The sequence below is a fragment of the Cyrtonyx montezumae genome, unplaced genomic scaffold (genome assembly GCF_038088225.1).
Source record: "Cyrtonyx montezumae isolate F1298 unplaced genomic scaffold, pur_monq_1.0 scaffold_15, whole genome shotgun sequence".
Classification (NCBI taxonomy): Eukaryota; Metazoa; Chordata; class Aves; order Galliformes; family Odontophoridae; genus Cyrtonyx; species Cyrtonyx montezumae.
The window spans coordinates 3,880,496-3,941,092 of record NW_027071881.1 but is presented as its reverse complement, the minus strand read 5'-3'; the positions used below and the strand labels follow the sequence as shown (position 1 = coordinate 3,941,092).

General features: G+C 42.5%; 4 protein-coding genes across 7 annotated transcripts; 2 read left to right on the top strand and 2 right to left on the bottom strand.

The window, feature by feature from the left end:
- The first annotated feature begins 1,000 nt into the window (after positions 1–1,000).
- Positions 1,001–43,276, top strand: RABEP1 (rabaptin, RAB GTPase binding effector protein 1). 4 transcript variants are annotated; one of them, XM_065731745.1, is made up of 18 exons: positions 1,001–1,216; positions 18,982–19,110; positions 21,202–21,405; positions 22,734–22,894; positions 26,576–26,695; positions 28,667–28,802; positions 29,588–29,751; positions 30,760–30,885; positions 32,622–33,089; positions 34,812–34,916; positions 35,671–35,787; positions 36,274–36,372; positions 37,625–37,765; positions 38,441–38,630; positions 38,711–38,766; positions 39,624–39,722; positions 40,566–40,682; positions 42,635–43,276. In XM_065731745.1, the coding sequence occupies exons 1-18, from the start codon at positions 1,183–1,185 to the stop codon at positions 42,734–42,736; spliced, it is 2,568 nt and encodes an 855-aa protein (XP_065587817.1). In that variant the 5' UTR covers positions 1,001–1,182; the 3' UTR covers positions 42,737–43,276. The 4 variants fall into 4 exon arrangements, with proteins under 4 accessions (XP_065587817.1, XP_065587816.1, XP_065587818.1 ...); XM_065731744.1 differs by having other exon boundaries at positions 1,033–1,216; positions 29,573–29,751; XM_065731746.1 differs by having other exon boundaries at positions 1,033–1,345; positions 29,573–29,751.
- Positions 43,277–46,968: 3,692 nt separating this feature from the next.
- NUP88 (nucleoporin 88) lies at positions 46,969–54,884 on the bottom strand. Its single transcript, XM_065731748.1, has 17 exons — positions 54,642–54,884; positions 54,380–54,549; positions 54,163–54,288; positions 53,946–54,032; positions 53,157–53,333; positions 52,662–52,845; positions 52,103–52,253; positions 51,412–51,510; positions 51,165–51,255; positions 50,173–50,274; positions 49,726–49,884; positions 49,397–49,522; positions 48,829–48,894; positions 48,506–48,586; positions 48,072–48,198; positions 47,581–47,699; positions 46,969–47,194 (listed from the first exon to the last, which is right to left on the bottom strand). Exons 1-17 carry the CDS (start codon positions 54,882–54,884, stop codon positions 47,131–47,133), a joined length of 2,172 nt encoding a protein of 723 aa, XP_065587820.1. The 3' UTR covers positions 46,969–47,130.
- A 78-nt stretch (positions 54,885–54,962) lies between these two features.
- Positions 54,963–57,119, top strand: RPAIN (RPA interacting protein). The gene is made up of 7 exons (XM_065732176.1): positions 54,963–55,040; positions 55,161–55,344; positions 55,490–55,585; positions 55,960–56,074; positions 56,231–56,294; positions 56,411–56,545; positions 56,897–57,119. Exons 1-7 carry the CDS (start codon positions 54,963–54,965, stop codon positions 56,924–56,926), a joined length of 702 nt encoding a protein of 233 aa, XP_065588248.1. The 3' UTR covers positions 56,927–57,119.
- Positions 57,120–57,590: 471 nt separating this feature from the next.
- Positions 57,591–60,299, bottom strand: C1QBP (complement C1q binding protein). The gene is made up of 6 exons (XM_065731721.1): positions 60,056–60,299; positions 59,803–59,953; positions 59,625–59,718; positions 59,371–59,466; positions 58,704–58,826; positions 57,591–57,986 (listed from the first exon to the last, which is right to left on the bottom strand). The coding sequence occupies exons 1-6, from the start codon at positions 60,282–60,284 to the stop codon at positions 57,837–57,839; spliced, it is 843 nt and encodes a 280-aa protein (XP_065587793.1). The 5' UTR covers positions 60,285–60,299; the 3' UTR covers positions 57,591–57,836.
- Between the last annotated feature and the right edge of the window lie 298 nt (positions 60,300–60,597).

Genomic DNA, 60,597 nt, shown 5'->3' with positions numbered 1-60,597 from the left:
AACAATAATTTAATTTGAAATGCAGAATTCTATGTCTAGCCACAGTTTAATAGCAAGGCCTAAAGAAATGTGGCCACAAATGAGGGGTAGGGACAAAGTCCTGTGAGAACTGGTTTAAAAATGATTGGTTTAGATTTGTTCTCTACAGCTCCCTGAAAGGAGGTAGCAGGCATGGGCTGGCCCCTCTTCCCAGGTAACAGCAAAAGGAAAAAAGGAAATGGCCTCATGTTGCACCAGGGAAGGGTCAGACATTACAAAAAAGTTTTTCTCAGCGTGGTGATGCTGCCCAGGGAGGTGGTGAAGTCACTGTCATAGAATCACCAAGGTTGGAAAAGATCTACAAGACCATCCAGTGAAACTATCATCAACAGTTCCCTCTAAACCATGTTCCTCAACATGATGTCTAAACGTTCTTTAAATACCTCCAGGGTTGGTGACTCCACCACCTCCCTGGGCAGCCCATTCCAGTGCCTGACCACTCAGGTTATCCCTGAACATGTTTTGAGATCCATGAATCATGATTTTAAGCCACAAGAAAAGACAGCCAGGAGAGGAGGATTCTGCCCCCTGGCAGGTTTTGGTATCGTACTATCCATTCCAATACTGCTTTCTGTGATATTACGTGCCCTGAAGAACGTACGTCTTCTTTGATATTAAAGAGCAGAGCTGAGACAATGTTTACCTGCTTAGGTGAAAGGACTGACAGCCTCCTCTGCCAACACAGACCGAGCGGGGGCTCCTGGTGGGCAGGAGGTCGTGCGAGGGGACAGGCTGCTCCCTCTATCCAGCCCTATCCTGCACCAAACAGCAAAAGGTAATTTTGCTGCTGTCACTTCCACCGACTCCACGAGGACCGGCAGCTAACCACGCGTATACCCGAGCCTACCCCGGGACGTCCCCCAGGGCAGCGGGGCCCGGCTGCGACGAAGCCGCTGAGCGCGGGAAGCAGCGCGGCCCTCACGGCCCCACGGGCGGCAGCCGCTCCCGTGCTCTCACCGTGGGCGCCTGCGCGGCGCTCCTCCTCCTCCCGCCGCCGGCGGCCGCTGTCAGGATGAGGCGGAGGAGGCGGAGGCCCGGGCCGGCAGCTCCCGTCTCTCGCCGGGGCCCCCTGGCGTAGCGGTTCCCGCTCCGACGCCGCGGCTGAAGGCGGAGGAGGCCGCGGCGGCGCCGCCCGCCGAAGCCATGGCCCAGCCGGGCCCGAGCCCCTCCACGGACGGTAATGTGGAGGCGACCTCGCCGCGCTGAGCCGAGCGGCCGCGGCCTGCCCGGCGCAGGGCTCGCCCGCGGAGCGGTGCCGTCTGGGGGACGGGGGAGCGCGGCCTGGCCGGGCCGCGGCGTTGAGGAGGTGGGATCGGAGCAGAGAGGGGTGGGCGGCGTGCGGCGGCGCGGGGAAAGGCCGGAGAGGCCTGCGCGGCCCGGCCGGGTGCGAGGGGACGGCGGTGGGGAGAGGCGGCCGGGGAAGGCCCTGAGAAGGCGAGGAGGGCACGGCAGGTAGGTTGATGTGGGCTTACTGTGGAGCCAGGGCGGCTCCCGAGCGTGGACGAGGAGGGAGGACAGAGCTGGAGAGGACGCTGCTTGTTGGGGAAGGGGATCTGCTGCGCAGGGTGAGGCCCCGCAGGAGAGAGATGCGGTTCTCTGGGCGCGCAGTGCACGGCCGAGCGGGGCTGGGTCACCCCACTGGTGCTTTGGGGCCCTTGGGCTGCAACCCAGAGGCTGAAGTCAGAATCCCTGCGTGGACGGTTAGCTCGTGAGGTGGAAAACACAAAGGTAATGACAGCTCTTCTCTCGGGAGGAGTTCTTACCTGTGTAGGAGTAAGATAAGCTCTGCATGAAGGTTTCTGTCATGCAAAGGGTATTACTTTCTTTTTTGTGAGGAATTACAGACGATGAAATATTTTTTTTTCCCTGTGGAATAGGACACAGAACTGTATGCATATCAGAAAAATTGCATTGAATGCTTAGTTTGGAAGGTGGGGTTGAAGGGCCAATGATAGGGACGGTGTTTAATGAGATGCATGGAAAAAAATACAAGAGAGCAGGAAATCTAAGTTGAAGCTGATCAGCATGTGGAAGTAGGAGGCCAGAGCGAGATGTGCAGAACCTTGAAGGATAGGTGCTCACCCTGGCATGTCACTGTGATGGTGAGAGCTGAGGAGTTCCCCTGGAAAAGTACTCTGTAAGGAAAGGGGAATGATGTGCCCTTAATTATGCATATCTAGGGAGTGGTATGGGCTTATTTATTTATTTCGTGGTGCTCTTACAGAGAGAAGTGTTTATTTGCAAGGATTTCCTTCTACCTTGTCAAAGTGTTTATGATGAAGGAGCTTAGAGTTGTTCTGGTTGGTTTTTTTTCCCCTCTGTTAAGGTCAGTGACTGTGTGCTCGTCCTCTGAGAGTGCTAAGGGGCAGGTGAATTTGCTTGCTGCCATGACTGTAAGGTTACCCTCGGTATGGGTTGCTGTGTACCTTCTGGTGAATAACCATTGTTTATTGTTCTTTAGCCTTTTCTTGAGTGAGCTACGGAACAGTTTGCAACAGATTTTCTTCTTGGCTCTTGCAGAGAATCTGACTGCAGGTGTGCAGTGGAGCTGTGCAAGGAAAGGCAGCTGTATGTGAGTTTGTGTGTCAGAAGTTGGGTAGATTTTTGTTGTCGTTTAAAAATAAGACAAAAGATGCAGGTAGTGTTTCATACTTTGATACGTTGATGAAGTCTGTTTGGTAAGAGGTACAGATCTCTGTCTTTCTCATGCTTTCTTCTACAAGAAGGTGAGGATGCTGTAAATAATACCCATGGTGGGGGAATGTGGCTGAAAGTTGGATAGATTCTGAAAAGTGCTTTGCTATGTTCTTGCACTGAAGAACTGAGAGTTTCTAAAATGGCTCCTCTCCCCCATCCTCCTTTGGCAGTAATAGAATCTGTTTATTTTGCGTGGTTTTTTTTCATCCACTTTGATCAACATACTATAGTTCTCAAGACTGTTGGATTTATTTTTAAGGAACTTGTCAAAAACTGTGCCTTGAAACTTCTCTGTTGTATTTTAATATAGAGAAAGTGTTGAAGAAGTGAATTATTCAGTGTTCTTGGCTGTCTGCACTGAATTTATTGCTTAAGGGAATAGCGTAATCTCTGATTTAAGATTACGTGTGACAGAATAGTGCTGGATTAGTATATTCCTTCAAGAAAAAAATAACAGCTTTATTATCATTACTTATGTTGATCAGAAATACATGGACATTCTTTACCTATCCAAGACACTGGCAATGTTTTGGTTCTTTTTGATGCTGAAAACATGTATAAAAGGTTGTAATAAAATAAAAATTAAGAAGGTACAATGGAACAATATGAAATAAATTATATGTGGGATATATATTCTATTGTAATGCCTGTATTGACATTAGAAGAAGGGAAGCAATAACACAGTGAAACAGGAGAATGGATGTTAGGTCCTACTCTGTTTTTGTACTTTGGCTTAGTATAGAACTTAATAACCCTCTAATTCTTTTGTGTGGGGTAATAGAGTTTCCATATGATAACAATCGCAGAGAGGCTGAGTGCAGAGTCCTCTGGCTGCTCATGTAGCTTTGTGCACTGTGCTGTTAACTCTTGGATGATTATGTCAACCTGGGTTGCAAGTAGATGTGTGCTTATTGATCCTGGTCACTGAGGCTTTTGGGAGATTTTTTTATTAATGTATGTCATCTAGATTGTGTGCCTGGAACAGTAATGCCTAATTTAAAAACGTATGTTTTCATCTTTGGTGTGGTTCTTACTTTCCTTGGGTTTAATTCAGAGCTCCAAAAATAAGGTTACCAAACAAAATGACATAATTTTTCCCTGTCAGAACGCTTAGTCTTCAGTATCCCTCTCCTGCTTGTATCTGGAAAATGCCTCAATGAGGAAACTGCTGTTACATCAAACACTAATTCTTCAAGGCTTAAAATAATAACAGTGCCACACAAATTATTTGCAAATTGTCGAAATGTTAGTGCACTAGTGATCTTAAACCATTGGTACACTCAAACTGATAAACAGCATAACCATTGATATTACCCTGTAAAGGGAACTGTCTCATCAGCACAGTCTGTCCTATTACGAGAAGAATTACCAGCCAAGAGTACAATATTGGAGTAAGTCTCTCTTACACTGTGCTTAGGCCAGTAAAAATACTGTGTCTCTTTGTGGTCAGAGCTTATGCCAGCTCTCAGCAGAAAAGACTGCTCGGCTGCATATAGGAGGCTGGGGGACACAGCCATATTGATTTTAGTACCACCAGCAGCACCATGGGCTGCACTGCTGCCCTGTGCAAGTCACGAGGGAGTCTAACAAGAGCAGAGATCTTTCTGTTGCCATACTTCTCACATATCTCAGAGTTTGGGCATGGCTATTGGAGGAGTCTGGAATGTTGTGTGGAAAATTAAGTAACAAAACTTGTCTTCTACCTTCTACATCTTCTACTTCTACATTTCTAGTTACTTTCCTTACAAGTGTCACTCAAGTGAAATAGAAATATCTGAAAATGCTATTACTCATCTCAGGAGCTAGGTGTGGCTGGTAGGGGACTGGTTTTGAGCGCTGAAGTTTAGTTCTGTGTTGTTGATGTAACTGTCAAATATTAAGCTCTTTTCTCTTGAGTAATAACGACAATATTGCTGGTACTTTCCAAGAGTCAAAAATGTCTTCCTTTCATTTTTCTTGTTTTTGATACAGTATTATTTATTAGTTACCAATATTATTAAATATGTTGAATTAAAAAAAACAACAAAACAACACAGTGCATGTCTTCTTAAGTTGTATGTTTTTCTATATTTGTTCAGTGGCTACATATGGAATTTGGCTTCAGAAGTGAAGCAGACACCTTGAACAAACAGATTTCCACCGTGTAGAATTTCTGAGGAGTGTTGATCAGCTCAGCAGGTCGGTGTGCTTGGGAGTGGAAATATGCACGTTAGGGGTGCCTGTTGGACTTCTGGAGCCAAGTCCCAAATCTCTCTCTTAATTTTGAAAAATGCAGTGACTCTGTTTGTTAAAATTAGCTGCTGACTTGCCTGAAGGCACAAAGAGTATACTTTAACATATGGGCTGTCTCTTACATTTTGAAGGCTGGGAAATATAAATTCTTTGCCCATTTTTATTGCTTCTTGGATAGTTCACCATCATCATGGACAAGATGGCCTTAGTAAATGTTTTCTTTCCTTTCTGGCCTGATGCCTCAAGATGCTTTCCCATAGCCCTCTGTGGGTGGATCACGTTCCCACTGAGGAACTAGTTTGTGTGTGCTCCCTTGAAAGTGGTCAAGGAAGGAATTTTATTTTATAACTTTTAAGAAGCTAAAACAAATAATGTCTCACAGTGTGAGGGGGGGACCAAATCCCATTGGCTTCATAGCGAGTGATGCTGAATGGCAGGCTTCCTGGCTTTTTGCTCCAGCTGCTTTATTAAAAAGCATGCCTGAGTTGTGAAGTTTTCTATATTATATTTAGGTGAGGATTTATGTTTAAATAAAAGTTTGTCTTTAAAACAAAACACATGGGATTATGGCTTTACTCCAACTGAAATCTTCCAAGAGAAGCACTGATAACGTTGATAAGCAGTGCTTACTAAGCAGTCTCCTAAGCAGTACCTGACACCGAGGCTGGAGTGGGGTGGGAAAAATACAAGACAATAGTAAGCAGTAAATGCCGTTGTGTCTGTTTTTAGGAGGAACATCTTCCACTCCAAAGGTCTAGCGCTTCCTAGTGGTTCATAGTCCTTACTTGCAGAATTGTTTTCAGAACCTGGGGTAGTGGTGTCTGAGTTAATGGTACTAGTCTCTGCAAGTTACTCTATAAATAGTGTAAGCATTGTGTAGTTTTAGTCATGGTATAGTCAGTTAAGCATGATGATGAATTATCTCTGGAAAAATGTAAATCGTTTGATATCTTGATATAAATTGACAAAGGAGGAACACATGAGTAGTGCAGTCTTAGTTAATATGTCTATATTTTTCAGGAAGAGGAGAATTGCTTTTTAGTACTTCACCGAATAGCCTAATGCTTAAGAAAAAAGTCTGGGTTGTCATGTCACTTTATTAATGGTGCATATAGTATCTTGAAAATGCAGAACTGCTGCACATCTGTTTATATGATGATGTATTTTATTTGCATAGTAACTCGGAAGCACAAAATGAACGGCCCAGTTGATTTATTTTCTAAGTCAGGGAAGTTTAAGCCTGTAGTCTTAAGACCCCTGTCACTTAGGGACCTCGTCTGTTCTATTTTCTCTGGACCCTCTAAAGAAAAAAACCAAACACTCCTGTTGTGAGAAGGCTTTAATTCCTTTTTTTTTTATAAAGGAGGCCTGGACAGTTGGTTGTGGGGGGAAGAAAGACTGAAAAAACGTGGATTTAACCTGCAGAACAGAGGAAACCTCCTTAGGTGTCTGTAATATCAGAAGGGTGGCTTGAAGCTTCTGCAGTTGCTTTCTTCTTATCTCACAGTATGCCCAAGTCTTTCTTGAGAAAACCTGAATTGGTGCGTTTGTTGTATTTTTTCCCATTCATATCTGCTTCTCTCAGCCATAGCTTCTGCTGGCTGTCAGCTGACTCATGGTGCATCTCTTATCCCTTCTTCATCCCATGCTCATCTTCTCTGGCCCAACTCCTCTGTATACAGAACAGAGAAAAATAAAAACTTTCAACTTAACCTTCACGTGTTCCATCTCCTCTGGCAATTTCTGTTTCCAGGCAGCAAAGTGACAGGGTAATTCCTCTGAAATGTTGCCTTACATGACCTTTGGGCACAGATTCTTCCTCTCTGAGGTCAAATGACTGTCTGTTTGGCTGTCTTGGACAGCTACTGCTCCTCGGCTGACTCCTTTGCTTCCTCTTCCATTCTCCATTCTCCTTTGTCTCCTCACCTCCCTTAAACACACTCTCCCTCCAGCAGGCCTCCTGCTGCTGATGTAGTTGCCCTGGTTTCAGTCGCCCCTTTCCTAACTTGCTCTGCTCACAAGTTAGCACATCCTCAGTATCTGCTTCCTCCATGCCTCCGTTCTGCTGCTTCGGGAGAAAACTGTATGACTGCTGAGACTTCCTCCTTTCTTCTTTTTTACTTTTCTGGACAGCATGCTCCCAGCCACGCTGATTTTTAGCATGTTTGCTGTTTTGTTGTGAATTTTTATTTATTTATTTATTGAGTTGTTCTTTAAGTTCTCTTCAGCTGCTTTTACTGTGAAGATCTTGTGCTTTACTCTTGGTACAGAGCAGGTACTCTCCTGCTTTTTGCCCTCCAGTTTTCTCAAAACTGACTATAGTATTTGGCAGGCAGTGGGTTTCAGTTTCTTATTCATCGTGAGATTGGCTGACATCTAATTCTTTAATACTAAGATTTCTTTATTTGTAGACCAAAGCAGTTACGCATTGCAGATTGCAAAAATTAACTGCTTGAGGTTTACTGCCTATGTCTTTGGAAAGGTAGAAAAATACAAGAGATCCAACTTTCTCTTATCAGAGCTGTTCTGAAGAAGTAGCTTTGAGAGAGAGCGGGAAACTTCCACTGTGCAGTGTGCTCTTAACTATGGGCAGCTGAGAGCCCTGCCTTGCAGTGTTAATAACTGGAAAATAGCTCAAGATCTTAAAACAAAAGAAGGCAAAACCTGCTGAGACTAATGTAGTTACTTCGTAAACAGGAGAGGCTTGCCTTACTGTGATGCCTCACACTGGGGGGAGAAATTTAACTTCAGGTGGCATTTTTTGGTTAGCATTTGTTCTACTAAAACTTTGTTGTTTCTGAAAATAACTTCTGAAGTAAAACTATTTATTATTGTATTTTTGCTCCACTGAAATTATTCGTGGCAAAAAAAAAAAATAAATCAGAATCAGTAATTGAAAGCCAGCAAAATCACTTACTGTGTCATACTCCTGGTAATCTGGCTTGTAGATGAAGAGATTAACTGGGAGGCAAACCAAAACAGTTTGTTGATGTAGCAGTGTTGCCAGTTCTTTTAAGAAAGCTACCTGAACAGACTGCATGATTTTTACTGTTTTTCTTGATGCATGTATTTAACTTGCAGGCAGTTGCAGCAAGGCTTGAAATGCTATTGAAAGGCAGCAAGAGAGAAAAATAAGCAAAATTGTAAAGAAGAAAGATGATTCTTTCACCTGAACTTTTTGTCCCAGTGCTTCCATGCGTGACTGTTCACCTGCCACGCACCTGCCCTGGTACCGTCATTTTGTATTTGCATGTCTGCTCATTCTTAAAATACTGTCCACAGCAAAAGGATTCCTTGTGTTACATTTTAACTGCTGCTACATCAGTGCTATGTAAAATGATTAGATTAGCAACAGGGTTGGCTACATGAAATTAAAAAACAGAATGGAGTAACTCGCAAGCAGTAAGGTGGAGTATAAAAACAATTCTGGCATAGAGTTATAGAATGGTCTGGGTTGAAAAGATCAGTGAGTTTCAGCCCCCTGCCATGGGCAGAGTCCCCAACCATTACAGCAGGCTGCCCAGAGCCACATCCAGCCTTGTCTTGAATGCCTCCAGGATGGGGCAGCCACACCTCTCTGGGTGACGTGTTCCAGTGCATCACCACCCTCTGAGTGTACCTGTATTTTCATTCTGGCATCTGTATTTTCATGGTCCTCGGCTTAATCAATGAAGAAAAAAGCACAGATGAGTGCTAGAAGTTACTGCTCAAGCGGGGGCTATCACAGCCATCTGCTCTAATTGTTGATGTCTGTTACCTTTTAAGAGAATTGTATTTCCCAAGGCCTGCTGAGGATTGCACTGGACTCCTCTTGACTACAGACACTACAGAATTGGAATATTCATCTCTTATTAACAGTAGTCTGTGCCAGAATCGCTGCAATGTATTTGAGCTGTGGTGTTACTTGGTTTATCTTGCTGGAATATGAAGCATAAACTTGGCTCTGCTTGTTCAAATCGTGTCATAAACTGCTTGTTCAAATCATCCTATAAACTGCCATCCTGGTCATATGGTACATCTTTTAAATTTTCTTTTAAGGAAGATTAATAAGTTTTGAAATCAGTTTCAAGTAATGCTTTCTTAATTGTCAGCTCGCAATGTCTGTTTACGATTTTTCTTTGTGTTATATCTAGAGATGTGTGATAAATTAATGGGAAAGCAATTAGCCAAACTCCAGATTCTGTGTTTGACTGATGCTTCTAACTGAGAAAATATTATAGCTGTCTGTCTGGTCTTCACAGCTTCTGTTTGATTTAGATGAAACTGGAGATGAAGACATTCAATCTCTAAATAGTGCCAAAACCCTGGTATAAAAAAGGTTGCCTTCATTGGAGGTACATAGGCTGGCATTTATGTGATGATGCATCAGGAGGTGTTGTAATAGCACATTATAGGGTCTAATTTAACTGCCGTTTTGTACTTGTGTACTTGCTTTTGGATAAAAGTAAACATTTCTGCCTACTGCTTTAGGTTTTAGCCCAATCTAAATGCATCTCTACTGGAGAAGCCCATTTGGTTGCGTTAGATCAAAATGTGTGTGTGTATGCAAATACAGAGAGGAAGTCTGAGCTGTGGAATTTGCATTCTGATACAGATTATGCTTGTGAGCTGCCCCTAGAGTGTCTGAATGGAAATTAGCGGGATTTGTGGAAGTCCATGTAGTGCTTGGAACAAAAGAGAAAAGGGGGGAGGGGGGGTGTTTGGGCTACGCCAATCTCAGTTGCCACCAGGAAGTGCAGGGCAGAAGGAAGGTCAAGCTGTTCCTTTTGTCAAGCTGCATGCTCTGAGGTTTTAACAGGTTATCCAGCTGCACCTTTAGGCTGTAGCTTTGTGTTGCAGCTCAGGCAGCCCAGAGGTAGCAGTCTGAGATACTGCTCCTGGAGTGATGGCTCCCATCATTGCCCTTGTGCCCACTGCACGTTGGTCTCATTGCTGAGCCAGCTCAGCTCAGCCACCCAGTGGAAAGCTGCTCCCTGGTGGATTAATGATTTTAATTGATTTAGTGAAAGGCCTGATGAGCATTAGGTGGAGAAAGCATAAAGAAAGGGGTGGAGACCTGGTTATGGTCTTAATCATATGGATGTCCAAGGGTATCATTCAGTCTCATTTTCACAGTTTAAGCCAGTCGTAGAGCCCTGCTGTCTTATTTGTGGCAGTTCTGGTAAATGCTAAGCCCCGTGATGAGCATGATCAGTCTTGGTTTGGCTGAGAATTGCTGGTTTGAACCCCCACCCCTGCTTTTGCTGTATCATGTTTCAGATCCCTGTACTGCCTCAAGGGTTCTTGAGACACTTTGGGGATAAAGAGAATGTGGGACTGTGGTCAGGGGGAGGTAGGAGTGCTGGGTACTCTGTCAGATGACCACCAGTACTTATAACTACAGGCTTAATCAAGTAGCTTGATGACCTTTAAGGTCCCTTCCAATCTGAGCTGTTCTATGCTTCTGTAGTACTGTATGAACTCTGCTGTATCGTGGTCACTGCAACTAAAGCTGCTTCCAGCTTTCATGTTCCCAACCAATCCTTTCTGTTTGTAAGAATGAGGTCCAGCAGTGCACCTCTTCTTGTTGACTCCACCACCTATGCCTGAAAGTTGTCTTCCACGCAGTGCAGTAACGTGGACTGTGTGTGCCTGGCACTGCTGCTTTTCCAGCAGTACTGGTGATTGAAGAGTCACCCATGAGAACTCTCTAACTCTTCCTGGTTATTCTCCATGCTGCATGCATTGATGTACAGGCACTTCAGAGAAGAAAACAGAGTAGATGTTGTAGGTTTCTGTAGAGGGATGCAAGAGGATCCTTTGTAGCTGCATGCTGTTGAGATATCTGGCCTTTTGGCTCACATCATGGGAAGCAGCTAAGGAACATTTGTTGTTTTTCTGTTGGCCTGGCTCATTCCCCAGTTGTCTGCAATGGTGTGAGCACTGCCATTTTGAACCTCATGCTTCAAGTCCCTTAGTTTAAAGCCCGCCTCACTAGGTTGGCCAGCCTGCTGCTGCTTCTGGACAGCTGGATCCCATCCCTCCCTACCAGGTTATAATCTTCATATTTCATTGTCATAAAACCCAAACCCCTCGTGCTGGCACCAGCCACGTAGCTACAAATTGATATGAATTACACATCTATTTCTGGCTTCCCTCTTTTCTCCAGCTGACAAAATTGAAGAGAATATAACTTGGATGCGGGTGTTCTTCACTTGTGCTCCCAGGGCTTTATAGTCTTCTTTGGTTTTGTGCCCTTTCCAGCTTCATGTGTGATTCATGCCCACGTGAAAGAACAGCAGTCCACTGCAGTGCTCTCACTGCAGGCTGCCATTGTGGTTCCTTCTTCAAGATGTTGGTCATGGCTGTCTGTAGCTGTAAGAGCTTCATATCTGGTTTTGATGATGAAACTGGAAGGTGGAGAATGTTGCTTTGTAAATGAAAAATTCGTGCCGGAGGAGGAATTTCTTTCGACTGCCAGGAAATTTGTTTGGTTATAACAGTTAGAAAGAATATGAATATATAGCATTATGGCAGTGTTTCCTGTCAAGAAATAGATTATCTAAAATTGGGGGAGTAGTAGTCTGTTGTTCTCAGGGAAGCTGTTAAAACTGCTGCAGAAACCTTATTCCAAGTGATAAGGACTGTATCCTGTTCGTTATCAAATAAAGATGTTAATCATCTTTTATTAGTTGTCATACTGTACTTATCACCACAGTGTCTCCATCTGGCAGCCATATTTTCCAGGCCATTTATCAAGATTTATGTCTTGTAAGTGGTTATGCAGAAGCACCACGTGTTCATGCCTGCAATGGGCTCTTCTGAGAATTAGTGCCTTTGAAATTACTGTTCCTTGAAATTAAATCTTCACCTGCCCTTTTTCTTGGTTTATTTGGGGGGCCAGATATTGTAGGAAGGCATAAGGAACCACAGAGGGGAAGAAATGTGATATTAGCTCCCTTATGTGATTCAGGTTCACATTCATAGCTCTTGAGTTTGATAGATATTACTGCAATCTCAAAAGCTTCTCTGGTTCCTTTGAAAGTACACGAGTACTTTCTGGTCACTGCATATGTGGAAATGAGTTTGTAAATCATTATTGATTATGTCAAATTTTAAAATTGCTAGAAATTGTAGAAATTTTAAAATTGCTAGAAATTGTATTGTAGAAATACGCTGCTTTGCTCTCAGTGGTAGTTTCTCCATACCTGCAGCTTTGGTAAAGCAGAGAAGCTGTTGCCATATAAATTTCATGAACTGACCTCTGTTTTTCTCTGCATCGTTTCCTGTTACTGCTGGTCTGCCTGTGTACCTCTCTCCAAGTGAGCATTTCATTTTTGTTACCAGTGTTTGAATTTTTCATTGTGTGAGGTCATCATCAGTTTCTTGTTTCTGGACAGAAATCAGGAGGCAGGGTGCTTGGTCTGTAGCCTGAGCACTCCCAAAGCTGCGCCTCTGTTACCTGTCAAATGAGCAGCGTGAGATCCTACATTAGAGGTACCTAGGGGAAGATGGAATTAATGGAAATGGTTATGTTTTATATATTAAATTACTTCATCAGAGGGAACAGTGTAGCTGGATTGTTTTGTGTTGTTTTTCTGAGAGCTGAGTCACACTTTTTTAGCTTTTTTTTTTTTCTTTCTCCCTCCAAAAGAGAACAACCATTAATAAATCTGAGAGGGGCGTGATAAATATGTTAGAAGGAGTCAAAGGAATTTTCCTCCCTCCCACTGCAGATGAGTCAGCAATTGTATTATCTGAAAGAAAATCAGTTCTGGATTAGTTGCCTGGGTTTGTCAAATGTTTACATTTTAAGAAAAGATTTATGCTGGTGTGTTCAGAATGGTGAATTATGTAAGTGGTCCCCTACATAGTGGGGTGGGCATCAGAATCATTTCCTAAACGTCTATCACTGTGAAATACAAGTATTTAATCAGAGCAGCAGATTTCTGATTGTTTCTGAAAACGGACATTATTCACTCTTCACGTTCTGTTTTTCTTACAAGGTGAGATACACTGCAAACTGCCACATGAAGTAGCTGTATCCTGTTTGGGATTGAATGGCTGTTGTGTACAAGAGATGATTTGATCTGGGAGTGTGGAAAAGCTTGGCAGAAATGTTCCAGCATGAATGCCACAACTCATTCATAACTTTACTCTCACTGCAGTCAAGAAGAGTAGAGCTACGTGGCTGTTTTTAGGGGCTTGCTTTCAAAGTGCTCAGGAAGGGGAGTGGATGGCACCATTAGAGGTCTTGTTTACAGGCTGAGGGAGCATCTCCTGCGTGTATACTTATAACTCCTGTGTGGTGACTGTTCAGCTTACCAGATGATGAGGTAGGACTGATGAAATAAAAGGAGTGGTGAAAGCACGTGTGTGCTGACATGTTTGACAATTGTATTATTTCAGCTTAGATACTCTATTAAATGCTTGAAAAGTTTTGCCAAGGGAGCTGTGTCTGCAGGGTATGTAGATCCGGGTGAGCTTTAAACTGGTAGTGGTGCAGTTGTAGCTGCAGTGGTCTCAGCACAAGCTGTGAACCTTTGTAGTGAAACCTGACCAACGCCAGCAGGATGGTGCTGACATCTCCGTGCTCTTGTTTGCTCAAGCAGTGACTAGTTGGAAAAATGTACACGGCCTGCAGAGTAAATAATATACCCTCCATAAACACAGGAAATCATTCAGCTTTATTTTTGTAGAGAACTTTTTCTTTAAGAAACAAAATTGATTCTCTTATAATGTACACTTATTCCCCTTGCTTTAGCAATTTTTCATTTTTATAAGAAGCACAGAGAACAGGGAAAATGCTTGTGATTGCAGTAAGATTCATAACTCACCTTTCCATTTTGTCTGTTGATGGATTCAGTGTTTCTTTTCACTGAAATCTGGCTTGCTTGCTGCTGGCTTTTGGGACTCTCAGGTCTACGCTGAGGCCTTCCAGCATTATGTTTCTGAGAAGATTTACTTTTGGTTGCAGTAGTATGACCATATGCAGCCAAAATAGTTTCTCTACATTACCATCCATCATGTTGCCTATCTGACTTTTCCAGTACTGTGATTGATCCATTGTTGCCCTGTTTTAGTTATCAGTCAACTGATGGGGCAGAGAGCATGGCTGGTGCACTTGAGAAAAACCACTAGCAGTATTTTCCAGAAATTTTGGGAGGAACTGTGCTTTTCACCTCCGAAAGCAGCAGTGGCAGAAATGAAATAGAAGTAAAACAAACTGCCAGAATCCCCTGTGCGCTGGGTTGAAACTTGGGTGGGGAAGGTCAGGTGTGTGCACATGCAGGGAATGGTCTGAAGGCTGTGCAAGGGGTAAAGAACCTGTGAGTGATGTATGGCAAGTCAGCCCAGTGATGGCAGAAGGGGAGTGCCCTTGGGAGAAAAAGGTGATTTTAGCAAATGAAAGGTAAGTTACTGGGGAAAAAATTCCAGCTCATTTCTGTCCACATGAACATATGTAAATAACTGCATTCCCATGATAGTTGATGCGAGTGAGCACTGTTCCACTGCATTTTGATTGAAACAGTGTTTAACTAAGCATAAACTTTAAAGCTAAACTGAAGTTACCTGGGGCCAGGATGACTAAATGCATGGAAGAGGTGAGCATTAGTCACCACACGAAGTGGGCTCATTGAGCTTGGAGTGGTGGGGTGTAAGTCCCATTCACTGAGCTCAGGGTGAGCATCAGGGAGCAGGATCTGGGCTCCAGAGCAGCAGCTGCCTGGTTTTGTGTCTGAGGAAAAAGGCGAGGGAGGCAGTAACAAAGCAAGGAAATAGTTAATGTGTATGTGCAATAGGAAGGGGAAAAAAAGTGGGAAGTGGTAGTGGGGAAAAATAGGGAAGGAAAAACACTGTTTGCTTTTTTCTCCTTCTTACAATTTGTTATTTAAACATACTTACAGGAGAATTTTGGCAAAAAATGATTGCACATCTAAGGTACAGGACAGTTCATTGTGTTTCTAACAATTACTGAGTGACGTTCTCGGTAAGCAGATACAGGAAAGGCTTTTGAGTTCCTCTGCTTGAAGTACACCTCAGCCCTCCTGGATGCAGCAGGGCCACGTGTGGATTTGGTGCTGCCCCAGCTGCTGGGTGGTAAACTTGTTCTTCTGAGGTGCACCTGTGAAGTGCAACTCATTTGGAATGATGTGAAGGTGGTCATAGAAACAGCTGTGTGGGACTTCGCAATATCATATCAGACATCGCTTGGTTGTTATACCTATCTAAGCACAAAGGATTCATTATGTAATTCAGAGGACCCTAGTTTTCTCCTCTTTGGTGCAAGTACGCTTTCCTTTTCTTCTTCCATACCAAAGCATGGGAAAAATAAAAAAGATATTGCTGCCCAAACAGGAAAAGGAAGAGGTAGAAAGTGATACAGGTGACTTTTGTTTCCAGAATATTTGCCAGACGTATGGTTTGTGTCTCATCTGCTCTTCAGATTCCAGCTATGTAGGACTGAGCTCTTGATGTCATGTTTGACACTCTAAATATCAAGTGGAGAGCTTTGTGGCATTAATTTTATAAATAGACCTGGGACTCAAAAATAAACATAGTGATAATCGGCTTTGTCTGTCTTTCATTCTGGAATGGTCACTACATGTTTGTGCAGCTGGAAACTTTGTTGTAGATAAAATTAATCCTTCTGGGAGATGATTTGTGAAGCAGCACTTAAGTAACAGATAAGAAATACGTGTTCATTCTTATATTTTCCTTAAATTGATTTTTTTTCTTCTGTGTACTGGTTCAAGAGAAGGCTTTCTCTCTTATTCACTGGAGTTTCTTTTTGTGTACTTCAATGGTCTTACAGTCTTCTTGTACATTGACTCTGCTCTTAAGTGAATTTTTCTGCCCTTCTTCTGACTGTTATGCCACACAATGACATGCAGCACACTTCATAGTGTTAACCAGAGACATCCGTGCTACTGACTCAGCATGTCTATGCAACTTCCATGTTATTCATAAATAGTTTAATCGGCAAGTCTGACTCTGTCATCAGCAGTACCTGATACTCTGAAGAAAGCCTTGTTTGTAGCTAAGGGTTAGCCAAAGTGATTCTCATTTGCCTGCTTGATTTTTATTTTGACCTTTTAATCTGAAATTCATCCCCTCACAGTGCTAGTTGAGGAGTTAAGAAATGGGGTCTTCAGGGTTTTTGTTTGTTTCTTAACGAGTTAGGGCCCATATTAGGTCTTCCATGCTCCTGTGGGATACAGCATGTTCCTTGCTGGGTCAGATCTTGTGTGTAGCAGCAGATTCTGTTTCAGCCCAGCATAGCTCCACCAGAGCTGACCATACGCTGCACTCTGTTTACTGTGTACTTCCCTGGTATCATTAAACATTGGTAGCTGACTTTCTGTGTGTCAAAATGGAAACCCAAGCACAGTGACTCAGGCAAATTAGTGCTCTTTCTAAACTGAATGGGTTTTGGTGGTCTGGGGTGCCTTTTTTCACGAGTTTTAACCGAGTCAATCTACAATGGCAATTAACTTTTCTTTCTCAGCTTTGTTCAAGTACTTTAACCTAAATTCAAACCAGGAATTCACCTGCAGATGACAACAGACTAATTGAAAATCTACGAATATCCATTTCCTGCCATCAGTGTGTTCCAGGCAGGCTTTAAGCCATATAATTTTGCCTGTGGTCACCTGCACGTGGCAATTTGCATTTGGATTCATTCTAGAAAGTGAATGATCTGTGTTGCTGTTATACAAATTGTATCCATAGAGAAACAATCCTTTTTGTGGAAGTATAACCATTTATACATGGTAGAAAGAAGGCAGTTGTGATGTCTTAGAAAGGAAACCTTTTCTCTTCGTGCACGTTCGTTTCAGGGGATTGACACATTATATAATTTACTGTCCTCAAGTGCAATGTCTTGCATTAGTGAAATGTGGATAACACTGCTGCAGGGAATGCCAGGATCTGTCCTTAGCAGCACACCTCCTACAGGTGGAGGAACTGCTCTATTCCTTTTATTCAGATACAGTTTAACGTTAGTTCCCTACTGCACTGATGTGTGGCCTGCAGGTCTCCTGTTTCACTGCTTGTTTTTCTCAATGCTGCAGATGGTTTAGGCAGCAGCCAAAGCACTACTGTGCTGAGGTTATTCATTTCTTTTGCAGCTAACTATCAGGCTGTAGAGAAGGACAACACTTTTAAACTATGAACGTTTGAAGTTTCATTCCATTTCCTGTGTGATGACTGCGCTGTCCCTTTCAGTTTGGGTGGGGGGATTTCTGAAGGCCGAACTCACCGCTGTCCCCGCTGAAAGCCCCTGAGGTTTCTGTTCTTTCTGTGACCTCTGCCTTTCACCCTCAGCAGAAGCAACTTTTTTTTTGGAAAGTAATATAATTCGGGTGCTCTGCACAGCTCAGGTTTGCTTTTTGATGTGAGTAGTGGCACAGCTGCAGTAGTCTTGCTGCAGAAGGAAGATGGAAGGGATATAGGCAAGGAAACACAAGCCAACCCTTCCCTTCAGGTGGCTGCAGCAGGAGAGCAAAGGTAAATCTTTAGCCTTGGGAAGCACTTTTGCTGCCTGGATCTGGCTCCATGTTTGCAGTTTCTGTCATGATTTGAGCCACCCACTTTCTGAGCTCATGAGAAGCCTTGCTCTCAGTGAACTGTCTTTTCTCCAGGTTTCATTTTCCAAACAGCACTCCTGTGCAGTTGGCTTTGCAGAACAGAAGCTGTGCATACCTATATCTGACATGGAGACTAGTAGATTATCAAGTACTGTGTTTTACGACACCGTAAGCCCTTGTAAACAGCAGTTAGTAAAACATACCAATGCTTTTAAAACATCCTTTTTTCATGTCTGCACTTACTGCTAAGTCATCTGGTACTAAAACCAAACATAACTCACACAGTCTTGGTGGCATTCAGCATCCAGCATTTTGCCTCTCCAGGTCTGCTGCCACCAGTGTGCAGGTCTCAGCAATAGTGCTGAAGTTGCACAGCCTTCGTGCTGTTTTCATTCACTACTTGCTTTTGGTGGGAAGTGATTTGGGTGGGATATGTAAGCACTTGTGATTGATCAGCATTTTGTGTATCTAGTCTGTGCTGTGTGGAGGCTATATCTGAAATGAAGCGATTCAGCTTTCCTACAGACAGCTTTGCAATGTGTCCATGAGTTGCTTTTGTAGAACAGATAGAGAACTCCTTAGAGGAGTGCTATTTGCTCTGTGCATTGCAGCATCCAGGTGGGTTTTGGTTGAGCTCATCCGCCTCCTGCTTCTGTTTTGAAATTGAATTCTGAAGCACGCAGTGAGAAACCCCCTGGCACCTGAACGAGACCTGCACTTCTCGAGGTGCAAAGTTAACAACAACATGCCAAACAATTGCACATGAAGATCAGTGTCATATGCTGGTTGTTGTGCTTCTTACCCCCTGGGATCTTCATAGCAGGATGCAATTGCATTGTATTTCTTTTTCAGTAGTGACCACATTGTAACAATTATTAGGTATGGTGGACTTCCTACTATTCCCTCTGCAGTACTGAAGACGAGAGAGATAGTAGCATCTTATTCTAGCTCATGACTGGTTTTTTGCATTGTTCTTCTGTGGTTGTTAGCTCACCAACTGTCACTGGTTTTCTTTGACCTCAGCCTTTGAGAATGTGGTGGTTTGCTGCTCAGCCTCCACATGTTGCTCCTGTGTGTGGCAGCTAACTTCTCAATATCTTGGGAAAAAGCACCAATAGAGATAATTCTGGCTCTGATTTTGGGCTGTATTGTTTTCTGTTTCTTACTTCAGTGTATTTACAGAAATATGATTGTCCTACTTAGAATTCATTGCCACACTCCTCTGTGTGTGTAGAAACCTATTGCAGTTTGGTGCTGCAATCCAGGAGGTCTTTCCTTCCCTGGATACTTAAAGAACTCTAACTAGTTGTTCTGATAGATTGTGGTGCAACAGCTGAGCTAATTTATAAAGGTACTTTAAAAAGCATAAGCCCACAGCCTTCAGGTTGCAGAATGGGATGCCACGTCTGTTAGTGATGTACCTTATCTTCTGTTTTATTTTTAGTTGCTCTTCTTCAACGGGTAGCAGAATTGGAAAAGGTCAATGCAGAATTTTTGCGCACAAAGCAGCAACTTGAGCAAGAATTTAATCAAAAGAGAGCGAAATTTAAGGAGCTGTACTTGGCAAAGGAAGGTAAGTTCTCAATTATCTGAATTATTTTAATGTATAATTAAACTTTAGCTGTAAATAATCCCTAGGTAGAAAATAACTTTTGTTATGCCAACTGCTATTCCTCCTTTGCCCATGCACACCGCTTCCTTTTTCTCAGTTTACTGAAGGATAATCTTAACTAGGATTTTAAGATTGGGTTAATTGAGGTAGACTTGCGTAACCATTAGGAAACAACACATCATTTCTGATTTGCCAGGCATGGAAAAAAATGACAGTAGTCTTTTAAATGGAGATATATGGTAAGAATGTAAGATTTGTGTAGAGAGTAATATTCTATTGGTGGCCATTCAGCCAGGAATCAATATTTAGAATGAATGTGAATATTCACCTGCACAGATAGGATTCAGCAAAGCAACTTGCTGTAAACTTGGGAACACCAGTCTGAGCTTTAGTAATAACTTTCTGAAGTCACAGTATGCTCGTTGTATCTGAACAGCAGTTTAAGTGGGAAGTGGATAGAGATAGTCTAGACGGTGTGCTGCTTGTACTTTGTGCCCAGCTTTTCTTAATGTATTAATTTGTCTTAAATTTCCATCTGATCTAGAATGTAAGCAGAAAACATTGTTAAAGTTTTAATACTGGCCAAGGGCATTTATTCCAATAACATTCTTTATAGGAAAATTTGAACCATGTGAGCTCAAATAGCCAATGAGGACTTAGAGAGTATAAATAGTTGCTGTTCTGAGAGCCAAATTGATTTACTTCTAATTCTGATGATAATTCTGATGATCTTTCTGTTCTTAACATATGAAAACAAAATCAAAAAATAATACATTAATAGTGCAGCTGCTTGTCTGAGCTCACGAGAACAGAAATACAACAAGCATAATGAAGATCAGATCATACAGAAGGCCTACTTATTGGTATTTCTAGCAGCTGCATGAAAGAAAATTAAAGATACAAGACACTGCAGATGAGATCAGCAATAATTCTGTTTTCTCAAAGCAGTTTAAAAATAGAAAATAAAAATAAATTATAATAAGAAGAAATAAATCTATCTTCCACATGTACCAAAGTGAAAGAATACCAGATAAGAATATGCAAGCAGTTTCTTGTTTTCTTTTTTTCCCCAAAGCTTTTTTTTTCTCCCTGTTCTCTATCTCTAAGACTCTAAATATACACAGGGACTGTGGCAGCCTATCCTTAATATTACCACTTAAAAACTAAATAATATAATTAATAATATAAATGCCTCAGGGTTTTTTGTTTGTTTGTTTTTTGTTACTAAACAGTAAAAAAAAAAACAGGATTAGACTTTTTAGTACTGAGGGAAATACATGGAGACAGCTTGGTGTTTGTGGTACACTTGCCAGACATTTCTGCTAAAAGTGATTGCTATTGACAGAGGCTATGTAGGCATACAATTAATTCTAAATGTACTAACAAAATAATTTTATAATATTCCACTTTGAGAGCTTTTGCTTCAGTTTAACTGAAAACTCAGGAGGATAATGTGAAATTAGTTTAATCTGTTTACAATTACAAAAATTAGGGAAGCAATGGACATTTAGTTGAAGGTATTACTTCCTCTAGAGGAAACCTAGTTTTAGTGCAGGTGTGATAAAAAGCAAATTAAGCTGTGTAGTTTTCATATGTGGGCTTCAGGCAGTGTTCACAGAGTGTTTCTGTTCTAGAGTATAAAATGTTCTATACAAATTCAGAACAAGATGGTGTCAGAAACAAGGAAAGAACTGTCTTTCTGTCTGTGGATCTTATCTTTTCTCTTTACCATAATTAACTAAGTAGTACCAAACTAGTTTAAAGCACGGTTCGCTTTCATCAAGCTTTTTAATTTATTGGTAATGTCTACCCTGTTCACATTGTGGCTACATCATTAAAGAAAAAGGCTACTTTTTTAAATAAATGGCAAAGGCAGATGGATTCAAGGAGTAATGTTCCCTACAGATACCTGCTAACATTTGTTTACCTGTTATGACTAGCTGCTTTAATATCAACATTTCCCTCACTCCTTGTTAGTGCATAGCCACTGTCAATACTCTTTATTTGAAGAATTTATTAATCAAGCTAAATGGAAATAATACTTCTTTTCAGAGGACTTGAAAAGACAAAATGCAGTGCTGCAGGCAGCCCAAGATGACCTGGGACAATTGCGGACACAACTGATGGAAGCTCATGCTGAAATGGAAAACATCAAAGCTATAGCTACAGTATCTGAGAATACAAAGCAGGAAGCTATTGATGAGGTGAAGAGACAGTGGCAAGAGGAAGTAGCTTCACTGCAAGCTATTATGAAAGGTAACAACCAGACAAGCTGCTGCTGCTGTGATCAGAAGCCTCCTTAACGTGCATTTAGTGATTTGTGTTTGCTTTTACATGGTATATGGATAGCTGCTTCTCATAGTTTGCCACAACTGGAATACAGAAGCGATGAATCATGCTTCACTCCTAGTCTTGTCAAAAGGAACTTGGTTCTTCTTTTCTGTTAGTATGGTGATAGATTTGGGATGAATCTTGTCAGTGGGAACTCCTGTAAATATGCAAAAAGCTTCTGAGGAACTAAGAATACTTGGTTAGAATATCCTTCCTTTGCCTGCTTTGGCAGGGGGACTGGACTAAATGATCTCTGGAGGTCCCTTCCAACCCCTACAATTCTGTGATTCATGAAGATAAGTATAATACATGTAGCTTGACAAGTCTGAAAACATCTTCAAGTTGAAAGCATGATTCTGTTCTCTCCAGTGTAAACATGGTTCTGCTGTCAGACAGTTGTGTCTCTCCAGTAGTATCCCATGTACTTCTCTCCAGGCTAGTTGCTGAATGTGTTGCTCTTTTTCAGCTATGGGATGTTGTGTTTTGTTTCTGTTTTTCTTGGTGCTCCTGAGCTATTCTGTGTTAGGTTTGCATGTTGCACAGCTGTTCTCATTCCTGAGACAAATTTTGTGCCAGGAATAAAATGCAGGATGTAAACTGGGAACAGACTGTTGCCATAAATGGCTGTTTTCTTAAAGATCACAATATCCTGAGCCCACAGCCTTCTGGCTGTAGGCGTTGTTTCTATCTTCCTGTAATGCTTTTCCTCAGAGAACACAGATCTTTATGCATATTGAATAGACAAATTTCTATTTACTTATGTTCTACATAGGTACACGAACCTAAATCAAAACTCTACTGTGCCAGCTGCTGTATGTATATGAAGACAGCTCCTTACCTGAGGGGTAGTAGTAATAGGGAAGTGAAAGCTATTTGAGAAGTTCTAGGTGTTTCTTTGCATTTTAGAATGAAGTATGGGTTTGGTAGCTTCTCTCATTGATGTGCTTGAAGGTACAAAACGTGTTGCTTAACAGGATGTTAAACATGTTTGCTCTTTTGAAATTAGGGATCATACAGGCTTGTTTGTGTATACCAGTGGCCCAAACTGGCATGTAGCTCCTTTGGATCTTTTGCTTATGCTTTTTATGCCTGTTACTTTTTGTGACAAGAGTCAAAAGGAGAAGAGGGCAAGGCAGACTTCACTGTTATAGTTCCAGTTAACTATGATAAATCATTGCTGGTTGAAGATCAAGTTTATAAAGCTCTGTTTTTAACTCATATTGAATGGAAGTTTTGGAAATGATGTATTATAGAGACTGTTCGTGACTATGAGCTCCAGTATCATCACAGGATGGAACAAGAGCGAGCTCAGTGGAATCAGTATCGTGAAAACATGGAACGGGAAATAGCAGAGTTAAGGAGGCGACTGTCTGAAGGCCAAGAGGAGGAAAATCTCGAAAATGAAATGAAAAAGGTATGTTGGAATTGAGCTCTCCAGCTCCTGTTTGATGTATTCATGTTTTTACGTGTATTCATTTCTAGACCCTGCTATAAATCTTCAGAAGCACGCATAGTCTGGTTCTGCCAACTTTCTTTTTCCGTGGCAGTCATCATGACCTGATCTTGTTTGAATCCATAATGGTGTTGTATCTGATTATATAGATTCAGTGAGAGGGTTGGACCTGAGAAAATTTGTAAGGTTTGGCCTTCAGCTGGTAAAAGCAGGCTTCTAACGGACACTACTTCTGAAATGTCTTTTGCCTGTGTTATAAGGTTAGCTGCGTTTGTGCAATGCCATTCCGTGGTGCTAGAATGCATTCCATCCATTGCCATGGCCTAGAATGCATGGAGCCTTGCTGTCATAAAAATAACAGGCTTTAGGTGGTGGAAAGGAGTTACCCTGGAGTTTGCAAAGATTCAAAACTCTATGACTTGAGTAGTCCACAGAAATAGGTGGAAGTGCCATGTCTTCAGTTTTGATTTTTTTGTTGCATTTGGAGTTTTGTGTATTTCCTGACCTTCAGACAGGAAGGAGGTTGAACTTGTCTTAATCACGTTTTGAATCTTAAATATCATATGATTAAATATTTGTGTTTGAGTGAATTTATCTTCTCAAAAGGCTTAGAGGTATTCTAAGACTTTTTGTCTGTTTGTTTTTGTAATTTAATAAATGATTTTGTGTTGGATAAAGAAAAGGGTAGGCTAATATCTGGTAATATGTTGCATCACCGCATTTCCACATTTCTGCTTTCTGTCAGCAGAGAAACAGTACTGAATATCATAACCATTGTACATTAATAAGAATTTTACTAGGTCTTAGAATATTGTAAAAAAAACAATCACTGTTTCAAAATGGAATTTCTTTTCTGAGACTTGTAAATGTGTTTCCTAAGTCTTGATAGTTTTCATTGGGTATTTTCTGCTTGGTATTCAGTCACCCTTCTTTATGTGGTCCTTGATTTATAAAGGTGGGAATTTAAGTAAAGCCCATTTGATGATGTTCTACCTGCAGAATTACTGCTGCTGCATTTTTAAGGCTTCACTTTTTTATTTGTTTGTTTAAAGATGGTTTTAGCCCTGTTAAACGAAAAAGGATTTTGGCAGAAACTGGAAGGGGAAGATCAGAATTTGGTCAGTGTGGTGGATCCCTTACAAAAAAGCCAGATCCAGTTCATGATGTAGAAATCCAACTTTTTTTCCCATCTGGACTCAGTGATCGTGTAACAGTCGGAGTTGCAAGTTGTTGAGAAGGCAGAGCAGCTCACCTAAGTTTAGCAGCTTTGCTGTGGACTGGTTTCTACTTAAAATTTTAGGATAGCAGATAAATACAGTTTTCATCTGTACTTCTTTAAAGTGGGAATCAATCTTGTAATCCTCAGGGAAATTTGGTTGACTTATCAGTCTGTGATCAATATGAGCTTGAAAAGCCTTATGGGTTTGTAAAGCAGAGGTACGTGTACTTGATGTAACGTGAGGGGGGTGGAGAAATCTGTCTTCAGAGGGCAGATTGAAGTAATTGCTTATACAGCTTTCCATGGGTTTTTTAACGTTCTTTCTCATTAAACCTGCGATTCTTTTCCTCAAGGAGACAAAGAATTAGATCAGAATTAGGAGAAAGACATTGAATTTCACCAAAAAACAAACAAGCAAGTCCCAAGCCCACAAAAAGCTGTGTTTGGGTATCAAAATAATGAATATTCATGCCACAGCACTCAGTGAGAAAGGAAGAATTTTCTCGATCATTTGGGATCTTGTGCTTGATGACTGGCAATCAGTTCCTCATGCAAAATGGCATTTCCCTCTAACAGAGGTGAATTCTTCCTCTGTCTTTATATTCTGTTTTAAAAAGATGGACTTACCTTATGGCATGAACTTGGGAAGACTTTTTAAAAAATATTTTCATCTTAATTTCTAAGGAATCTCCAAACATCATAATAAATAAATAAATAAAGCTGTGGAGTAGGTCCTGTACCAGCATATAAAATTTACTTATTCTTAAAACTAGCAAAAAACCATCTCATTGTCTTGCACTGACAGTGCTGGCTGAGGTGAGTGGAAAGGAAGAGCAGAAACAAGATCAAGGTGTCACGTTTCAGTCCAGGACACTGACCTGCTTCTAACCTTCTTGGCTCAGTGATATCTCAGCTCGGCTGTGTTCCATTTGGCTATAAGATCCATTTTAAACAACAGAAAATCCACGAGCTATAATACTGTAAAACAGTGAGCAGTCTACTGATGGAGTGCTTTTGCATCCACCATGAAAATAAGGAACAGCTTATTCAACAGTCCTAAAGATAAGAGGTATCCATGTCCATGTGAGCCTGCTATAGATAGGTTTAAATAAACAGGACTGATAGAATAAATGAATTATAAAGCAGTCCTTGAAGCTGAACTCCTTCTCCCATCTGTTTAAAAAAATGTGACTGATGATTTGCTGGCTGCCAGCATGGGGCTATGTATGTATGTGTGACTGTCACATGTCCCTAGTGTTGAATTCACTGGGACATGTGATGTCCCCACATTTCCTTGAAGATTTTATTTGTACTCTTTGGACAGCACTGACAAAATACAGCAGAAGTAAATACAACATGAAGAAAATTAATTAAATTTTGCCTATAGAATTTTCTTGACAGCCGTTTTTAGTCCATGGATCTGGTAGTATTTCTATATATTATAATACTAATTTATTTTTAAATTGTTAACATCTTCTCTTGTCTGTTCTGCTTGTTGGAAGTCTTATGTAGGATGCAGTCATCAATAAGCTTACCAGAAAATGAAAATCCAGTTACCAGGCTGGGAAACCTACATTCTAGCCTGGGTTTAAAACAAGGCACGAATGCTTTCATCTAGCAGTTGTCATGTTTGATCAGGCTAAGTGTCAGCTTTTCAAGGTTCATTTTTGGGACACACTTTTCTGCCCCCCCTCCCCCCCCAACCCCTTGCTGTTAATTCCTCCAGCAGCAAATAGAGAAAAACTGAGTGTTCTCAGTCTCCATACATAAAACCAACCTTAATCAGGTTAAATTCTTCCTGGCTTATTAATCTTCTCGTTCTGTTGCCCTGCTCTGATCTTTTCAGAACTCTTTTTTTTGATAGATTGGCTATATATTATTTTGAAACACTTAGTACGCTAATACCAAAAATCGATGCTGCATGAGTAGTAATTTAATGCTGAAAAACAATCTTCCAAAACAGAACAAAGCTGCACTATGTGTTACTTCCTTTCATAAGTAAGTAAACAAATGGTCACTAACTTAGCCTGAAGTTCTCGTGATCAGTTTTTAACCATGTACAGTGTGGCAGCAGGCTGCAGGACAGTTGTGCCTTTAATAATACAAAAGAGTAAACTTTCTGAAACACGTGGTCCCTGAATTTTCCCCACAGGTATTGAGAGTGGTGGGTTTAAATCTGATATTGATGGCCCAATCCATGCATGGATTCGAAATTCAGTTGCTTCCTCTGACAGAAGTGATGTCTGCCTGTTGTCCAAGAGATGATAGCTGAACTAAGTATGTAGTAATGAGAAGACTGTTGAAAGTGGGGAGTTTAGTTCTCTGGTGTCATGGATATTTCCTTCACATGTCTCTCATAATGGAAAACATTGAGGTGAAAACTGTGATTACGTGTTATTCATAACTTAGCACATTAATTTCAGGCCCAGGAAGATGCTGAGAAGCTTCGTTCGGTTGTGATGCCTATGGAGAAAGAGATTGCAGCACTAAAGGAGAAGCTGATAGAAGCTGAAGAAAAAATAAAGGAGTTAGAAGCATCAAAGGTGAGGGGGAATTGTAACCATGTCCTGATGTGTGTCTTGCATCATGCTTGTTTGATGCAGATAAATAATGGCAACTTTCGTAAGAGATAAAACATGTATTGTGAAGCTCTTCATGCGCAGTGCATTTTTTTTCTCCTGTAGCACAAATAACAATTTTGGCCTGTAAATATTTCTGTCTTTCCATTTTTGAGGTTGAATTATATGTGTGTGTTATCCCTGCTTAGATATGGCTGCATAATTTTAGCAGATAAAACGATGCCCTAGAAGTATGAGTGCTTTGCACCACTGCAGCAGCCTTCCTGTAGGCTGTTGTCATGCTTAAAACCTCCAGAAGATTTGTATCTGTCTTTTTTTTATTTTTTTTTAAAGTCTGTTTCCATCCAGCTATACTTCATTTTCTAATCCTGGGCATAAAAATGAGGCAGTAACACCAGAATTCTTAACTTAAATTTCAAGAAAAGCACAGATTCATAGAAAGGATTGCCAGGTGTTGCTGACAAGAAATCAGCACAACCAGTTTACCCAACATTCCTGTGTTTTAGATATCACAGAATCCCTATTGAACTTTCTCATCAGCTGTGGTGGGTAGATACTACCATTATCTATATTCCCTCTGTCTGAAGTTCCCAATAGTCCTATTTCAGGCTCCTTTTGTGCCTAATCAGAGAACGTTTCTATTTTTTATATAGCAAGGAGAGGTTTAAATACAGACATAGGAAGTTGTTCTTTAATTTGCGTCTCTATAAAAATGAACTGAATTACTTACATGATTCACAATAGTAGACTGGTATGAGGACAGACAGGTTGTGCAGAATGAGCCATGCAGTTGGCTTTTCTGTTGCTCATGATGAAGTTTCTTCAGTTCTGCTTTGAGTCGTTTTGTTTTTCAGTGTCAGGTGTTGGATTAGTGGAACAGTGCTTCTCCCTCCAAACACTTTTATTCCCAACCATTGTTCTCTGGGATTCAGATTTCTTCATTTCAAAGGTCAACAGAATTGCAGACAGAAAACTTGTATCCTGGGGCAGGAGAAGCTGTCTCCACCTTTAATGGAAAATAAAAGCAGGAAGATCTGCATTGAACTCTGAATCAGTATCTGTGGCTCCTAAACTGTGCTGAGGAAGATGAACAACTGTGTGTAGCCAGTCAGGAATTGACCCAAGACTTTTGTTTCTTATGATATGAAAACTTGTGATTCCCAAATCAGAAAACTGTAAAACTTAAAATTAAACTTTCAGTCCACTTCCTGCTCCAAGGTGGGACCCATTTCTGTATGCTTTATGTTTGGTAAATGTTTATGTAACCCTGTCTTAAAAGTATCTCACAGAAGATTGGGCAGTCTCTGTGAGGTGTTTGCTGTGGTTCTTCCTTAGCCTTCGTTATTTGGGGAAAAAATGTCATCATATATTTCTTGTTGTAGTTGGTTTTAGTTTTCATCCCATCCTCTGTGAACTCCTCTGAGATTTTCCTTTCTTTTCAGCAGAGTTGCATGGATTTGAATGTTGTTTAATTTTTTTCTTGTCCATTCCCCAGTTGCCTTATAGTTAGGTTCTCTACTCCATTTTAGATTGTCTCCACATCTTTGGTTTATGAAAACCCAAACCAGACATATTTTGTAGTTGTTGGTTTATCAGTGCTGACTGAAGGATTACTTCATTGTCTGCTCTTCTTAGATGTTTTCCTCTTTACCACTTTTTGGTGTTGCCAATGTTGTGATTTAACTATAGAAACTTTAGTCAAGTTACTTAAATGTTTGGTTTACTGGAATTTTAATGAATAATTCATTCGGGGGGGGGGGAACCCCTGCAAATGCTGCGTCCATACTGGTAGCTCAGTACCTTTGATTTCTAGAAATCAACTGCTGTCTTCAGCAGCTTTCTGTTCCCCAAACATGTGACCCTGGCTTCTAACAAAAAGGAAGTGCCTGCAAGTAGTACTTCACTGATGTCGTGTATTTCCCTCGTCCTGTTCAGGTTAAAGAACTGAACCATTATCTGGAAGCCGAGAAGTCCTGTAGGACAGACTTAGAGATGTATGTGGCTGTTCTCAACACGCAAAAATCTGTCCTGCAAGAGGATGCAGAGAAGTTGAGGAAAGAGCTGCATGAAGGTACCATCATTACCTAATGATAGTCCTTTTGAGTCTTTGACACTAAGGATGCAAAAAAACCCCAAACCCATCAGTATACCTGTTACTTCTCTTCTGATTTCTTATATGAGCTGAATTAATAATAAATAAATAGAGGGCATGGGGGAGCATTATTTATGAATGTGAAAGTCTCTAGACTTCTTAGGAAAGTGTTGACTTTGGAGCCCTCTTATGAGGGAGAGAAATAAGAAATCCATTCAGACTCTGGGGATGCTGTTGAATTTGTTTTAGGTTCTCATAGTATTGCAAGCTTTATTCTTAACTGAAGTGATTTTACTGGTGTCCTTTATTTGTGTAGAATTATGAGCATTATTTCTGTAATGTAATCTGGTGATATGTCTCTATGAAATATCTCAGTTCTGAGTGCTTTGTGGTGGAATGAATGTGGAGATGTACGTACATGCCCGTAGGAAGCAGAATCACATGAAAAACAGAACTTTCTGTTGAAACAAATAGGGACTTATTTAATACCAGCACTAAAAGAGAGAATATTAGAGCTCATGATTGAAGTAAAGGCATTAGTTTTCTATCTGGGAAATCAGTAATACATCCTTTACCTCCAGCTTGATACAGGAATTAAGAAAATTTATTATTTCATCCTAAGTAGTTGTTGAACAAAGCCATATTGCTTTTTATTAGAACAATAAATACTTCTATTCATGAGAATCCCTCAGTCAGGAGGAGTTGTTAAAGAATTCTGGTTCAGAATGATTCTTTCTGTTCTTGAATAGTCTGCCATCTCTTAGAGCAAGAGCGACAACAGCACAACCAGTTGAAACACACGTGGCAGAAAGCCAACGACCAGTTCCTGGAGTCTCAGCGTTTGCTGATGAGAGACATGCAGCGTATGGAAATTGTCCTGACCTCTGAGCAGCTTCGGCAGGTCGAAGAACTGAAAAAAAAAGATCAGGTCACTTGCTTTTCTTCTCTCTCTCTCTCTCTCTCTCTCTCTCTCTCTCTCTCTCTCTCTCTCTCTCTCTCTCTCCTTTATTTAATACTTTAAATTTAGTATAATGTAAAATAGAAATTTAGTATAGTTGAAGTAGAAATTCTCCATTTGAATGACAGCTGATGGTTGTAACAGAAGTACTCAAATTGTGTGAGTACTTTAATACTAGTATCTGTAGTACCTTTAAAAGTAATATTGCTAATATTGTTCAATGAGAAGGTAATACTATCCAGAAGTTAATCTCGGGAGGTAGAAACTGTCATCTGTGATGGAAAAAAATTATATGAATGTGTTGAGGCTGCTAAGATAGGAGGTTCACTGCCACCTAGGTTTTCGTGGGGTGTGGCTTTTTGCTGGTGATTTTTTTCTTTTAATTCTCTTACACAGGTGATTGTGTATTAGTGTTTTGATTTCATTTTCTGTGATGTCTTTATCTGATTCTTGTTGTTTGCTGTATTGCAATGTTTAGTGTGGTCAAGGCACTTATTTTTATGTTTGATTTAAAGGTTTCTGCTTGTATAATGGCCATTAGTGTGGCTGTTAGAGGTGCATGTATATTGTCAGATTCTATACAGTACCCTGTGTAAGAGCTATTAGTGTTGTTGCTTATTTGGTAGTTCCTATAACAGGAAATTTGATCTAAACTATTTGTTTAGTTGAACAGTTTTATTCAAATAACAGCCTGTTTTTCATTGTTAGTGGACAATTGTTATTATTTGAATGAGTTTGGGTGCCTTGTGGTATGAACACTAAGTGAATTTTAACCTAAAAAACCCTTCAGACATAAGTGCTAAAAAACTCTTCAGACATAAATGCCCTCAGAAAAAAAAAAATGAGAGTGTGAGAGAAAACCAAAACCCCATTCTATTACTGCCTTTCTTTGTAGCAGTTTGTGATGAAAGCTAATGACTACTTTAGTAAAGCTGAATCTTGCTTCTATATATTCATTTTTTGACAATTGATTTCTAGGAAGAAGATGATCAGCAGAGACTTAGCAAAAGAAAGGAGCAGAAACAGAAAGATTCAGACGATGAAACAAAAGCTTCATGTTCTTTAGCCCAAGAGGAATCCCTTACCCAGTTCTCTAATGAAGAGGTAAAACAATTCAAAGCAAACTTCATATACTTTTTCATTCCTTAGGGTGATTACAAATACAAATGCCCTTTGTGCCCTTTGTTCCCTGTCTCTTAGAGTTCGTACTAAGCAATAAAAAACCTTTTGAGCCACACTTGAATACATAAATTTTAATGAAAATTGGAAAATGATTCTTTAAAACTGTCTGAGAGTTGCTGTTAGAAACTGTGTGTCCCTTCTGCATTCTGAATGTTAACTGCTGTTAAATTCTTTGGGGATTTATAACCACTTTCTAACATGTCGTAAGTTTTCAGTGTTAAACCAGTTAAATCTGAACAGAAAGCAAGCATTTTGCAACTAATTTGCTACCCTATTTCTTGAATTCTGTACTAAATTTACACTGGTTAGACAACTGTGAGGTCACTGCTTAATTAGTCATTTGATTTAGTGTGTGCTAAATAGCATGATGTGTATGTCTGTGTGTGTTGTCCATACGTATGTAACCAGCTATATCCAAGTGAGCAAACTGAGGGTTTGGGCCAAGTCTATTCAGCAGGCAAAAATAAGCTTTTGTCAGCCAAGGCAGTAGCTGAGGCTCAGCACCAAGTTTTTGCTGAAACTGCCTGAGTTGTGTTAGTAGTTTCATTATACAGCCAGAACAAGTGATAATGCTGGATGTGCTAGTTAGCAGGCTCTTTTGGTGATGTAGGAAATGGTGTGCTAAAACAAGCTGAAAGCTTGAAATTGAGATTTGCTTAAAGTGAAGCGAGCACACAGGTTGGAACTTGGAAGCACGTATCAGAGTGGGCAGTTATTTCTCCTTTTCCATTGTGTTTTGCTTGCTTATCTATTTTGCTAGACTGTATTGGACCTGTTATGGAATTTTATATTTTTCTAAAGGGACATACTTTCTGTGTTACTTTCTTTGCTTGCCTAATGGCAAAGCAGAAGTGTAGTGTTGGAAGATGTTTTGAAAACAGCCATATGCTTTTTAAAGAAAGCATTGCTGCTGTGTTTTCAGTGCTGCAAATAAATAAAAATAGATCAAGAGACTTAATGTTCCTTTACAGATCACAGGTCAGCTACTGTGGCTTTTGGTATTGACATTCCCCAGGATGCTGTTCTGTGTAATCCCAGTCTCAGTTTGTTTTATGTGAAAATAAAATTTTAAATATAGTAAAAAAAGAAATAAAACAAAAAAACCCAAACCTTCTTTCTCGTACAGTATTTTGTCAGACTCCTTAAGCAGAAGAAAGAAATACAAGAAAAATATTCACTTGTCAGCATGAAGTAGATTTTAAATACATCATCCTTTGCTTGCTTTTATGTTGGTGTTAATTCTTTCTAAGTTGGACAAACATGTAAATGTAGTTATGAAAGGGCAATCCATGCACTCTGCTCTCTGGATTACAGTTCTAGAAGTGATACTGCAAGTTGTATCTCTGCTTTAGTGCAGGTGCCTTGTTTTGAATACTAGAAGATGTAAGGTGACTGTGTCCTTGTAAGAGAGCTGGCAGGAGGACAGATTCTTATAAAAGCATTCTGTTAACAGAAGATTATTTTTCTTTAATGGTGGCTGGTACATTTCAGTCCTATATCCTTTTCTCTGCGGTCTTAAGTTTAGCAATCAAATGCTCTTACCAAAGCCAATTCAGCCCTCCCTTTAATAAGCCTTATACTTGGTATCCAGCATTTCGCTTGTACCATACTTCTAGAGTGGAGTATGCAACTTCATCTCCCTTATTTTTCAATTACAGGTGCATTTAAATAGCACCCATAGCTCAGTCCATTCATTGGATGCAGACTTGCTTCTGTCTTCTGGTGAATCATTCAATAAATCAGAAAACGACATGTTTAAAGATGGACTACGGAGAGCACAGTCAACAGACAGTCTAGGGACATCTGGATCTTTACAGTCCAAAGCTTTGGGATACAACAACAAAGCAAAATCTGCTGGGAACTTGGATGAGTCAGATTTTGGACCACTTGTTGGAGCAGATTCAGTGTCTGAGAACTATGATACAGCTTCCCTTGGGTCTCTGCAAATGCCTAGTGGGTTTATGTTAACCAAAGATCAGGAAAAAGCAATCAAAGCAATGACACCAGAGCAAGAAGAGACTGCTTCACTTCTTTCCAGTGTTACACAAGGAGTAGAAAGCACATATGTGTCTCCTAGTGGTTACCGCTTGGTGAGTGAGACAGAGTGGAATCTGCTGCAGAAAGAGGTGAGTGCCCACTGTGCCTCCGCTGTGCCCGTTCCATGCAGGAGGCCCTGTGTTGTGGGCTGCCTGCAGGGAGAAGTTGCTCAGCTATCCTTGATGTGCTTTACTTGCAGTCAGAAAATATGTAGCATCATATGTAGCTATTCACTTATTTCTTTCTTGGAATATTTCTATAGGTAAAGCACACTTAATGTAAAGAGTATTGATGGGCCACGTTCATGGGAAACTCAACTTTTATTTGATGCAGAGTGTTTGTAAGGGAGAGTCTGGCAGAAGTAGCTGTTGATTTCATGTGTGAAGGGAGCTGGGGGTGGTTAGGAAGGGACAAAGAATAGAAGGATCTTCTATTACCCTGAAGATATTTACTGAGGGTTGTGCATGGAGCGTGATTTAGAAATGAGCAACGAAGATATGCATAGCACACAGAGCTAGTACAAAGGAAGCTTCATAACATTTTCAGGGACTTGCATCATTAAAAACCACATACTGAGAGCAACAAGCAGCAGATTAGTCTTAATGCTGTGCCAGCTTCAGTATGGGTGACCAAGGGAACTGGTGCTTCTGGGTTTTCTGCCTGTCAGTTTTTCAGCAGCTTTGTATAATGCCAGTTTAAAGCCCACGTTTGGCTTCCTGCTGAAAAGTGCATTGTGTGGCTGCTGTGCCAACTATTTCCAAAGAGAGGCCAAGAAATAATGCTATGGGGGGAAAAGGGGAGACAAAGAGAAGTCAGAAATGGGTGAAGACAAGGTGGAGAGACTGGGGATGTCAGAATGCAGGTAGAAAAAAAACAAGCAAAGGACAGATGAGGTAAAGAAGTGACATTCTGTTTCCTCAGCTTCCTGGAATGCAGCTTATAGGCAAATGAATCATTACTTACAAGGTCTTTGCAGTAAAGTTTCTGTTTTTTGTGTTGCTACTGGTTTGTAATACCTAGAGGAAAAATCTGTTGTTCTGCAGTCACAAAGCTAAGTGAAATCTACTCTGGAGTATTTCCTTGCCCTGCTGATATTTGGATGACATTTTACTCCAACCCTTTTGTAGAATCCGGAGAAGAAACACCCTGCTTCCCACTTATTTCTGGAGGCAGGAGGGCAGGCAGGGGGCATGCAACTGCTGCTCTGTGTGGGAGGCACATGGAGCAGCAAATACAAATGGGACTACAGCAAAGACCTCATTGCAGTTAGAACTTGAAGAAAGTTCCCATTTGTGCCCCAGATGGCTAGAAAACTCTTCTTTGCTGCACACCCTGACACTTTTTACTCCCCTGCTGTTTGTCATTTTGCTGTTTGTTTTAAACTTTCCTTTTACTTTCTTCTTTCCCAACTGTTCTTTTAGCTGTTACTCTGTCTCCGATACTGAGCTATAGTGGGGAAGAGTATTAAACACTAAATAAAAATCTTTTCTCTGAAATGTCTGTTTCTATCCAGGTAGTTATGTGATCTATTTCAGAAGGATGCATTAAATGACCTGATAAACTCTTGCATGTCCTAGCTTACTGCTCCTGTGCTAGTAGTAGGGTTTGTGCCAGGAAGAGATGATGCACAGCAGCTGCTTTACATTATCTTGTACTTCTAGAGCAACTTAATCTTGCTGTTACATGATTCTGCTGCTGACTTTTATCAGTAATATTTTGTGAACACACAACGCATCCGAGGGTGTGTACCACTCCTTCATTCCCTGAAGAAGTTTGCAGCCCATGTGGCAGGTGACAACTCTGTTCTCCAGGTGCAGAATGCAGGGAACAAGCTGGGTAGGCGCTGCGATATGTGCTCCAATTATGAGAAGCAGTTGCAAGGTATCCAGATTCAGGAGGCTGAAACAAGAGACCAGGTAGGATTTCTTTTCTACCCTTAGCAAGATTTTGATTGCTGTAGGAGTTTTCATAGCACGCAACAGTGAGCCATTTGCTGTTTTATTCACTGCTGTTATGTTGAATAATGCTAGCATACTTGAAATTCAGATAAATTATGTCATTTTATTGCCTTGACAGTAATTTGTTACTGGTATGTTGTCATGCACACCATGTACATGTATTTCTTAAATATTTACCAGAGAAAACCACTTTACTCGGTCCTATAAAATGATGAGTTAAAGGCACTGTTCTATAAAAAGGTGTTGTGCTCATGCTGAATTCAATGTCTTTCATAATTTGTATTTTAAAATGCTTTTCATGCATTAAATTCTATTATCTTTGATACTGCTAGATTTTTTTTAAGGGAAATTTGAGAGAATCTCTTTCTAGCACCATAAAAATGACTGTAAAGTACTGGAAAATGTTTGTTTCCTGCCATATTACTGAGGAACAAATTTCAGATTCGTACAGAAGGCATGAGTCACATTCTGCTTTGAAATGGGTGATTGATGTTATTGCGTAGCAGTGCTCCAGAGCAGTTTCATGTCCTTTTTCCTTATAGGTTTTATCTGTGATGCAGTTTTTTTGGAAAAGCAAAGGAACTTCTGTGTTGCGTGGAATTTTGAGGGATTTGTTTTATTGCTTGGGAGTGGGATGGGTCAAGTTATATTTGTGTTCAGTGAATAAATACACCCCAGATTTATGGAAAATTATTTTGTTCCGATAACGTAGGTGAAAAAGCTGCAGGTGATGCTGAGGCAGGCTAATGATCAGCTGGAAAAGACAATGAAAGATAAACAGGAATTGGAGGAGTACATGAAACAAAGTGCTGAAGACTCCTCTAATCAGGTACGAGTGTTTTGTAAGAAAGCTGGTAGGATTGAAGAGACATTATTCTGTAGTATATAACAAGAACTCTTTCTTCGCTTCTGTTTTTGGGTGGACTACCTGCTGCAAAGGCAAAAAAGGTGACAATTTCTGGGGTTAGCTATCCACTGTCTGAGTTCTAGATAAGTCTGATGTATCTTTAATAATCATGTTACCCAAATTTGGCCCTGTTTCTTGATAAATATAACATAAGTTTATTATTGTTAAGGAAATGTGACATCATTTTATATAGATTGGGACAGTTAATTGTTTTATTGAGTAAGCAGTTAATAAAATAAATTTTAGTGGGTTAGTTTGAAATTGCAACATGTATGTTAACAATTATAACCGGGAAGGGAACTTCCGATGTTATTTCTTCAAAATCTGTTTCATGCTTTATATCTCAGTGCTTTGTTTTTTAATTTCTGTTGGTTTGTTAATTGTTTGTTGTTGTTTTTCTTTTTTAAGATTTCTTCACTAATGGTTAAATGTCAGAAGTCAGAGAATTTTCTCAACGAACTCCAGCAGGCATTTTCTCAAGCAAAGAGAAGCGTGCAGGAGCAAATGGTGAGACAACTTAAATAAAGAGATCACTTGAACAACACTGTTTGTCTAACATTTGGGTCTCAGAGTGCTTGTAAAAGACTGTCCAAATCTGGCTGGAGAGTCCTCTGTGTCATAACATGTAAAAATACTGACCAGGTGAGCTCTGATTCAGTCTGTAAGGCCAGCCCATCACAACTCAGGTGTGTAGGCATATAGATAAATATTAAGATCACTAGACAACTATTTTTCTTACTTAACATGGATATTTCATGCCATTTAATATCCTATTTCACCTCAAACCTGAAGACAAAGTAGATTTTCTTCAGTTTGAAATGAATGCTCAGTGTTTTTACAGGTCAGACTTTAAATATCAGCCCTAATATCCAGAAAGAGCTGTGTATGGGAGCTTACTTTTTTAAAAACTATTTGGAGTCTCATGTAAGAATTAGGCCGGGGAATGCTGGGGAACAGGAATAGGACCTCATTTTCTAGGGCAGAGCAAAGTCTGACTTCCCTAAAGCAATAAATTCCCTTCTGTATTGGAGTCAAGTTTCTTGTTTTCTCCTTTCTTATGCATTGGTGCTGGGAGGAAAGACTTGTTCTTTTCAATCTCTGTATTTCATTTCTGGCATCCAGGGTTGCCTGCAGGATTTCACTTGTATTTACATTCTGTTTGGTGCTCTGTGTGAGGCAATGCCTAATGGAGATGCAGGAGATTCGGAGAACGTATTGATCTGTGTTTGCTTTTCAGAACAGAGCTATAATTCCTCTCAGCAAAATTTCACTGGATTTATTTTGTAATGCAAGCAAAACTGTTTGCATAATACTTGTTCTTTGCAAAGTATAAGCTGTTTTGATGTTATCCTAGAAGGCGTAGGAGGCAGGCTCCCACTACTGAAAATTTCAGGTTGAATGTTTAAGGTTAATAACCTGATCTTACAGTGGAATTGTTATGTGACTTTAATAAACAGCTCTGGCAGTTCCTGAAACAGTATTTTCTGCATGAGCACAGTTAGCTAATGGATAAATATGGAAGAAAACTGGGAAATCTGACAGTGCTGTATTTATTGCTTACTTCTTCTCATCTGCCTTTATTTCTGATGTATAAGCCAGGTAGAAGATGGGATTGATAATCTTCATCCACAAAACCATTTTGCTTCCTTTCTTTTACAAAGAATCCACCAGACTTTTGAAAGCAGTGCTAATAAGTGGGGCATAAAGAGATGTGATCGTGATCCTGAGTGAGAACTTACCCTTGTCTTTTTATTGTAAGGCTGTTCTGACACAGTCAAGGGAGCAGGTTTCAGAAGAGTTGGTGAGACTACAGAAAGATAATGAAAGCCTTCAAGGAAAACATAGCTTGCATGTGTCTTTACAACAAGCTGAAGATTTCATTCTACCAGAAGCAGCAGAGGTAAAACACTTGAAACTCATTAACACAGACAGCACATGTGACTTGTCATTGGAAGATGCTTCTTTATCAGAAAGCTGCCTCGAAGCAGTACACTGAATAATATTCTGGATTTAAAACCCATATTCTGTGATGTACAAAATCATTATCTGTTTCCTTCTGGTGATTGTGAGCTGTGTCATTCATGTGCTTCAGAATATAATTTATATTAACTCTGACCCATCAACTACTATATTCTCTGTAGTTCTTAGTGTGTACAACTGCTTGATGATCATTCCAGTGCAAGTATTGAATCACTAAATTAAATCCATTATTTTATTTTCTGTCCAGGCATTAAGGTTGAAACCAGTAATAATTGTGAGCTTCAAATAAGCAAGAGCTATCCTGTCTGTGTCCACTCACTTACAACTTGAGCTCATCAAGCTTAAAAGATGGGATGGGACAGGGAGTGAAGGGTAGGGGAGGGAGCAATAAATAGCCCTGTGAAGAAGACAAGCATCTTTACAAGCTTTTCATTTACCAAGTAAACTGGTTGCAGTTTTGTTTTACTGTCTTGCTGGATGCAAGGTCTGGTATGGTGGAGCAGACCTTGGAGCAGCACAACTTTGTGTTAGCTAGTGATATGGTATTTGCATATCTGAAGATCATAATTCAACTCCTTGCTCATTGTTGATTCAGGAGCTCCGGGAGCTGATTTTGAAATATCGTGAAGACATAATTAGTGTGCGGACAGCAGCAGATCACCTTGAGGAGAAACTTAAGGCAGAGATTTTATTCTTAAAAGAACAGATTCAAGCTGAACAATATTTGAAAGAAAATATAGAAGAAACTCTACAGCTGGAAATAGAGAATTGCAAAGAGGAAATCGGTGAGCAGGGGTAGAAGTCTCAAACTGGGTAACTGAAGACTTGATTTTTCTTGCATTCAAGCTTTAATATTGTTTTTCAGCTTCCATTTCCAGTTTAAAAGCTGAACTGGAAAGAATAAAAGTGGAGAAAGAACAGGTAAGGAACCCTTTCACTGTTGGGTTTTTATGTGTATTTAAACAAAGAGAATAGATTTATTTTTTTCTGCTAGTTCTGGCAGGACTTTGAAAGCACTGCTGTTTTGGTGTCTTTGACATCACCGACTTAATATATGTGAAAATTACCTTTTCTTTCCCAACTGTGGTGTTAGTAATAAATGTATTTGTGTGTCTAGTCTGCCTTCCATTGAGAGGGAGAGAGCTGAACTAGGGAGAAAATTTTAAAACGTGTCACATTATTGTTCATCTCAATTTGCTTGTGGGACAGTGGAGGATTGACGTACATAACTCTTCTGTAGGAGGAAGCACCATTTTAGGCACTTGAAAATTTTCTTACTGGGAGTATTAGCATTGTACTGGATGCTCTCAATGTGCTGCAACTCTCAGTAGCATGTGAGAATGTACATACATCTGTGTTGTAAATACCTTCTATGACCATTTCAAAGGAAATACATAGAGTCATGCCTGGAACTTTGAACTTCAAAGAATAGAATTACTGAATTCATGCCAGCATATGACTGGAATACATTTATAGATCTGGTATTTAAAAAGTGTTTTGTCTATTTATTAATCTGTAACCTTAATATTCACTTAGCTAATTCCTAGCTAACATTAGGTTACGTAAGTAATAACCAGGATGTTAACTTTGGCCACTGCCTTGCAGCTCCGAGAAAGGAGAGAGAAACGGAGTGCTCTGTGTCCATAGGAAGGGTTGCTTAGGTTCATTTCTGAATCCCTGGAGAGAGTGTACTTCCTGAATGGAGGAACTGTGAGAAATGGAAACACCAGAAATTTTAGTTAATCTTTTTGTTTTGTTTTGTTTTTTTAATCATATAGTTAGAAAATTCTTCACAGGAAAACCTGCAGCAGCTGGAGAGTCTGCAGGAAACAAAAAACACTCTGGAAGAACAGCTGAAGAAGGAAACAGCAGCAAAGGTAGATATGTTCAGGTGTGAAATGTATGTACAATCTTCTTTGGTAATCAGACTGTATTCAGAGGATATATCACTATCCAAGAATGAGAGAGGAAGTTTTGAAATGTTAGTCAGATTCTGGCAGTGAAATAATGTCTGCTGGTTTTAAATCCAGTTTTAAATCCTCTGGATTTAAATCCTCGTTCCAGTCACTTAACGCTTGGATTTGTAAAGCACTGGGTCTGAGTTGCTGCTGACTTGAATATCTCTTTTGGGTTATCTTCCAAAGATAAAGATGAAGAAAGCTTCCTGATTGATCAGACCTTAGTCTAAATGCTCTGTTATTTCTGAATAAATGTTATTTTTCTGTTACTGTAGGAAGGAACGATACTTTGACAGTCAGGTAGAAGAAAAAAAAAGAGAGAAATCAGATCACAACTATTCTTTCTTTTCTCTCCTCTCTTCCCCAGAGATAACTTAGACTAAAACTAAAGGGAAGAAGATAATTATATTTTCACCAGCAGGTTACTGTCTTTCATCTACAGTCAGGTTCCACTGGAACTCAGAAAGCTGCTTTTTCATTTTGAGATCTCTGAGCATATTGCTGTTAAAAGACATGGGACTTTTCCATGCTTTAACCCATCTAATCATGATAATACTTGACTGATGAGTAATAGCCCCATATTTTGCATTTTGCAAAACTGAAGTGTAGAAAGAGTGACTGGATTAATTCCTTGCCAACTCACTGAGAATAACCGTGTTTTCTTGCTCTGGCATTGTGCTCTAATCAGTTTATACAAGTTTCTCTCTTTTTTTTTTTTGGTGCTGTTTAAGCATAGCATAAAGGAGATCTTTTTCTCTGCAGGCAAACCTTGAACAGCTGGTGTTTGAAGAGAAGAATAAAGCTCAGAGACTGCAGACTGAATTAGATGTCAGTGAGCAAGTGCAGAGAGATTTTGTAAAGCTTTCTCAGACGCTTCAGGTAAGGCAGTGCAACCTGTGCGGTGTTGCTCTGCTTCTCCAGAGCTGAGTAAAATAAGTTACAGCAGTTAGAATTTTTCCTCATGTTGATATTTGTTTAGAGTTATTAGTGTAGTAAACTGATTAAGTATTGCTAGTAGAACATTTGTATTAGAGGATTTAAGTCTGATCATTTGATTTCAACCTTTTTTCAGCAACACAGATATACAATTATTATGATAAACTGTGGAGAGTCATAATTGACAGTGATTTTCAGCTCGAGCATTTCATTATTTCATTGTCCATTTCCTGACATCTTTGCTATATGGTACACCTTATTGCATTTTATGTGAAAAATTTGAGGACAAAATCAGGAACTTTTACTTTTTGGTCCTGAACATATGATGTGGTTCTCCTTCATGCTGTAATTATTGCTTTTTATTTATACTGTCCAAGTCTCATCCTTGTTGTTGCTGTTTCTGTCCTTGTATTTCTTCCTGCAGGCGGAGTCTGTGGTTGGTGATGAGATACTGAGTTTTGGCAGGGTTAAGGCTAATTCCAGCTGATCTATCTTACTGTTGACTGTAGAGAGCACCAAGAGAGCTGTAGATGTAGTGATTGCAGGCTGGTGTTCTCCTCGGGGAGCGAGATTAGTTACATCTCACTTTCACTCTGTTTTTGGATTTGCTCCCCACCAAAACCACTAGGAATCTTGCTCACAAGTGATACGCTGAAATTCAGCACACTCTCCATTGGGTTCTTGCTTAGTCCACTCAGTGACATTCAGCAGAGTTTGTACAGATCGTTTTGAGTCAAGAGTTCAGGTTTATTTGGATAACAAAAACAGGAATGTAGGAGATTGTTTACTAGACAGAGCTCCCTTGGGTGGACAATAGGGAACTGTCCTCTTTGGCTCTCTGTTTCTGGAAGAGTAGGTAGTACAAGAGAGACTATTGAATTCTCCTGACTGGTGAAATACTTTCTTGTTTACTGTCATCCTTTCTTTCTAAAGTACAGCATGGACTGGTGTATGCAGTTCCTAGAGCAAAATTATACACACTCCTTTGAAGATGTACTGTGTTCTTTCAAAACCTGTAGGCAGTGTGGTAGGTCTTCAGTAATTACCTCAGCAAGTGTGTCGTGGCTCTGTACTTTAAGCAGTCATCACAGATTGGCTTCTTAGCTGTATATGTTTTCAGTGTTTATGCAAGGAGAAAGCAATGGTTTGTGCTGTATCTGCTGTCCATAGTACAAGATCTGCTGTGTAATGCAAGAAGAAAGATTGCTAGTGAATGTGGATTTGGGTATCTTGCTGTCACTTGTGTGAGGTGTTGACTGGCCAAGTTTAGGTATCAGCCATGAGGAGGTAAAAATGAATTAACCGATAGGTGGGAATGTACAACAGAAAAGCCAGATGCTAATACAATGAGCAAAAGTTTGAATGACTCCTCCTGCAAAGAAGTCACAGTCTCTGCATTGATTTACTTGCATTTCTGCTGGGGACTTTTCTACATGAGATGGCTTGAGAGCTTATCATAAAAGCAAGTAACAGGATTGTACTTGGCAGTGGGAACATTTCCTCTGGAAGCATTTTAACTTTAATCTTAAGAGACCTGAAGGCCTGTGTCGAGCATGTCTGTACTTCCATGAAAGTTTATGTTGCTCTACACATCTTCTCTGGTTTGCCTAGCCCCTGTGGCGAGTTGCTGGTTATTAGACAACGCAGAGTGACATTGAAGGATTGCTTGGGCACTCTAAGGTCTGGCTTGTATTTTCAAAGCACAACAACCTTGCATCTTTCCACCACGCATTCTTGGTCCTGAATTAAGTTTGTGTTCCTTCAAGCCTTGCATTTTTCAGCCAATGATAATTTGATATCTCTTCCTCTCTTGTGCAGTCACCTGGGCTTGCTAACATCGCCTGCCAGCTCAGTTGTGGTTTCACTTGCTCACTGTATCTGTTGGTTTTCCATAGGTGCAGCTGGAGCGGATCCGGCAGGCAGATTCCCTGGAGAGAATCCGTGCAATCCTGAATGACACAAAACTGACGGACATTAATCAGCTTCCTGAAACATGACACCCTGATGAGCTTGCTCCAAGGCTGCATTTGGGGTTTTTAACTCATCTTTATAGCAACATTAATTATTATTTAACTCTAACTGAAAGAGCAGAAGACAACAGAGGGGAGCAATGACTTAAGTTTTGTTTCTAGAGGGGGGAAAAGTTTTCGTGCTGGGCAGGAAGAGAGCACAAGAGTGACTTGTTGTGTAGGAAGGAGAACTTTCTAATGGAAACACTAATGGGTGCAGTGTTTCGTGTTCCACTGAGTGGGATCAGTCCTTACATTCTGAAAAACTTCCCCTCTTTCAGCCAGCTTCATATCCTGATACACAATTTTGGAACATTTACCCCCATTTTTTCCCTTTTTCCTTTCCCTCCACTACTGTGATCAAAGTAGCTGCTGGAAACCATATTGTCCCTCCAAAACATTGAAGAGCAAAGTGGTTGAAGTTTTTCTGTTTGAATAGTCAGTAACAGTATTCAGCTAGCAGAGAGAATGAGGTGTAGAGTATGCTGTATGAATATTTTATATTAAAATATGACTTTATTAGCAGGACACTGGATATTGATCTTATTTCATAACTCAGTGTGTTGTATTTTTTTTTTAACTGTTGACTTTGTCTTGAAGAATCTGAATGCTGCTGAAATGTGGTGGTCATGAGTGAGCTGTGTGTCTCCTGAACGGATAAATACCAATCCAAAAAACTCTGAAAACTGTACTGAGAACGTAGCTCCTTGAAGTACTTCCTTCAAATTCTGATACTTAAGGAAAAGCACAAGGAATGCACTGTTTTGTAATCTATTTTCACAAATGTAATTTAGAGCATGGAATTACAACTAGTTCTTTCTCATCTTGAAAGCTGAGCAGTACCTGTAATTCCTTTTTCATGTGAAGAAAAAATGTTAGCAAAAACCCTGTGTGTTGTCTGAGCACTGGCTTGGGTGTGTGCAGGGCAGCTTTGCTCTGGTAGGTGGCACCAGGCATGGGGTTACCTTCTCTGAAAATGGTCAAGGTAAGATGTTGAACAACTCAAAGGCAGCTTGACCCTCCTCTTCTGGGACAGTTTTAATAGTATACAAAACAGTGGTGGCACTCTGTCACAGAGCACAAGTGCACCAGAGCTGCATTATTCTACTTGTTCAAGTTTGGAAGGTGCAGAGCATCTCTTACTTAGAGGTACGGTGTTGTGTTGTTGCTCAGAGTTGATTCATATGCTGTCCTGTATTTCTGTAAGCATGCATTTCAATTGCACTGTGTAACACAACAGCAAAGGCAAGTCATTCTTGTGACTGATCAGGTTTTAGGTTTGGGATTCTTAGAGAAGTTACATGAAGTTAACATAAGCATTCCTCCTTTTTCTCCTTTTAGTGGAGTTTCATGCACGCAGTTGAATGGGAGCAGTTTGCTGTCTGGATGCGGAATAGTGGTGGTGCACATTGAGTTCTTGGACTAGTCCTTTGTGAAGACTCAATTAGAAAAGGCTGAGAGAGCAGCTAATTATTGTCCAGAACTTATAAGTTTAAGCTTTTTGTTATTGTTTACTGTGTTATCTTTCCATACTAGGCCATAGATCTGATGCTGATGAAAAAACAGAAGTGACAGAATGCTCTGAACTGTAGTGCACATGACTATATTTTGTTAGGTACTTAAATCTTATTTGCAGTGTATGTCCTGCTACTAACGTACGTAAAGTTAGGATTGTGGTTTTGAAGAGGAATGCCTTTAAAACAGCCAAGAAGAAGCATACAAGCTCAGTAGCTTATCATTTATTTCTTGCAATAAAGCATTTTATTCACCCTAGAAATTAATTTCTTTCATAATTGTGACACTTCAAACCCATTTTTCCTATCTTAGGAACAACTAGACTAATAGGTGGCAGGGTTGTCATCTTCCAGACGACTTGCTGATTCCTAGTTTCAATTAAAAGAAGTTGTACTATGGCTTAGGTTCTTTATTTTGGGTTTTTAAATCTCTCAGTATTTGCTGGACTGTGAGGTGACAGCAGCTGCCTTCTGGTGCAGAAATCTAATGCAGGGTGTTTTGCATTCAGTTTTCCAATGGTCAGCATGCTTTTCAGGAATTTCATTCTGGAATAAAAATATTGATTGGGGGTCAGATTGGCGTTTTTTGAAGTGCTGCAGAATGTGAAGTTTTCTCCTGTATTCTCTTCCTTCCTGAAAACTAACTCTTAACTGGTTACTGGTAGTCAACCTGTGCAGCAGTGAGTTAAGAAACCCTGTTCTTTTATGGCTAAACTACAGGGATCTCATACATCTTCCCAGCAAGCTGAACACTTGAGGGATTGCACGTGGAGATGTACACAGAAAAATAATTTTTAGTTGACTTCATTGACTTTCTGTACTGCAAGAGAGCTGTTTATGGCATTTCAGTATCCCTTTCTACTCTGGCTGTCAGTGCCTGTCCTCAGCAGTCTGTCTTCCTGCCTGCTCTTGCCTTCCCCTTAGCTGTGACCGTAACGGACCGTTCTAGGTTGCTTTGGATTGTGTAGGTTTGGTGTGGCTTTTCCTTAGTGTATTTTTACAGATGGTTGGCCTGGCTTTCTGTAGGCGTGGTGGTGTGAGGATGATGGCTGCAGGGAGCCTTTCTGCAGTCTGTAAGGGAGAGCAGGTGAGTGGGAGAGCAGTCTGTAGTCGTTCATAGACATAGTAATGGTTACAGCAGTTGCAGGAAGAAGTTGTGCACGTGTGTGTGTGTCTGTATGCATGCTTGTGTGTTTTTCCCAGGGGCTAGTGATGGCCTGTAGGCCTGGGGTGAGGAGGTTGGAGGTGTGTGCCGAACTCCTCTGAAAGGAGTGGTGCTGGCAGCTGAGTTCCCTGGTTGTGATCCAGGCACTGCAGCGAGGTCCTTTGGCTTGAAGAGGAAGGATATACAGCAGTGGTGGGGTTGTTTTCCTTTGTACCACCTTACTCCATTGTGCACCCTTACTCCTGCTTTAGTACTGTGACCATTTTGAAGCTGGAAAATGAGCAATCTTTTTTTCACCAACTGCTGGTTATCCCTAATAAAAATTAAATTAAAATTAGAAAAGCATCCCTTCACAGAAATGGTGGGCGATGCTACGACCGAATGTCCTGCTGGGGAAGGAAAGCACAGCTTCAGAGGCAGTAACTAGCTTCTGCTGAGTGCAAATGTAAGAAAATGTAAAGTGGCCTTTAAAAAAAATAGAAGTGCCAAATTTGCAGAGCACTTGCGTACTTACTTAGACCACTGTCAATGAAATGTAGCTAAAGCTCTTGCTATAAAGCTGTAGGTACTCACTCAGTGGATTATGATGATATAGCTTATAATAAATCAGAGACTAAAGACTTCCTTCCAGTTCTCTGCTTTCTGGAGCTAGTTTGGAAAGGTGTGGTAGGTTCTCCTCACTCAGTAAGTTTGTTTTTTTTAACAGGCACTACTTCTAACCTGGCAGTTCAGCTGTGATACACAGGGTGAGTGGATTAGAAAGCTGGATTCTATTTATGCAGATTGTAAAAGGGGGTGAGATCAAGTTTTGTATGCATTCCTATACTTGTATAATCTTAATCTGTACAAAAAAAAAGTGTTCTTGCAGCATGTATGGTAACCTCGTTACCTAAGAGATAACAACAGCCCTCCTTTCCTTACAGCTTTACTTTGGCACCTCTTGCTGTGCCACTTTTGTAGCAGTGCAGTACTACTTTTCAAAACTGAGCTTGACCATGTCACCTTCTGAAAAGGGAAGTGGGGGAAGGGGAGGAACGAGAAATATTTATTGTCCATTAAAGTTTGTCTACAGCAGATAATTGGCCTTTTCATGTCAAGACAGTGCCAGCTTTTGATAGAGGCAAACTGAGTGTTTGGAAGTTATTACTGCATTCCAGTGAACCAAGCCATTGGTGTCCTGTGCAATTGTGGATGTAGAATTCTGCTGTCTACAGGATTCAAGTGTAACCATTTGTTAACTGTATTGAAGGTGTGTCCTTTATGAAGAAAGTGTTCCCAATTAAAAAAAGCTGCTGAAGTGTATGTGCTTCTCTGGTCTTTCTACTCTGCCTTCTGCCACAGGCTTCCACTGTGCCATGGACCAAGGGTAGGAGATGGCTCCCAGGCAAACCCCAGGCAGTTTTCTGAAGGAAGCAGCAACACCTTTTCTCCCACTACTGAGCTAGCTGTGAGTATTAACTACCACGTACTTCAGGTTTGAAATAGCCTGCTGTACTGCATCCTTTCAGGAGAAAAGCAAAGAAAGACCACAGCATGTGAGGAATCTTATTTAAAGTATTTTAATTCAAAGTCAATCTTTCTTTACAAAATAATATGGAAAAGGTACATTGTTCAGTGTATGAATGTTAAATATAGAAGGAGAATTACCAGGGAAAAATGAAACTCATCCAGCCTTTTATTGTAGGTTTGCCCTCATGGAGATGTTAGAAGGTCACATGGCTTCTGATGTCATTGAGCTGCTTTACCATTTCCCTTATGCGTTCTCCCCTTCAAGAAGAAAAAACTCAAGTCAAAAAGCTGGAAGTCATTTTTGATTGATGACAGACAGTAAGAAAAGCAATTCATATGACAGAAGCAGAGAATGGGAGCGTTGTGCTAAGTTATTCTGTTAATTAAAGGCTTCATATAGACTGCCAAAAGATCCTCAGGCAAAAATGAGGCCTACAAGCAGATTCAGTAGTAGTAGCATAATATGACACATGCTACTGTAACAAAGTGGTACATTCTATGCTTTAGACTCTCAGTGTAAGCTGCAGGTGGTGCATCAGTCAGCCACAGGAGATAGAGAGGTAAAGTTTACTCTAGAAACTTGACAAGGATAGCCTGTGTACATGCCAGGCTCAAACTGCAGGAAGATCCTAGCTTGAACTTACTCTTCTTTCAGAACAGTCTGGATGCACTTGCTCTGGTAGGCACTGAGGGTGATGCTGGGTTTTTGTGGGGTGATCCCCTTTTCCATCATTTTCTGCTGGTATTCCTTCTTTATTTTAACCTAGACATTGTGTACAAAAGGAAGGACCCTCAGTCAGTGTTGGTGCTGCCTGTTAAAGGGAAAGTGTATTGTAGCTACCACATGTCACATTGCATTTTGTCTGGGATAAAATCAGCAACCATTTACACTGTTCCAGAAAAAGAGAAGAAAATGCTAGTACAAGGACTGGAGAAGGCATACACGCTTCCTTAGCTTTGCACTGGGTTGCAGAGGTTCTATTTAGGTTCACAATAAGGTTCAAAATAAATTAGCAGCAATGAGCTACAATAAAACAGAGAACAACTTTGTGTCAGTGCCGAAGGACTGTTCTAATTCAGTGCTATCATTAAATGAGTGTTACCAACAACCTAGCAGCCAGGCATTTCACCTCACCTGTCTGATTGCATTGCTCAAGTGCTGCAGCTGGTCATGGATTGTCTGCAATTCTTTCCTCATATCTCTTTCACTGTCTGACAGAACAGGAAGATGAGAGTGGAAATTGTGAAGTACTTTCTTCATCCTTCATGCACAAGAAAAGATTTGTTGCCAAATTAACTTAGTTTTAGACCTAGTTATGCTCAGATAACAAGAGCTTCACACATAACTGAAACATCTGTCATTCAGCCTAAAGCTTAGGACTCTACTTCCCTCAGAGCAAGTGAACTCAGTACTGAAAATCATCACTGAGTTGCAAAAGAAGCCTTTCAGAGGGCCAGTCTTCCAACAAACCAGCACAGAACTATCTGTCTACTCTTTTTCAACCACACTGGCACACTTACATATACAGCAAGAAATCCGCAATGAAACAGAAGGCAGTCTGCACTCACCTATTCATAATATCTTCTTGCTTCTCTTTGGCTTCCTCATACTTGTCAGCCAACCGCTCAGCCATTTCTCGCAAACTTTTCCTTTAATGTAATCAAGAAGTATTTATTTAGTTGTGACTTAACATGCAGATTGGCTTGGATGTAGAAACGTGACAGAGCCTGAAAAAACTGGAGGAGGGAATGAACCTACGTGCCTAATTACAGCCAGAAATGCATTCTCTTCTCAGAAAGCTTTCATGCAGGACCCTGTATAAAGTACTTTTTGCACAAAGTTACATCACTACTGATGTTTAACTTGATAAATGCAGACAGATAATACTCACTTTTCTTCTCGACAGTAATTAAGATCTTCCATTTGTTTCTTCTTCTGTCCCCACAGCAGCTTCACTCTTAAAAATAAATACATACATAAAATCCAACCACCCCCCACAACAATCCAGCTGAGTCAGTATATAGCCACATAACAAATACCACAGAAGACATCGAGACATGGGCAGCTGAGAACACTTCCTTGTTGGCCTCATTTAATAATATTAATCAACAACTACAATAAAAAGAAGTAGGGACAGTTATTCAGTGCAATTTTTCTTCTTATCAGCTTTGTCAGTTATTACTGAAGTCAAAGGAATTCCAAAGGGATTTCCTGCCATGCCCAAGCACAGGCAGACTGACTGTTCATCCACACCAAAAGAGAAGCATTTTTAATAGTGCTTCCTTGGTAACTCAGTTTTAATTTCTGGTGATTAAAGTCTTACATAAACTGAAGTCACAGAAAATGTTTTACTCAGACACATGAGTTAGTCCAGCAGGGGAGGTTTAGTGCTGGGTACTTAGGGACACTGCTCCACAGAGACTGCGTGCAGCACTTAATTTATGAAGGTTTTTTCTTACCTTTGCTGAATTTCTTCTTTTGCCAAATCCTGTTTCAGTATATATTCCTCTCTGAACACTTGTGTGGCTCTGCTAAGAAGCTGAAGGCATTCCTCAGGGGGAGGAGCAGCATCTTTATCAGCAGATCTGAATAAACAGGAGACAAATTCTTGCAAATGCTACTCTTCCCCGATCCTTGAAAAAGCTAAGTCACAGCATTTATGGTAGGAGCTCCAAGGACTCAGATACAAAAAACGAGGAGCCAGAACTCAATCCCTTTGCAATATTATAGTTTTTCTAATGAGAAAATCCCAAGGTGTTCTAAATGCTAGCAAAAAGTTCATACTTACTTTAGGAGCAGGGGGTTGGCAGAACTACGCTGCAGGATGCTTCGGATGTGCTTCTCAAATGAATGCTGTGATTCATCCAGGGCACGGAGAGGAGAAGTGACATCATCTTTGTCTTCTCTGGTACATAGTAGAGGAGGAGATGCAGGATGGACTGTACTTCTGCCAAAGAACATCAAGTGGAGAACTCTTAGAAGCCATGAACTACAACAGTTTAAACAGTAGTGATGAGTGAAGTGATATAGGTTGGTTATAGCCCCTCCGAGCACCTTTTCAGTACTAAATAACCAAAGGCTTAAGTGTTCCATCAGGGAACGTTCAGTAGGCAAACTTCAATATGTGCTTTGAGAGATGCAGAAATTGAGGGTGAAAGAATCAAATCGAATAAGAAATTTTGACATCCTTTTTGTAAGGCAGTCACAGACTTCATTCCAATTACGAACCACTTACAGGAGTGGCCTTGTAATGCACTCATAGGTATTTGTGATGCAGATCATTGTGGGCCCCAGGATGTCAGACACTATCCAAAATCCTTGAATTGGAGCAGATTGCCTGAAGGGAAGAAAACAGAATTATCCACTCAGAAAAACATACTTTCTTCCTGAAAATTGTGCAAATTCTTTAGGAAAAGCTCTATTTACAGCAATCACCTTAAGCCAGACACAAATCACAAAGCTAAGAACCACTCCCCAGGAGTCCTGCACAACTTTTATCATACAGCCTGATAATCAAATGTACCAAGAAAACACATCCATCAGAGAGAGGGAGCACCTATACAACCTGCCTGTTAATCAGAAGCAGAAATCTGCCACAACCCAGAAACCATTTTCCCCATGCAACACAGGTTAACTTCTCACACCACTGGCTATTTACCACCTGTACTGACTTCAGGAGCCCTTTAAACTAGATGACTCATCTGACTTGTGTTTGGAACACAGGTAAGGATTATCTCTTGCTTTTTCATTATGTTTAATACAGAGCATTCAGCAGAACTGATTAGGCCTCATTAAAGCAAGAAGATGCAGCAGACACAGATAACATACAGCCTAACCTGCAGTGCTTCCTGCCCATGAGCAAAGTACCTCAAGAAACAAGAGGCACTCTCAAGGCACAGCCTAGTCTTAACACGTGGGTAACAGAACACATCAGTGTTCAGGACTGTCAGGCAAAGCAAGCCCCAGAGTTGCACTAGGTAGGTAAACAGAAGTGGAATTTCTGCTAGTTTGACAGGTAACTTTAACACTCATGGGAACTTAGCTTACACATGCTGGTATACATTAAGGATATTGATGTGCAAATTGCTTATTTATGTTATTAGAATCCTGTTAAGTTGATTTTATTATTTTTAATAATGAGAATGCAGTAGAAGAGGGCAAATCATGCACGTTTTCCCAGAACAACCTTTCCAGATTCAGAAGCAGCAGAAAGGTTTTGCTTTTTACCTGCATGGCAATGGCTTTGTACAAAGAATATGTTCGACAAAGCACTTCTGTTCTGCACCCAGCTCCTGTAAACCGTCTTTGTCTTCTTCATCTGCAAAGGAGAAGTCTGTCAGAATAGACAGCGTCCACTTTGCAGGGTCAGCTGTCCTCAGTATTACCCAAATATTCCTGTGCTTGTTCCTAACAAAACATTGCTGTCCAGACAGTAACCATTTCCCTCTATGCACAGCAGGATCTCACCACTCACCTGAGACAAGGAACTTCTGCAGTTTGTTGATCCACGTCAACCCCACGCTGTGAACACCTGCTTCATGTGTGCAGTGGTATCTAGTAGGACATTTGGGATCTGAAATTTAAACAGCCAATGTTGTCTAAAGCACTGCAGGGAAAAACTCAACAGTGCCTGTTCAAATTCTGAGCTACGTGCCTTAGCCATGTCATCAGAACTGTGCATGTAAATCAAACACACTGTCAGAATGCAGGAACTGTTTAGAATTACTTGCATTATACAATATCTATCTCTATCCATTAGCTTTCAAGGGAAGACCAGTTAATGCCAGCAGACCAGCTTTCAGACAAGCTTTCTTATCCTTCCCAACCTGCCCTACAACAGCACCACGGGCCAGGCTAATAAACAGACACCAACTCAGTCCTCAGCACCTCCACCTCCCCAGCTGTACTGCTTGCTTACATACATAGATTATCACAGGTACAACAACTTCTGCTTTCTAATCCATAGCTGAAATAGTTCTGTATTACAGACATGCCCCTTGTCTCTGAATAGTCTTGTGATAATCCCCCTTTTATTCTGCACATTTTCCACAGCTTTAAGACATCAAGCACATCTTATTGTGATACTGCTTGAGACAACAGTAGCTGTCAAATAACTTAATCCTAACTTCAACTAAAAGACAACCAGCTGAGCTACACAACCCTACCTTGATGCAGTTTGATTGGGCAAGAGAAATCAGACTCCAAAGGCTCTTCCTCATCTCCTGATGCCAATTTCAGTGCAAGTTCCAGCTCAACACATTCAAACACGTACAGGGAAGGAACAATATCAGATCTTGGGTCCCACGATTTTTCTGACTGGAAAGAGCATTAAATTATTTTATGAGACATCATTTAAATAGAAATACCAGTGCAAATAACACTAAGTTACATAACAGAGGTAGGCAAGTGCATTATCATTGGAGAAATCTGTTAAGGTCCCCTTATTTTTTCATTAAGAAGCTCTGTGACACATGGTTTCTTCAGAACATCCTCTCAGAAATAGTTTACAGTAAGATTAAAAAGGCTGCACCTGCAGGATACACACAGCTGACCTTTACAACAGCAGGAGGATCACAGGCACTGGCTGGAACAGGAGGACTCACTGCCTCATTACAGAAGAATGCAGCTTTGGCACTTGGCATTCCCTTCGAGGCATCCTGCCATCCCGAAGGCAGGAACTTACACAGAAGAAGGAAAAACGTTGATAGAAATAAGACGAGGTACCTGCTCCTCATCTTCCTCTGCATCCAGAACCACACAGTGATAAAGCACACCCGATTCAGTGGCAATCACGAGGATGTTTGGAATACAAGGCAGGCACAGGACAGCACAGGCATCGTAGCCATAATTGTCTTCTGCAGCAGGGTGCATGGGCAGAGGGCCAAGCAGCTTGCCAAGATTCCCAGCACTGGAATAAAGAGGATGCATTCACAACACAAAGCGTAGGAGCAGAGTTCCCATGACTGCCTGCAGGATTTACTGAACGATAACTAGAGAATAAGGGTTAAAAAACAGAGAACAACTAAAGCAACAAACATGATGGTTTGGAATTCTGATATGTTATTCTTGGACTTAAATGTGCTAGCGCTACTACAGAGACATAAATTACAATACAAACCAGCCCAGCATCCATTACAGAATCCCAGCGAGGTGAAGAGACAGAGCTCAGAACCAAACTCACAAAGACCCTGTGAAACTTGAGGGTGAATGCAAGCCTACCTCTGCAGCAGGTTGATATAGGTGAGGAACGTCTCTCCATTTTCATACAAGATGTAGAGTGGAAAAGCCAGCACTTCTTCGCTGCCTCGCTGTCCAAGGATGCTCCTCTGGATGGGCACCAGCGGGCCGAAGTCAAACGCCACCGCTGTCTCTCCCAGCGATGCTGTGTAGGCTCTCCTAGGGATAGGTAGGAACAAAACTGAGTGAGGAACAGCACTGACTGTGAGAATACAAGAGTTTATCGAGGTCCACCTGTACACCAAATTACTCCTAACTGCCCGTCAGATCTCTGACACATGCTACTTTCAGTAACAAAAGCATGCGGGGAACACTTTCCTTCCAGGGCCTCATTTGTGGAAGGCCCAGCAGCCAGCCCAGCTTCACATGGTAAGGAGGGCACATGAGATTTCCTGTGTAGTACAGCAGTCTGTGACTCACTCAGTAGAGACCCTCAAGTTTCTCCTTTCTAATTAGTCCGAGAATCAAAATAAAAAGATAACCTATTTTCCTGCATTCCCCACTCAAGGAACCCCTTCTTAAGCCATCTTAAAGATAACACTGGTTGTTTAAATGACCATTCTGATGAACATCAGACTGTGCAGTCTGTTCCCTCTCTTTTAGAGAGATTAGGGAAAAAGGAGTGCTGCTACTGTGCAAGAAAGAAGTACAGAAGATACGAATAAATCCCTCGTGGATTTTCAAGGAAATTGCTCACTCATTAAAGATACGACTGAGAATGCACAGCTTATCCTACCAAGAGCATTTCAAAAGCTGAGGAGCTGCACAAACCCTTTATTGATGATCAGAGTCTCCTCCTCAGCATCTGAGAGTGTGATCACTTTGATGGGCGCCTGGGGCACCTTCAGGCTGTAGATCCTGGAGGGGAGAAGCAGCAGTGATGTTCGGTCAGCATCAGCTGCTGCCAACCTGCAATCCCTCCCACCCGCCCTGCTCTGACCGCTGTAGGAAGGGCACGGCACGAACTCAAAGAGCGACGAGGCATTACCTTATGGTGTTATCCGAAGTCAGGAGCACGACGTGGGGCTCCAGGGTCTCGCAGGGGTACCAGGCCGCGTGCTTCAGGGTCAGGGACGTGGAACTGGTGAAGAACCTCTCCGCGACGGGAATGGTGCTGGAACAGAGCGGAGACGGACGCTGTGACCGCACGGACGGAGGCGCTTCCGAAGGGCCACGGGGCGGCGGGAGCGGAGCTCGGGCCCCACCTGCAGTTCACCGTGGCCTTCCCGCCCTCGAACTCGGAGTTCCTGCCCCAGCGCTTGGGCAGCTCCACGACCGAGAGCCCTTTGGTGCCGATGAGAGCCACGTGGCGCCGCGCGGGGCTCAGCAGCGTCTGGTACACCTCGAACAGCGGCGGGTTGATGCACAGCAGCGTCTGCCGGGGGAGGCGGGCCGGGGCCGGGGCTCAGAGCGCGGCCCGGGCCCCGAGGCCCTAAGACCCTCCCCCGGCGGCCCCGCAGCCCTCACCTGGTAGCGGCTCAGCTCCGGCTCGGCCCCGCCGAGGCGGCGGAGGTCGATGTCGAGCAGCGCGCCGCGCTCGCCGTCCCACAGCAGCAGGTCCCCGTCCAGGCCCAGCAGCAGGCTGCGGATCAGCGGGGAGCGCGGGGCGGCGGCGGAGGACGGGGGGACGGCGTCGCGGAGACGGCCGAAGGCGGCGTGCTGCGGCAGAGCCGCCCGCCACTGCTCCGCCGGACCCCACTCGGCCGCCATCGCTCCCCGCCTCAGCTCCCGCCCAACCGGCGGCGCCGAACGCTGTGACCTCACGGCCACTTCCGCTTCCGGCGCGCGATGGCGGCGCCGCTGAGCGGACACCGGGCGCTGTACAAGGGCCCGGCCGCGCCGCCATGGAAGGAGACGTACCGGCGGGTGAGCGGGGCGAGGCCCCGGCGACCGCTCCCCCCTCCGCCGGGCTCTCTCCGCGCCCCTCCGCCCGCCGAGGCGCGGGGCGAGAGCTCCCGGCCCTGACGCGGCGCCGCTCTCCCGCAGCGCTGCCTGGAGCGCCTGAGGAGCAGCCGGGAGCGGCTGCTGCGCCGTTACCGCCGGGCCGGGCCGGGCCCCGGCGCGCTGCTGGTGCCCGAGGTGATGGAGCGCGAGTGGCGGAGCCTGCAGGCTGAGCAGCGCGGGCAGCGGGAGCTGCAGCAGGTCGGTGCCGCCGTGGGGCGGGTGGAGCGCGGCTCGTGGGGAGCGCCGGGACGGGGGATCGGCTCCGTTCCGGGTTGTGTGGCTTTCGCAGCGCTCCTCTCCGCGTCACCAAACGGAGCAGTGAGATTTGGGACCTCCCGTCCCGGCAGCGGTTCGGGCGGACGCTGAGCGAGCGCAGCCCCACCTGCAGCGCTGTGCCTTCCAGATGCCGGCGGACACGGACGAGCTGGCGGTGCTGGATGAAATCCAGCAGGAGCTGATCCTGCAAGGTAACTTCTCAGTGTGACTCCTCTGCTCCTATAGACCACACAGAACAGGGGAAACCTCCTTAGAAGTCTCTGCAGCCTCTTAAATGCACTGAGACGTTCTGAGAGCTCCAGGAGTTTAAGTGACATCTTAAGCTCTGTGAGCAGGAGCTGTAGGAGCCCACATAAATAAACTGGGAACACTTCTGAATTGGTGGCTGAAAAGCATTACAGAAACCCCCAGAGATTGCCTGAAGACTGTGGGAAAAGGTGGATTAACAGCAATGGCTTTCTTAAGCACAGTGTGTGCTTTAGCATTGTCTTAAGTTGGTAACAGATGACTGAGGTATTTTGTTGGTGTTTTTTTTGTTGTTGTTGTTGTCTTTTTTTTCCCCCAGAACAACTAGTTATAGAAGAGTATGAGCAAAGTCTGCAGTTTGATGAAGAATGCCTCAATGCTATCCTCGATGGCTTGGACACCAGCAACAAGATCATCTGCCCCGTGTGCAGAAAGTAAGAAAGCCCTCAGCACTGCAACAAGATCCTCCACTCTGCAGCAGCGTGGGCTTAGAACAGGCAAATGCAGCAGGCAAACAAAGACTGAATTTCAGCAAGGTAGAAAAACGTGCAGTGTTCTTGTTGTGAAGGTGCTCGCTGTGTCTCTCCTAGGAACCACCTGACTGTGAGGCATCACTCGGTTTTCTGCCAGTGTGGGCTGGACATCCCTGCTCAGGTGAGCTGTGCTGTGAGCGATGCCCTGCGAGGTCTGTGCCTGAAAACTGCCTCTTCTTCACAGATGTGACAACTTATGTGTAAGAAGTCTTCTTAGCCCCTTTTTTTTCCCCATAGGATATGACAGAAGAGAAGCTTCGGTCACTTCTAGAGAACACTATAACAGAGCACAGTCATAGGTGCCTTCACAACCCGGAGTTCACAGTTACCAGTGGAATGGAGGAGGAAGCCAATCTTCTCATGACCTGTCTGGTGAGTCAGTGTCAGGTTCCTGCTTCCATCCTCCTCTCAGTTACACAGACAGAAGCCACGAGTCCACTGATCCCAGAGGTTTGCATTGCTGTTTTTCCACGCACTTCCTTGAAGTGGTTTTATTTTTGACCACCGGCCACAGAACAGCTGAAGTTTACTCTCCCTGTATTATGGGATCTTTTGAGGTTCCTTCCAGCTCAGACTAGTAAATTGTGTGAACTTATTTGTGTGCACAGAGCATTCGAGTACCTACACAGCAGGAAGTATTAAGAACAGAGATTCCAGTCTTAAACATGAATAATTATCTTTTATACATTATGACAGCTTGTCTTAACCTTACCTTTCTTAAAGGTCTGTGACTCCTGGATGATCCTCCTGTAAGTTGCTTCAGCTGCTGCTTTTTCAGTGACTTCAAGAATAGAACTCAACCTAGAGCTGCTACTGTCTTCTGATGTGTATATATACTCATGTCTGCTGTGTCAGAAATCCTTCACAAGGCAATGCTACTGCCTTAACCTGCACTTTTGATGGCACAGTCCATGTTTTTATAATAAATGTTTCATCTTTCATGTCACTGTCAGTGTATCAGTGATTGCACAGTTTGCATCGGGCTTCCCCTCTAGCCTCTGGTCCATGAGTGTTTTTCATGTATCCTTCTGTTCTAAAGCACAGGCGCCTCCTCAGTCGGTCCACTACACTCAGGACTGATAAAAGTGGCACTGGAATCTTCAGAAAGGTAAAAGCACTCATGAAGCATTTCATCCCTTCTCATTTTGTCTTCAGGCTGAAATAAGAGGCAGCTCTTTAATGCACAACCATGGGGTGTGCAGTTCCCCAACACAGCAGGAGCACCTTCCTCCCACAGCCATGATGGAGGCAGGAAGGCAATCTGTATTTGAAAGAGCTAGAACAGCCCTAGAAAAAACTGCACTAACACAGAACAGCTCTGCAAGCAAATGTATTAACAGCTCAGGTCCGGACACACAGTAATATCACTTTTTGTGGCAACTGGTCAGCATGAAGAGAAACCACTGTTTTTCACAGAGTTGTTAAACAGATTTTATTTTCCACATTCATTCCTCATGGTACAAAATCCACCAGGCAGGCCCAGATAGTAACGTTTGGGAACTTCATCTGGGCTGCAACATAACATAAATACAAATGCCAAAATACAAGTGAGGCTCCTCACTCTCCCATGATTCTTGCTTCCAAATTCAGCTACCTTCTCAGCTGTGGTATTGCTGTCTGGAGCACTGCTGTGTAATGCCCACACTGAGCACTGTTTCCTACCCTACTGACACTTAACAAAGCTTTTAAGATCTTCGAGAAACTTAATGTACTCCTGGTGCTCCAGTGCAGTGCTGAGCTCAATTAACTCATCAGCAAACGTGTTATCCACTCCTCGATCAGCCAGGAAATCCATTAAATGGTCATACAGAGCCTGCAAGCAAGGAACAGAAAACAGCCTTAGCAGAGCACGCCTGGGTACAGCTTGCTTCTGAAATGTCTGCTTGTAGCTGCCATCACCATCTCCCAGATGATCCCACCAAGCTGTGTCCTGGAGCAGATAAAAGGGACAACAGGAGCCACACAGAGCTCTGCCCTCTATGTAATGCCACGGGGCTTTGGGGGTACACTGTGTCGGCAGTGTCTGGAAAGAGGAGCATCTGACGTCTCTCAGAGACTCAACCTTTCACCATCTGCACACCATTTCTTTCTTGCTTCAAACTCTACTTAAAAAAAGTAAACGTTTTCACTCTTGCAAGGCCCCCCCTTGCCCCTCATAGGCACAGATTTGGTACTACTGCTGAGTGCAGTATGGCAGTGTCTGTCTCATTGCCTCCAACTAGCCACAATAAACCAATGCTTCATTTTGGGCTTCTGGAATAGGAGTAAAACATCAATCTTACAAATCTGAATTAATTCTGTCTCAAGTCAGAAAGAAAAGATGCAGTGTGGGATACTCTAAAGCACATTAAGCAGTCTAATATCAATGCTTTCCAAAGAGAGAGACAGCCCCAGAGTGAAGCACACAATGCATGGGCTCCAACTAACAACCCTTTCCAAGCCCCACACTGGGAATATATGCACAGGTATCAAGTTCTTGGATATCAGTTTTTAGTGTCACCACTACAGAAACATATCTGATAGCACTCACCCAGTCGAGGGACTCTGTATTCAGGGTGTAGTTGGTGTCCTTCCAGTCTGATTCTCCTGTGGGCTGAAAGCTGACCTCCCTAATTGTGAAAATGTCACTTTCTTCTTCTCCCTCATGGCCAACCTGAGGCAGGAAATGAGATGCAAGATTAGCTCTAATCCCGGGACACCATTGAGGGCTAGGAATCCTAGGCTGCAGGCACAGCCTCAGGGCAAGCACTGAAGCTGCTGCTCCCCCCCCAGCACATGGCTGCAGACAGCACTGATCTGTTAGATTTGTAAAACAAACCACACAGATCAGCCTGAGGCAAAGCTCTCAGTTCTATTCTCTCCCTCCTTTGTTTGCTTTTAAATAAACAAATCTCTGCCTCTCTTTGCAATGCCTCACACACTGCATTGAATGTGTGCAGTGTGGGCCATTCTTACATTCACCCCATCTCTGCTGCACTGCTCACACTGCAGTGCCTCACTCCCCCCTCCAACGTCAACGAGCTGATAGGAAAGCCCGGTCAGGATGTGAGGAGCAGAAAGGAACCTCTCCCCTCAGCTTCCTCACAAACATAAATCTTCTGCATTAGGAGGAAAAGAAGACTGCATTTTCTGCAGACTCAGAAACCCACGAAGCCATAACACAAAGCAGGGAACGCCCGCAGGGCAGCGCTGCTCACCTCATCCTCGGGGTAATGGCAGTCGAGAACCAGGGTCTGCTTCGTATCGTCCTTAACCACTTCCACCACGAAGTTCGGGGTCGATGTGATATCGGGCTGAGGAAGAGAAGCGCTGTGTCAGCGCTGGGGTCCGAGCAGCAGCCGCGGGGCACCCGCACGGCCCGGGCGGGGACGGCTGCGATGCGGCCCCGCACCGCCAAGCGCCGATCGAGAGGGAAAAGCGAAGCGGCGTTTGGGGGCCGCCCCGCGCCCACCTCCTCCTCCTGCTCGTCGGGTTTCTGCTCCTCCGGCCCTTCGTCATCCACCGCGGGCGGGATGCTGTTGTTGATGTTGAACGTAACCGTTATCCTACAAAGGACGCGGGACCGTCAGTGCCGCGCGTTCCCGCCGAGCACCGCCCGCATTTCTCACGTTCGGAACCGCGGCGCTCACTTCTCCCCGGCGACTCTGCGCAGCAGCCGCGCCTCGGTGCCGTGCACCTCCAGCTCCCACCCGCCGGACACTTTGGGCAGCGCTTTGTGCTTCTGGATCTTCCGCTCCTCCTTGATCTCATCCGTCAGGAACTGCGCGAACGCTTTGTCCCCTGCGGCGGGAGGGAAAAGCTGAGCACCCCCACCCCCACCCCGCGCCGCCGCTCCGCGTGCGGGGCCGCTCCCCGCGCTCCCCCCGCGCTCCCCCCGCTCACCGTCGGTGTGCAGTCCGCCGCAGCCGCAGGACGCGCCGCCGGCCGAGTCCCGCCGCGGGCGGAGCAGCGCAGCCCTCCATCCGCCGCCATCGCTCCGCTGCCACAGTGAGCGCGCCGGGACCGGCGGCTGCGGGAGCGCGCGGGGCGGGAGGAACGAGAGCGCGCGGGACGAGGGCGGCGCGGGGCGCACAGCGGCGGCGGCGGCGCGGAGGGCACGCGCGAGCAGCATGGCGCGGCGGGGATGGGAATGCGACCCGGAAGCGCTCGCGCCGCTTCCGGCGCTCCGCCCCCTCCCGCGCTGGGCCGCGGGTTCGAGGCCCGGCCCCGGCGTGACCTTGGGGGGCGCGGCAGAAGCTTCGAGAGGCGGCGGGGAGGAGCGCGCGGGAGGGCGGTACCGATTCATTCTCGGCTGCTCCCAACCCCCACCGGCAGCGGCCGCAGTGGGGGCCGGGCCCGCGCCGCGCGCGTTCCCGTTTCCGGAGCGCAGCGCAGAACAGGAAGCGCGCTCCCGCGGAGCGCTCCCCGCTGACACGCGTGGCTCA

Bases quoted from the DNA above. Each gene is read 5' to 3' on its own strand.
- RABEP1 (XM_065731744.1), top strand. From the start codon at position 1,183: ATGGCCCAGCCGGGCCCGAGCCCCTCCACGGACG. The intron at 22,895-26,575 runs GTATGTTGGAAT...CATTAATTTCAG, and splicing joins TCGAAAATGAAATGAAAAAG to GCCCAGGAAGATGCTGAGAA. The intron at 37,766-38,440 runs GTAAAACACTTG...TTGTTGATTCAG, and splicing joins TTCTACCAGAAGCAGCAGAG to GAGCTCCGGGAGCTGATTTT.
- NUP88 (XM_065731748.1), bottom strand. From the start codon at position 54,884: ATGGCGGCCGAGTGGGGTCCGGCGGAGCAGTGGCGGGCGGCTCTGCCG. The intron at 53,334-53,945 runs GTTTGTGCAGCT...ACCTATCCCTAG, and splicing joins ACTCTGATCATCAATAAAGG to GAGAGCCTACACAGCATCGC. The intron at 52,254-52,661 runs GTACCTCGTCTT...TGCTCTTTCCAG, and splicing joins CAGAGGAAGATGAGGAGCAG to TCAGAAAAATCGTGGGACCC.
- RPAIN (XM_065732176.1), top strand. From the start codon at position 54,963: ATGGCGGCGCCGCTGAGCGGACACCGGGCGCTGTACAAGGGCCCGGCC. The intron at 56,075-56,230 runs GTAAGAAAGCCC...TGTCTCTCCTAG, and splicing joins ATCTGCCCCGTGTGCAGAAA to GAACCACCTGACTGTGAGGC. The intron at 56,546-56,896 runs GTGAGTCAGTGT...CCTTTCTTAAAG, and splicing joins ATCTTCTCATGACCTGTCTG to GTCTGTGACTCCTGGATGAT.
- C1QBP (XM_065731721.1), bottom strand. From the start codon at position 60,284: ATGCTGCTCGCGCGTGCCCTCCGCGCCGCCGCCGCCGCTGTGCGCCCC. The intron at 59,467-59,624 runs GTGGGCGCGGGG...TCTCTTCCTCAG, and splicing joins CCGACGAGCAGGAGGAGGAG to CCCGATATCACATCGACCCC. The intron at 58,827-59,370 runs GTGAGCAGCGCT...TTCCTGCCTCAG, and splicing joins GCCATTACCCCGAGGATGAG to GTTGGCCATGAGGGAGAAGA.